Raw genomic sequence first — 72089 nt, forward strand, 5'->3', positions numbered from 1 at the left:
AGCAGAGCGATCCATCTAGACCCAACTCTGTATTCCTTCTAGGGGCTAAATACCCTGGCTTTTCCAGCAAACTTCATAATCTAGCCAATCAGCTGTTCTTGGCCACTAAGCTAGACATCGCAATGAGATGGAAAACAACTTCCCTTTCTCTTTCAATAGTAATTGACAAGATGAATACTATCATGCTGTACGAACGAATTCAAGCTACAAGAGATGACTCATGGGAAACCTATCAAGTCTGGAAACCATGGATCGAAAGGGTCTCCAATAGTAACCTCGGCCAAGTCTTAACACTATCACTTTGAGGATAATATGAAGCTTGGTAAACTTCCTCAGACTCGTCCTTTACCCCCATCCATTGATAGTGTTATCATGCAGTGTAAGATCTCTTAAGGTACCGTCACACTCAGCGACGCTGCAGCGATATAGACAACGAGCCGACCTAAACTAGATTTTCGCTGTTTAGGTCGCTGTAGAGATGTCAAACACAGCAGCTCCAGAACGATGCAGGAGCGATCCTGTGACGTAACGGCGACTCACTTATCGTTCTCGCTGGCTGTTAGCTCCATGTAAAACATTGCTGACATCGTTGCTTTTGATGTCAAACATGACGATGTACGCCGACCTGACGACCAAATAAAGTTCTGGACTTCTAGCTCCGACCAGCGATATCACAGCGGGATCCAGATCGCTGCTGCGTGTCAAACACAACGAGATCGCTATCCAGGATGCTGCAACATCACAGATCATTGTCGTTCTCGTTGTAAAGTTGCTGAGTGTGACGGTACCTTTATTCCCCCCCCCCCCCCCTCTCGTTTTCTTAACCTTTTGTCTTTGTCTCACTGTTTTAATGTATAAAACTGTTAAAGTTATTCTGGAATATGACTACATTTATCCATTTTCCCCTGCGTGGGAACCTGTTACGAGAATTTCTTGGTTTTTTTAAAATAAAAACTTATTGAAACTAAAAAAGTAGCAACCATATCAAATAACAATACCAGTGGCAGTACAGCAAAGACTTCCCTATGACGTACGTTTCGCCATAGCTTCTTCACGAGGTGCTTGATGTAATATAGGGGGGAATGGCATTAAATAGAGTCGTCAATCAAAGAAAATGATAATCATCACCTAGTACAACAGCTGGAATCAGCACTTCTGCAATGGCTCCAGTCCTGCCGCATTCCCACAGTCAGCGTCCTACATCTCATAGCTGCGCAACTCCCTGATGAATCAGATAAGGAGCGTTTGTCCGAATCTTAATGATGATGCATCACTGCAGCCCCGCACTCCTTCCCTGACTCCCCCCGTGTGTCACACACAAAGTGCTGTTTTTTGCTCCCACACAATAATAGTGCCCCCTATCTTTCTAGATGGTAAAAATGACCTGTGTCTCAATGAAAATGGATCCGGACCATGTCACAAGGTGGACCCTATAACACTTTTCTCTCCCATATGCCCTCTTACCAGTAATAATGTTCCCTGTGTGCCACACAGAAAGTTATAACACCCCCACTGTGCTTCCTATGAAAAAATTAGCACCCTCTTTAAGCTTAGACCGTGACAATGACCCCTTAAAGAAACCTCACATGTATCTTTTTATTCATTAGATGTCTGTGCATGTAATGCCATGTGAGTGTATTAATATAATCACCTACCGTCGCTCTAAAAAAAAATATATGGGGGCTTTTATGAAGGATATAAAGCCCCTTTAATAATAACACTTCTTGAGTGTCCCCCTTCATATAATAGTAAAGCCCCCCGAGTGCCATTTTCCAGTAATAATGCCCCTTGTGTGCCTCTTTTAAGGGATAATTCTCTCTTAGTGCTCCCTGTAAATAACAATTGTCACCACCTGGTGCACACTTCAGGTGATAATGCCCCCTTCTGACACTCGGGGCACAGGCATCTTTTTCATTAGTTATTCCTGTACACATTATGGTTCTTTTTCTGATGCTTCTTAGCAATCTTTAAAGATGTTGCTGGTTGATATAATAACATCTGCAGCTTATTCTCATGCCCCAGAAGAAGCTATGAGGCGAAACGCTGCATCAAGCTTGTGCAATGTGCATTGTTGTATTTAATGTTTTATGATAAGATTGGATTACAATGTTAAGATTTTATTGAATAAGTCTTACTGGAATCCGGATCTTGTAATTGTTTTGCACCTTGTAAAGTTTCACTTCTTAGAACTGTGGTTTACACTTTAATACCGCAACACTCCCGACAGGAAGGGCAGCACTGCAGAAGCTGATTCCATCGAGCAAGTGCACGCAACCCGAGGAAGACAATGACCAGAAATCTGAAAGATCAAAGAGTCTCAATATGTCCCTGAGACTTTATGCCTTTAGTTTCATGCACCAAGTCAGCATATAAATGGCGCTTATATACTTCGATGTCTGCCATGTACATGTCTCCCCATATGTCCCAACACTTAAAATAAAATTATATATACTTATCATATACAACTGTAAAATGACTAAATATCTTCTACATAATAAAACACTGTAACAAAACATATAAAGACTATTATCAATAACGCCAAAATAATACCGCCACACCGTGACCCCTACTTGACGATAAATAATACTTCAGCTTGGACAAAGACCAATATTAGCAATGTTACCACTGTATACTTCTATACAGGGATATATAACACCTATAGATATGAAACAACAACCAATGATTTAAGATTAAAATATACATTTTATTATAAACACAATAACAGTTTAAAATTCAGGAAAGGACCACCAGGTGGCAGTAGAATGCAGGTTATCATACAAGGGCATGTCAATAAATTTGGAATAATTAATTTCTTAAGGAAATCAGATAATGTAACGAGCATGGAAATCTCACCATAAATGATCAAAAATTGAGGTAATTTTGCTTATATTGCACTGTTCACATTTCATAGTATATTCCATATGGAAAAGTAATAGATAAAGTGAACATAGTGCATGTGGCAGAATTGATATTACAAATAAGTACTCAAAAACTAAATACAGTGACAAAAAAGTCAAATTTACCCAGAAAAGTCTAAATAAATAAATAATTAATAATAGACTACCTCTAAAGTGCACCAAATAAATCACATTGCACTGTGTGTTAATAATTCAATATAAAGTGCATATGTCAGGAAAGTATCCATTAAAGTGAACGCTGTGCATGAGTAAACTATATAGATAAATAAATAATATACCTCCAAAAATAGATACAATAAAGTGCAGGGATGGACATAGATAATGCAACCAGTGGCCCAAAAGGTACGGGGGCCACTACCACCTCCAAGTCTGAGGAATTGCACATGACAAAAGACATATTACCGCCATATGGTGACCATATAGCATTAGACACCAGTTCTGCAGATAGTATAAGTGATGACCGTACAGTTAAATATACTGACAATTGCTGTCAACCACTTTTCCTGAGTTTTCCATCTGGCCCAGACCACCACGAAAACTTCTTGACAACTTTTGTCTGCAGGGTTTGTAACACAGACACATTTCACTCTCATGGCTGAAGACTTCGTCAGCCAGAAAAGGATCACATGAACTAGGGCGAGGCCAGTCAGGTTTCCTTATAATGCTGCACAGCTAACACATCACATTGTACAGCACAAAAAATCAGGATGGACTATCGGAGCCACTATAAAAGCCGAGGGAGGAAATGCAGCAGCCACTTTGTGATGAATCTGGATAGTGATAGAGGTTACCCACTGCCAGATATGTGGATTTCATTAAGGCTCTGCTTGTGCTATAGAGCTTATATGGGATTGGATACAGCCCTAGGAGACCTCAGAGTGTTACACACGTCTTTTCAGGGCAATCGTACATGTGAACTACAGCAAATTAATGTTTGGGAAAAATTCACTGTTGGAGAATTCGAATTTCATAGGATCGCTCATCTACATCAGAGACCCCCCTGATAGAAAAAATGCCCCCTTGCGTTCCTTTGAAGATAAAAAAAAAACTCTGCCCACAAAGCGGACAGCGGAGGGGGCACAAACTTTAGATATAAGGTTATTCCGCTCAGTAATGGGCATAACACATTAGGGATTGGTCAGATATTGTATTTCTAATGCTTTCTTTCCATCTGAACCAACGTTTCACAGTAACAGTGAATTGCATAAGATTTCTAAAACATCGTTCACACTGTGCATTTTTAAAGAGTTTTGACCTTTGGTGCATTTTTGAAAAGACGCTGCCGCTCTTTAATAAGGAAGGTTGGTGAGAAGAAAAAGGAATGTGAAAGAAGGATGCGGAGCTCAGGGTGCAGACGTCACCTCGACGTACGTTTCATGGTGTCTCTGGTGTCATTACAGCAGCTCCTGCCCATCCTGACCACAGGGAAAAAGAGGACGCTCCAGTGATCTCCATGTGCCATGAGCTGTAGGCACGAGCCAGTTCTCTGCCAGCGACGCGGCTCCTAAATGTCCTCTTATTGTGGAAACCAAAAGGCAAGTGAGGGCCCAAAGGAGGGCAGAGACATGAAGGGACACCACTGAACAGCAGGGACAAGAAGTGACACCACTGAGCACCAAGGAAAAGAAGTGACACCACTGTACACCAGGGAAAAGAAGTGACATCACTGTACACCAGGGAAAAGAAGTGATACCACTGAGCACCAGAGACAAGAAGTGACACCACTGAACACCAGAGACAAGAAGTGACACCACTAAACAGCATGGATAAGAAGTGACACCACTGAACACCAGGGAAAAGAAGTGACACCACTGTACACCAAGGAAAAGAAGGGACACCACTGAGCACCAGAGACAAGAATTGACACCACTGGACACCTGGGACAAGAAGTGACACCTCTGAACAGCAGGGACAAGAAGTGACACCACTGAACACCAGGGAAAAGAAGTGACACCACTGTACACCAGGGAAAAAAGTGACACCACTGAGCACCAGAGACAAGAAGTGACACCACTAAACAGCAGGGACAAGAAGTGACACCGCTGAACACCAGGGACAAGAAGTGACACCACTGAACAGCAGGAACAAGAAGTGACACCACTGTACAGCAGGGACAAGAAGTGACACCACTAAACACCAGGGAAAAGAAGTGACACCACTGAGCAGCAGAGACAAAAAGTAACACCACAGAACACCAGAGACAAGAAGTGACACCACTGAACAACAGGGACAAGAATTGACCCCACTGAACACCTGGTACAAGAAGTGACACCACGGACAAGAAGTGACACCACTGAACACCAGGGACAATTAGTGACACCACTGAACACCAGGGACAAGAAGTGACACCACTGAACACCAGTGACAAGGAGTGACAGCACTGAACACCAGGGAAAAGAAGTGACACCACTGAGCACCAGGGAAAAGAAGTGACACCACTGAGCACCAGAGACAAGAATTGACACCACTGGACACCTGGGACAAGAAGTGACACCTCTGAACAGCAGGGACAAGAAGTGACACCACTGAACACCAGGGAAAAGAAGTGACACCACTGTACACCAGGGAAAAGAAGTGACACCACTGAGCACCAGAGACAAGAATTGACACCACTGGACACCTGGGACAAGAAGTGACACCTCTGAACAACAGGGACAAGAAGTGACACCACTGAACACCAGGGAAAAGAAGTGACACCACTGTACACCAGGGAAAAAAGTGACACCACTGAGCACCAGAGACAAGAAGTGACACCACTAAACAGCAGGGACAAGAAGTGACACCGCTGAACACCAGGGACAAGAAGTGACACCACTGAACAGCAGGAACAAGAAGTGGCACCACTGAACAGCAGGGACAAGAAGTGACACCACTGAACACCAGGGAAAAGAAGTGACACCACTGAGCAGCAGAGACAAAAAGTAACACCACTGAACACCAGAGACAAGAAGTGACACCACTGAGCAACAGGGACAAGAATTGACCCCACTGAACACCTGGTACAAGAAGTGACACCACGGACAAGAAGTGACACCACTTAACACCAGGGACAAGAAGTGACAACACTGAACACCAGGGACAAGAAGTGACACCACTGAACACCAGGGACAAGAAGTGACACCACTGAACACCAGGGACAAGGAGTGACACCACTGAACACCAGGGACTAGAAGTGACACCACTGAACGCCTGGGACAAGGAGTGACACCACTGAACATCTGGGACAAGAAGTGACACCACTGAACATCAGGGACAAGGAGTGACACCACTGAACACCTAGGACAAGGAGTGACGCCACCGAACACCTAGGACAAGAAGTGACACCACTGAACACCAGGAACAAGAAGTGACACCACTGAACACCAGGTACAAGAAGTGACACCACTGAACACCATGGACAAGAAGTGGCACCACTGAACACCAGGGACAAGAAGCAACACCACTGAACACCAGGGACAAGAAGTGACACCACTGAACACCAGGGACAAGGAGTGACACCACTGAACACCAGGGACAAGAAGTGACACCACTGAACAGCAGGGACAAGGAGTGACACCACTGAACACAGGGGACAAAAAGTGACACCACTGAACACCAGGGCCAAGAAGGGACACCACTGAACACCAGGGACAAGGAGTGACACCACTGAACACCAGGGACAAGGAGTGACACCACTGAACAACAGGGACTAGAAATGCAGATTCAGGAAACTGGAGAAATACATAATGAACATGGACACTTAACCAATGAAAATAAGCTGCCAGATAACAGGAACCAAACAATAAACCACTAGACACCAGAAACTGAAGAAAAAAAAATTGACATCAGGGACTGAACAAAAAAAAAACACTAGACACCCGGGACTGGATAATAAACCTCTAGACAGCTAAAACGGTTTTCCCAGAGATCACAGAGCTGCAGAGTATAGAATTGTGGACTGGCAAATGGGGCAATGTGTAACTGGTGAGATGAATCCATAATATATATTTAATATTCTGTGACATCATCAATATCAGAGATGGATCTATTGGGTTTTCTAGAATGGCCCTTTAAGAAGGAACAAGTACATGAAAGGTTACAAATGATCACAAATGTTACAATGTTTTTGTGATGTTTACAAATACTTTATCCAAGAAATCCAGAGACCAGAAGCTTCACCTTCTGTGACCCCAACAGTAGTCAGACAAGAGAACGCTGCCACCTACAGGACAACAGCTACTGGTCAGAGGTGCACAATTAGCTGGTTAGTGCCCCCTACTGGGACCCCAACAGTTGACTGATCTGTACTGACATCTGGGAGTAACTGAGCAAATATTCTACAGCATCTCCATTAGCAGGATGAAATATTACACAGTGATACTGACTGCTGAGCCATGTATCTAATCCTATCCTGTGTGATACAGTCTCCTGAGCCGTGTATCTAATCCTCTCCTGAGTGATACTGACTGCTGAGCAGTGTATCTAATCCGATCCTGTGTTCCTGTGTGATAGTCTGCTGAGCAGTGTATCTATTCCCATCCTGTGTGATACAGTCTCCTGAGCCGTGTATCTAATCCCATCCCGTGCGATACTGTCTGCTGAGCAGTGTATCTAATCCCATCCAGTGTGATAGTCTGCTGAGCAGTGTATCTAATCCCATCCTGTGTGATACAGTCTGCTGAGCAGTGTATCTAATCCCATCCTGTATGATACAGTCTGCAGAGCCATGCATCTAATCCCATCCTGTGTGATACAGTCTGCAGAGCAGTGTATCTAATCCTATCATGTGTGGCACTGCTGAGCCGTGTTTCTAATCCTCTCCTGTACGATATAGCCATGTGTCTAATCCTCTCCTGTGCGATACAGCCGTGTATCTAATTCTCTCCTATGCGATACAGCCGTGTATCTGATCCTCTCCTGTGCGATACAGCCGTATATCTGATCCTCTCCTGTGCGATACAGCCGTGTATCTGATCCTCTCCTGTGCGATACAGCAGTGTATCTAATCCTCTCCTGTGCGATACAGCCATGTATCTAATCCTCTCCTGTGCGATACAGCCGTGTATCTAATCCTCTCCTGTGCAATACAACCATGTAGCTGCGGATGGTGAAGGGCAGGAGAAGGTTCTGTAATCTCCACGTCCTTCTTTTATCACAGACCCGAGATTGGATCTCACCTGCAGACGTAAAACTGCGGCGGGGGGGCAGTGATCGGACTCTGGGAGGCTCCAGCTCCCGGGATTTATAAGGCGACATCACGTCCTCGCCAAGATTTGTTGGCGGCAACCACAAGTCCCAGCACCGTCCCCACAACCTCGAGCCAGCAAGATGGGGAAGAAGGTAAGCATGTAACATGGCATCACACAGTATGGGATTATTCATAAAAAAGGAACAGCACAACAATATTACTTATCTCCGGGTGCAAAGCCTCCAGGCAACCTGTCCACTGGAGGACAGTATGGGATTAGATACATCATTGCCTATTTTCTAATGAATTTCAACACAAAGCAGGAAATGAATCAGTGTCTGGATGTTGGACAATTAGATTTCCCGCTCCTGGCGCTCGCTCTGAGCTTTGACTCTCTTTTTCTTTAGAACTTTCTGATGTTTCTTCCATTGATATTTCTATATTGTCTTCACCAGTTCTCACAAATTAGATCTTTCCATGATAACCTGCATGGGAGGCGAGAGATCCTCAGAAGACAAGAGGGAGATCTCTGGAATATGTCACACAATGTAGCATTTAATTACAAGATAAACGTTTACTGTCTAATGTCTATTATCGACCTTATACCTGACTTCTACATAACACTGCCCCATTTGGACAACAATGTAACTACATGTATGAGGTGTATATAGGTTTATAGATTGTGTCCTGTAAAACTATGATTATGTTACTATGCAGCCTTCTATCACTGATCACACGTCAGCTAATAATTCACTGCATATTAGGCAGCTGCTGATATTATATCTCACACTTATCATATCCGGCTGGAATTCTTTGTACTCTTACAATAGTGGTTATATTTACTCAGTACATTGTATCCAGATATGTGTTTGTAAGAGGTTATTACTGCAAATGTCAAGATTACAGAGCAAAGAAACTGCAATGTTATCAGCAGAAAACACACTGTGACTAACTGCATGCTGCCCTCCATATACTATAATACTGCCCCTACGTACAACAATATAACTACTATAATACTGCTCTGTATGTACAAGAACATAACTACTATAATACTGATCCTACGCACAAGAATATAACTACTATAATACTGCCCCTATGTACAATATAACTACTATAATACTGCCCCTATGTACAAGAATACAACTACTATAATACTGCCCCTATGTACAAGAATATAACTACTATAATACTGCCCCTACGTACAACAATATAACTACTATAATACTGCCCCTATGTACAAGAATACAACTACTATAATACTGCCCCTATGTACAAGAATATAACTACTATAATACTGCCCCTATGTACAGGAATATAACTACTATAATACTTCTCCCTATGTACAAGAATATAACTACTATAATACTGCTCCCTATGTACAACAATATAACTACTATAATACTGCCCCTATGTACAAGAATATAACTGCTGTAATACTGCTCCTATGTATAAGAATATAACTACTATAATACCGCCCCTATGTACAAGAATATAACTACTATAATACTGCTCTTATGTACAAGAATATAACAACTATAATACTGCTCCCTATGTACAAGAATATAACTGCTGTAATACTGCTCCTATGTATAAGAATATAACTACTATAATACTGCCCCATGTACAAGAATATAACTACTATAATACTGCTCTTATGTACAAGAATATAACAACTATAATACTGCTCCCTATGTACAAGAATATAACTGCTATAATACTCCCCTTATGTACAAGAATATAACTAGTATAATACTGCCCCTATGTACAAGAATATAACTACTATAATACTGCCCCTATGTACAAGAATATAACTACTATAATACTGCTCCCTATATACAACAATATAACTACTATAATACTGCCCCTATGTACAAGAATATAACTGCTATAATACTGCTCCTATGTATAAGAATATAACTGCTCTAATACTGCCCCTATGTACAAGAATATAACTACTATAATACTGCTCCCTATGTACAAGAATATAACTGCTATAATACTGCCCCTATGTACAAGAATATAACTGCTATAATACTGCTTCTATGTATAAGAATATAACTACTATAATACTGCCACTATGTACAAGAATATAACTGCTATAATACTGCTTCTATGTATAAGAATATAACTACTATAATACTGCCCCTATGTACAAGAAAATAACTGCTATAATACTGCTCCTATGTACAAAAATATAACTACTATAATACTGTTCCTATGTACAAGAATATAACTACTATAATACTGCTCCCACTCCTATGTACAAGAATATAACTACTATAATACTGCCCCTATGTACAAGAATATAACTACTATAATACTGCCCCTATGTACAAGAATATAACTGCTATAATACTGCTCCTATGTACAAAAATATAACTACTATAATACTGTTCCTATGTACAAGAATATAACTACTATAATACTGCTCCCGCTCCTATGTACAAGAATATAACTACTATAATACTGCCCCTATGTACAAGAATATAACTACTATAATACTGCCCCTATGTACAAGAATATAACGACTATAATACTGCTCCCTATGTACAAGACTATAACTGCTATAATACTGCTCCTATGTACAATAATATAACTGCTATAATACTGCTCCTATGTACAAGAATATAACTAATATAATACTGCTACTATGTACAAGAATATAACTACAGTACTGCTCCTATGTACAAGAATATAACCACTATAAGGCCGGAGACACACTGGTGCGAGATATGGCCGAGTCTCGCTGGTTAAAAGCAAGCTGTGGCACCTGCACTCCGGAGCGGAGCGTGCAGCTGCATAGCAATACATGGAGCCGCACGGTCCGCTCCGGAGTCCCGGTGCCACAGCTTGCTTTTAACCAGCGAGACTCGGCCGTATCTCGCACCAGTGTGTCTACGGCCTAATACTGCCCTTCTATACAAGAATATAACTACTATAATACTGCCCCCTATGTACAAGAATATAACTACTATAATACTGCCCCTATATACAAGAATATAACTTCTATAATACTGCTCTTTTATACAAGAATATAACTACTATAATTCTGCTCCTATGTACAAGAATATAACTACTATAATACTGCCCCTATGTACAAGAATATAACTACTATAATACTGCCCCATGTACAAGAATGTAACTTCTATAATTCTGCTCCTATGTACAAGAATATAACTACTATTATCTACTTTTTATTTAAAAACTCGCAACCATATATTACAGAATATTTACATTAAAATCACAAAATAATAAATAAATAAAATACTGCTTTGTTACATCACATACACAATAACATTAGAAAACATTGCCAAATCCCAACAGTTCCCTCCGCTTTTTCATGGTCTGTGGAACATTAATGTTTATGTCTGTATACTGGATGGAGTCCAGTATAAAGTCCAGCATCAGACAGCGGCCGGACAGATCTCCTGGCCTCCGTCTGCTTGGACATCCATGGTGTTACACAGAATCCCCACACCGTCATTCATCTCCAGACCGAAGGACCAGAATGACGGACCCAGTCTCCAGTCTCTCTTGGCTGCAGTCACATGGGCATTGCTCTTCAGATACGTCTCACTGTTCCCATTAATGGAGATTATTCTCAGCCGCATCCTGATCACTTAGACTTTCTGGTCTTCTTCCTCCTTCCACTACTGTCACCTGGAGTGCCCTATCTCTTCGTAGACACGGGAGGGTCAGGATCCACCTCGTCAGAGACGATTTCTATGGTGTATGAAGGACCTTGCTCCATTTGTGCCTCTCCTTCTTTGTCTTCTCCCAGTACATTGTAACGTCCGGGACTTATCTCCAGCACTGGAGGATCAGAGGTTTTCTGCACTGTTATGATCTTCTGAAGGAATCCAGAAAGACTTTTTTTCTTCTTAAGGGTATGTGCACACGTCCGGATTTCTTGCAGAAATTTCCTGAAGAAAACCGGAAATTTTCTGCATGAAATCCGCATTTTTTTTTTTGCGTTTTTTTTGCGTTTTTTTCGCGTTTTTTTAGCATTCTGCAAGCGTAATTAGCTTGCAGAATGCTAACGTTTTCCAAGTGATCTGTAGCATCGCTTGGAAAACTGACTGACAGGTTGGTCACACTTGTCAAACATACTGTTTGACAAGTGTGACCATCTTTTTACTATAGATGCTGCCTATGCAGCATCTATAGTAAAAGATAGAATGTTTAAAAATAATTTAAAAAATTAAAAAAATGGTTATACTCACCTGCAGGCGTCCGTTCCTATAGATGCCGGTGTGGTTCAGGACCTTCCATGACGTTGCGGTCACATGACCGGTCTCGACCAATCACAAGACCGTGACGTCATCGCAGGTCCTTCACCGCACACCAGCTATAGAAACCGAAGTGGCAGCATGCAGCGGAGAGGCGGGAAGACATCGCAGGTGAGTATAGGACTATTTTTTATTTTAATTATTTTTTTTTTTACCAATTATATGGTGCCCAGTGCGTGGAGGAGAGTCTCCTCTCCTCCACCCTGGGTACCAACCGCACATAATCTGCTTACTTCCCGCATGGTGTGCACAGCCCCGTGCGGGAAGTAAGCAGATCAATGCACTCCTAGGTGTGCGGAATCCCCTGCAATTCCGCATTTTAATGAACATGTTGCTTTTTTTTCCGCGATGCGATTTTTTCGCGGAAAAAAGGCTACATTTGCACAAAAAATGCGGAATACACTGAAAATAATGGGAGGCATATGTTAGCGTTTTTTTCGCGTTTTTATCACGTTTTTATAGTGAAAAAAACCGCGAAAAATACTGAACGTGTGCACATGGCCTTATAGTCGCATACCCTTCCACGTCCACACTGGATACTGCGGACAGATTAACGGCTTCTACAGATGTACTGGGCTGATGCTTAGATGGTTTGGCGACAGGTTTCTGGACACCTTAGGTCTCTCTTTAGTTACTGGTATTTTAGGCCCTACTTTAGTGGCCGACCATTGTTTACATCTTACTTTAGTGGCCGACCATTGTTTAGATCATACTTTAGTGGCCGACCATTGTTTACATCTTACTTTAGTGGCCGACCATTGTTTAGATCATACTTTAGTGGCCGACCATTGTTTACATCTTACTTTAGTGGCCGACCATTGTTTAGATCTTACTTTAGTGGCCGACCATTGTTTACATCTTACTTTAGTGGCCGACCATTGTTTACATCTTACTTTTGTGGCCAATGATGATGGTTTACGTCTTTACTTAGCAGCTGATTATACTTTATATGGTTCTTCAGTGGCTGGTGGCACTTTAGATGTTTCCTCAGCGGCTGGGGGTACTTTAGGCATTTCTTCAATGGCTGGTGATCCTAGTGGTGCTGCATCCATTAAAGGGAACCTGTCACCCCCCAGGCGTTTGTAACTAAAAGAGCCACCTTGTGCAGCAGTAATGCTGCATTCTGACAAGGTGGCTCTTTTAGTTCTTGGTGATGTAACTGCAGAAATAATTGATTTTGAAATTTGTCCTTCGTACCTTGAAAGTCCTGGGGGCAGGTCTTTCCCCCTAATCCATACGCACCACCGCCGTCATTCATGGTTTCTTGGTGCAGTGCGCCGCCTCCTCAGCGTTTTTTTTCAATTGTCCTGGCGCTGCGCTGTTATCTTATGCCTTGGGCATGCGCAGTTAGCGATGCCCGTCCACTGACATTATTTGATGTCTTGTTGAGTGCGCCTGTGTGGTCGCGCAGCCAGAGATTCCCGCCCCGCAGTGTCTTCTGATTTATTCACACTGCGGGGCGGGATCTCTGGCCGCGTGGCCCCACAGGCGCACTCCGCAAGACATCAAATGTCAGTGGACGGGCAGCGCTAACTGAACATGCCTAAGGCATAAGATAACAGCGCAGGTGCCGGGACAATTGAAAAAACGGTGAGGCGGCGGTGCCCGGCGCCAAGAGGCCATGAATGACAGCGGTGGGGCGTCTGGATCGGGGGGGGGGGAAAGACCCCCAGGACACTTTCAAGGTATGAAGGACAAATTTCAAAATCGATTATTTCTGCAGTTACAGCACCAAGAACTAAAAGAGCCACCTTGTCAGAATGCAGCATTACTGCTGCACAAGGTGGCTCTTTTAGTTACAAACGCCTGGGGGGTGACAGGTTCCCTTTAATATTACATCAGACTCTGGAGCAGGTTCACTCTTACAATGACTTATAACCTAATCAGTGCCGGCTTCTTGGACAACATCTGCACCTCTGGTGACATCTGCTTTCATAACTTCCAAGGAGGTCTGGCGATTATATTATGTTCTGCATAGGGGCAATCACAGAACATATGCCCAGGTCCTGGCCGGGGTAGTGGCATATCCCCCTCTCTGAGCCCAGGTAGGAGTGGGGCAGATGTCTGGTTACACCATTCTCTTGTAGAAGCAGGATTTTCACAGAATATCCTCCATTCCATATTTGCTCCTCATCATAGATCTTCTCGGGATGACTTCTCGCCATGCACTGCCCGCTCAGCCAGTGCTGCAGATCTGCCAGCGCCACCACCTCAGACTGGAACAGAACAGTGGCCGTTATTGTCTGCGGCTTAGACAGCTGGATACACTGAAGATGATCCCAGATCTCATCTCCTCTAGTGTCATTATAGATATTCCAGAACAGATCCAGATCACACTGGAGCTTAAAGCTGATGTCATAGAACCTGCTTGATGGGACATGGATCAGAGCGTAAACCTCAGACGCCTTAAACTTCATAATCTCTTTCAGTAGAACCTTTCCAATATAGATTCTGAATGGGATCTTCTCCTCTGGTCCTGTGTACTTTATCCTGACTGCATTCCTCCTCTGAGGTGGAGGGTTCACTAGTCTTGTAACATTGGAGAACAGTCTTCTGAACTGCTGTTGGTCAGCAGATAGGTCAGTGCTAGAGCTTTCCCCAGCAGCAGGTGGATCAGTGCTAGAGCTCTCCCCAGCCACAGGTGGATCAGTGCTGGAGCTTTCCCCAGCCACATGTGGACCAGTGCTGGAGCTTTCCCCAGCCACAGGTGGATCAGTGCTGGAGCTTTCCCCAGCCGCAGATGGATCAGTGCTGGAGCTTTCCTCAGCTGCAGGTGGATCAGTGCTGGAGCTTTCCCCAGCCACAGGTGGATCAGTGCTGGAGTCTTCCCCAGACACAGGTGGATCAGTGCTAGAGCTTTCCCCAGCCACAGGTGGATCAGTGCTGGAGTCTTCCCCAGTTGCAGGTGGATCAGTGCTGGAGAATTCCCCAGCAGCAGGTGAATCAGTGCTGGAGCTTTCCCCAGCCACAGGTGGATCAGTGCTAGAGCTTTCCCCAGACACAGGTGGATCAGTGCTGGAGCTTTCCCCAGCCGCAGGTGGATCAGTAATGGAGCTTTCCCCTGCCACAGGTGGATCAGTGCTGGAGATTTCCCCAGCCACAGGTGGATCAGTGCTGGAGTCTTCCCCAGCCGCAGGTGGATAAGTGCTAGAGCCTTCCCCAGCCACAGGTGGATCAGTGCTGGAGTCTTCCCCAGCCGCAGGTGGATCAGTGCTAGAGCTTTCCACAGCCGCAGGTGGACCAGTGCTGGAGCTTTCCCCAGCCGCAGGTGGATCAGTGCTAGAGCTTTCCCCAGCCACAGGTGGATCAGTGCTGGAGTCTTCCCCAGCCGCAGGTGGATCAGTGCTAGAGCTTTCCAGAGCCGCAGGTGGATCAGTGCTGGAGCTTTCCCCAGCCGCAGGTGGATCAGTGCTGGAGCTTTCCCCAGCCGCAGGTGGATCAGTGCTGGAGCTTTCCCCAGCCGCAGGTGGATCAGTGCTGGAGCTTTCCCCAGCCGCAGGTGGATCAGTGCTAGAGCTTTCCACAGCCGCAGGTGGACCAGTGCTGGAGCTTTCCCCACCAGCAGGTGGATCAGTGCTGGAGCCTTCCCCAGCCGCAGGTGGATCAGTGCTAGAGCTTTCCACAGCCGCAGGTGGACCAGTGCTGGAGCTTTCCCCAGCCGCAGGTGGACCAGTGCTGGAGCTTTCCCCAGCCGCAGGTGGATCAGTGCTGGAGCTTTCCCCAGCCGCAGGTGGATCAGTGCTGGAGCTTTCCCCAGCCGCAGGTGGATCAGTGCTAAAGCTTTCCACAGCCGCAGGTGGATCAGTGCCAGAGCTCTCCCCAGCCGCAGGTGGATCAGTGCTAGAGCTTTCCCCAGCCACAGGTGGATCAGTGCTGGAGTCTTCCCCAGCCGCAGGTGGATCAGTGCTAGAGCTTTCCAGAGCCGCAGGTGGACCAGTTCTGGAGCTTTCCCCAGCCGCAGGTGGATCAGTGCTGGAGCTTTCCCCATCTGCCGGTGGATCAGTGCTAGAGCTTTCCCCAGCCGCAGGTGGATCAGTGCTGGAGCTTTCCTGTTATGATCTGGTGGCCTAAGAGCAGCATGAGACGTACTCTGGAGAAGGTGGTACCTGTACTGACCGCAGACCCTGAACTTAGCACCGCAACTAGAAGTAGCCGTGGAATGTACCTAGCGCTCCCTAGACATCTCGACACAGCCGGAGGACTAATTACCCCTAGAGATAGAAAAGGGAAAACTATCTTGGCTCAGAGAAAATTCCCAAAGGATAGACAGCCCCCCACAAATATTGACTGTGAGAGGAGAGGGAAATAACATACGCAGACTGAAATCAGATTTTAGCAAAGGAGGCCACTTCTAGCTAAATAGAAAGGATAGGACAGAGTACTATGCAGTCAGTATTAAAACACTAGAAAATATCCACCACAGAAAATACAAAATCTCCATAGCTAACTAAAGATATGGAGGGTATAACTGCATCTCCAGAGATACCAGCTTGGTTAAACAAATCCTTATACAGACCAAGCTGGACAAGACAAAAACATGGAAAAGACTGAACAATAAGGCCACAGCATGTGGACAGCAAAAATCAAGGCCAGAACTTATCTTTGTTGAAATGAACAGCAAGCAGGAGAGACCAGGCAGAGATGTGAATCCTCCAGGAACAATGGACAACTGGCACTGACTAAAGGGTGAAGCAAGACTAAATAGCCCAGTCAGAATTGCAAAAAGTGAACACACCTGATAACTGCTGTGATTCAGAGACAGCAGCGCTACCACTTACAACCACCGGAGGGAGCCCAAGAGCAGAATTCACAACAGTACTCCCCCCTTGAAGAGGGGTCACCGAACCCTCACCAGAGCCCCCAGGCCGATCCGGACGAGCCAAATGAAAGGCACGAACCAAATCCTCAGCATGAACATCGGAGGCAACAACCCAAGAATTATCCTCCTGGCCATAACCCTTCCATTTGACAAGATACTGAAGCTTCCGCCTCGAAAAACGAGAATCCAAAATCTTCTCAACCACATACTCCAACTCCCCATCAATCAACACCGGGGCAGGAGGATCAACAGAGGGAACAACGGGCACCACATATTTCCGCAACAAAGATCTATGAAAAACATTATGGATGGAAAAAGAGGCCGGAAGGGCCAAACGAAAAGACACTGGATTTATAATCTCAGAAATCCTATAAGGGCCAATAAACCGAGGCTTAAACTTAGGGGAAGAAACCTTCATAGGAACATGACGGGAAGACAACCAGACCAAATCCCCAACCCGAAGCCGGGAACCAACACACCGACGACGGTTAGCAAAACGCTGAGCCCCCTCCTGAGACAACACCAGATTGTCAACAACATGAGCCCAAATTTGCTGCAACCTATCAACCACAGAGTCCACCCCAGGACAATCAGAAGGCTCAACCTGCCCTGAAGAAAAACGAGGATGAAAACCAGAGTTACAAAAGAAGGGTGAAGCCAAGGTAGCAGAACTAGCCCGATTATTAAGGGCAAACTCGGCCAATGGCAAGAAAGCCACCCAATCATCCTGATCAGCAGACACAAAGCATCTCAAATAAGTTTCCAAAGTCTGATTAGTTTGCTCGGTTTGGCCATTTGTCTGAGGATGAAATGCGGAAGAAAAAGACAAATCAATGCCCAGCGTAGCACAAAAGGCCCGCCAAAACCTAGAAACAAACTGGGAACCTCTATCGGACACAATATTCTCCGGAATGCCATGCAAACGAACCACATGCTGAACAAACAACGGAACCAAATCGGAAGAGGAAGGCAACTTAGGCAAAGGTACCAAATGAACCATCTTAGAAAACCGGTCACAAACCACCCAGATAACTGACATCCTCTGGGAAACCGGAAGATCCAAAATAAAATCCATAGAAATATGCGTCCAAGGCCTCTCAGGGACCGGCAAAGGCAAAAGCAACCCACTAGCGCGGGAACAGCAAGGCTTGGCCCACGCACAAGTCCCACAGGACTGCACAAAAGAACGCACATCCCGTGACAAAGAAGGCCACCAAAAGGACCTACCAACCAAATCTCTGGTACCAAAAATCCCAGAATGACCAGCTAACACAGAACAATGAACCTCCGAAATCACTTTACTAGTCCATCTGTCAGGAACAAACAGTTTCCCCACTGGACAGCGGTCAGGTTTATCAGCCTGAAATTCCTGAAGAACCCGTCGTAAATCAGGGGAGATGGCAGAAAGAATCACCCCTTCCTTCAGAATGCCGACCGGCTCAAGGACCCCAAGAGAATCAGGCAAAAAGCTCCTAGAGAGGGCATCAGCCTTAACATTCTTAGAACCTGGAAGATACGAGACTAGGATTCAGCCGTTTGGCAGACTCGAGGTAAATCAGATTCTTATGATCGGTCAAGACCACAATACGGTGTTTGGCCCCCTCAAGCCAATGTCGCCACTCCTCAAATGCCCACTTCATAGCCAACTCACGATTGCCGACATCATAATTGCGTTCCGAGGGGAACACTTTCGAGAAAAGAAGGCACACGGTTTCATCAAGGAACCATCAGAATTCCTCTGAGACAAAACGGCCCCTGCCCCAATCTCAGAAGCGTCAACCTCAACCTGAAAAGGAAGAGAAACATCCGGCTGACGCAACACAGGGGCAGAAATAAATCGGCGTTTAAGCTCCTGAAAGGCAGAAACAGCCGCAGAGGACCAATTCGTCACATCAGCGCTTTTCTTCGTCAAATCGGTCAGGGGTTTAACCACACCGGAGAAGTTGGCAATGAAACGGCGATAAAAATTAGCAAAGCCCAAAAATTTCTGAAGGCTCTTCAGGGATGTGGTCTGGATCCAATCATGAATGGCCTGAACCTTAACCGGATCCATTTCTATAGATGAGGAAGAAAAAATGAAGCCCAAAAAGAAATCTTCTGTACTCCAAAGAGGCACTTAGATCCCTTCACAAACAAGGCATTGTCGGGGTCGTCACGACAATAACCCTCATTCACCAGTCATTCCAAATTAAAGTGTGTGCAGGGCATACCGAGTAAAAATGAGTCAGACACGCAGCTGATTCAATCTTAGCTGATGCCCGTGCGTCCACTTGTGTCAGCAGCGGTTACAGCAACTGCGTTTATTTCCAAATATACAGTACTATATTGTTCTAGGAAAAGGAATGCAATAGGCGGGGTTTAAGCAGTATATGTCTAATATTCAGTCCTTTCTGATTTGTCTTGATGTGTCCTGGCGAATCCTCCTTTCCTCGCATTCCAGAAGTTCCAATTTCAGAAGAAACTATACTTCTTCCCTCAGAAATGAAAACTAGGGTAAAGGTGAATACTGGTAGCCATCTTAAATACAGTTATATCTGCAAGCATAGGAAAAACTTATTGTTTCACAGTATAAAAGTATAGCAGTACAAAAAGAGTATAAAGATATATATTTTCACCTTGACAATCCCCCCTAAACACTAAGTTTTTCCCTTAAAGAAAGATCCTTCGAGACTGTCCATGTGATGGGGAAAGGGGAGGTGGATTTCTTCATACAGACACCTCAGAAGCTCTCCCCTTGCGAGAGGCCTCCAGGCAGCTGAACCCTTCACTAACCTCACATGGAGTTCTCCCACTGTCCCTAAACTAAATCTCTTAGTATCATGAGAATAGGGGGTTTTGTCTACTCTCTTGAGGGGGACGTACTTAGGGATCTCCCCTGGATCAGTACCGTCGCACTCTGGTGGATCTACTTGATTGAGGAAGGTGCCAGTCGGAATTGCTTTGGCAATAACCTTTTTATACAAGGGAATAACACAACAGAGGATTATGGATCCAATTATAAGGAGGGCAATCAGTACCAGACAGGCCTGTTGAAGGAATCCCTTGAGCCCACCCAACCAACCGGAAAAGAAAGATGTGTCTACTCCTGCATTAGTTTTCAATTCTGCTGCTAACCCAGTTATATTTTTAAGGGCTATCATGGTTTTTCCATTTACTCCAGAGTTCTGAGGGATATAGGTACAACACTCCTCTCCCACCATCCCACAGACTCCTCCTTTCTCAGCTAAGATCATATCAAGGGCTAGTCGGTTTTGGAGGGTCATTCTAGTGTTAGGGCCCAGTTCCTCAACTATACCCTGAAAGGCATCTTGGCTAAAATTGACAAACCTTTGTTCACTGTAATATATGTAATTGATCCAATCAACATTTTTATTAATCTGCACCTGTGGGATTATAGAAGCAAAGCCGGCATAAATCTGGTTCTGGGCTTTAAACTGGTCAGGCACCCCCCTTGGCACTCCAATGGCATCAATATATACTAGTGGATCTTCTTCATAACTCATGTGGAGCTGATCAAGGCTTCTCTTCTTTCTGGTAGGTTCATCAGGTATCTCTGGATCCCAAGGTAAAATCTTGAACTGCATGGCTAGTTTAACAAGGGTGCATTGACCTGTCCAGGCATTAGGCAACCTAGGACGGAGCTTACCATCTCCACATAACCAATAAATGTCATACATATATTGTGTATGTTTAATTAGCAAGTCAGTATCTAGAGAACTGTTCTCTTTGCAGAAACCTATCTTGAAGATCCCTACTGGTGTACCTGTGGTGTCGTGGGAATTATAGCAGGTGTAATTGTCAGCTAATACGGTTACTTCTCCTGGAACCTTTAGTTTAGGTTCCTTATGAATTAGTGGGACATAATCTGGGCAATCAGTGGGCTTCAGACCTTTCAACAGATTCATGACACAGGCAGTGGTGTTGTCATCAGGAAAAAGCAATGCATGTGTGTATAGGTGTGTATTCGCAGCAGCACAAGCAATACATCCTACAGAGATATTTTGGACTCTTACATTGTATCTCACCCATTCTAACCATAGGTTTTTCCTTGGGGCTGTTTGTGTTTCTATGGAGAAAACTTCTTGCCAACTGAGACCTGGAATGGGGATCACTTAATTAACTACATTTTGCAAACGCTCACCTGGGCCTGTTTTAGCTGTACTGATAACGGGGGCCTTGGTTGGTCTGAAGCTAATATCCTGGAGCTGTATATGGCCTAAATTCCCATGGTATCCACCATTAAATACATAATGAAAATGTCTTCCCAGTACAAATGTCTGCAGGTCAGCAGATTGGGGGTTTTCAAGATTTAGGAGGAGGGGGTGACAGTTTCTACCCCATTTACAGCCCCTAAGTGGTTGCAGAAGGGCTGTTAGATGCATTCTCTCACGAAGACTCCTACCCGTCCCATCCTTAGGGAACATGGCTTCGCTAGGTTTATATCCCCAATCATCCCCTGTATTCCAGGCAGCATCTGTCCAATAATAACAATTATTGTTGTCATTTCTGGTAACACACATATAAAACTGGATGATCCCCTCTACCACCCGTCCAGTCTCGAAGCACTTGACTACATCACAGAAATCAAATCGCCAGATATTTACCGGGGCTGTCAGGTTTACCCAGAGAATAGTGGGACCAGGATTCTTATTTACAATAGGGGCCGAAGAGGTAGGGGCAAGGATGGCTCCCAGCCCCAGGACCAAAAACAACAGCAACATTTCCCTTCAGTCACTACTGTGACTAAACACTGGTTCGATCTCCTTTACAGTGTGAGGCGTGGATCCAGGTGCTCTTTCCTTCAAGTTTTACTGCAGTGGGGGTAACCAGGATCACCGTGTGGGGTCCTTCAAATCTTGGCTGGAGACAATCTCTGCGCACAAAGTTTTTCACATACACCAGGTCTCCTGGCACAAAGGGATGGTGTCCAGGAACCTTGTATGGGTCTGGAAGAGAACTGAAGACAGTTAAATGCACTTTAGCAAGGTGTCCATGTAAGGCCTGCACATAGCTAGTCAAGTCCTGGTACTTGAGCTGCAACTGTTGTGGAAAGAAACATTCAAAATTGGGGCTCCTGCCAAACAGAATCTCATACGGCGACAGTCCTGTCTTCCTGTTTGGGGTATATCTTACTGAAAACAAAGCTAGAGGAAGGCATTCTGTCCATGGTTTACCAGTCTCTGCCATTGCCTTCTGGATTTTAAGCTTAAGAGTTCCATTTAGTCTCTCTACTCTTCCACTGCTCTGCGGATAATATGGAGTATGCAATGCTTGACTTACCCCCAGTGCTGCCATTACCTCTGACATGATCTCTCCAGTAAAATGGGAACCCTGATCGCTTTCAATGACTTCAGGAACTCCATACCTGCATATGATCTCAGCCATCAGTTTCTTCGCTGTTGTCTTAGCCGTAGCTTTGGCAACTGGGTAGGCTTCTGGCCAACCTGAAAATAAATCAATGCAGACCAACACATACTCATACGTCCCTACCCTGGGTAACTAAACATAATCAATCTGCAGTCTCTGGAATGGGTAAAGTGGCCGGGGAGTGTGTTTGGATGGAGTTTTCACTGTCCTACTCTGATTATGTGTGGCACATATCATGCAGCTCTGTACCTGCCTTTCTGCGCAGGTGGAAAACCCCGGGGGCAATCCATTGTTTCTGTAGGGTGTCACACATAGCCGTCTTTGAGTGGTGCACATTCCCGTGCGGAACCTGTGCCATCATTGGGTACAGTACCTGTGGTAGGCAGACCTTTTCACCCCTCCCCCATAGTCCAGTGACGGTATCAGAGCAAGCCCCTATCTTTTGCCACCTATTTTTCTCCTCCTTACTTGCCTGTTCTTGTAACCGGGCTAAGATGTCTTTCAACACAAGTGGAGATGGTGGGGTGTCTAGGTGATGTACTTCAGAGGCTACAGGAGTGCTTGCTGCTTTCTTGGCAGCCTGGTCTGCCAGTGCGTTACCCTTTGCCTGTCCATCAGTGCCTTTGGTATGTGCCTTTACTTTTATGATGCCTGCTTGTGTGGGAAACTGTAGTGCATTCATAAGTTGCTGGACTGCCTCAGCATGTTTAGTGGGGTGGCCATTTGCTGTCAGGAAAGCCCTGGCTCTCCAGATAGGCCCATAATCGTGTGCAATGCCAAAAGCATACCTGGAATCAGTGTAGATATTTACAGTCTTACCTTCTGCTAGTTTGCACGCTTCTATGAGCGCCTTGAGCTCTGCTTCTTGTGCAGACATATGAGCTGGCATTGACTCTGCCTTGATTACCTCATGTTCTGAGACCACAGCATATCTGGTACAGAAGCGTCCTTGGCCATCTTGGTGACAGGATCCATCTACAAAAAGCTCAAAATCAGCATTAGGAATGGCACACTAGATACAATAGGGAAACCAGCCGTTTCCTGAGACATCAATTCTAGACAATCATGTGGTTTGGAAATCTGATCTTATTCCTCTGGATCCATTCTAGAAAGAAAAAGAGTGTCCTTTTTATGTCACCTACTCCTCCCCCCTTTGGATCCATAGGAACTAGGAGAAGAGTAGCGGGGTTTAGGACAGTGCACCTTTTCAAAGTCACATTAGTAGGCATGAGAATGGCACACTGAAGTCGCAGCTGTCCAGCCATGGACATGTGGCTAGGTTGTACTTGGTTAAGGATACTATGGACATTATGTGGGGTATGGACCGTCAGTGGGTGATCCAAAACAATCTCTGAAAACTTGTGTAGCAACAGCTGGACAGACAACACAGGCCGAACACAGGAGGAACTTCCTCTTGCCACGTATCCAGGCGGCCGCTGTAATAAGCAACAGGTCTCTGTATTTGCATCTCGTAAGTCTTTGGTCATACTGTCAATGAATGTATTTACCAATACTTTAACATCAAGTGGGTTTACTGAACTGTACCCCATGTCTTCCCATTTCAGCTGTAACTGTCCAAAATACATCTTCACACTCTCTCCTTTTGTCACATCTGTAAAAAGTCTTAATTATGTGTCCTAGCAAGTCACCTGCTTTTGTGCTCACTAACTCCCTAGGCCTGCCCAGGTGCACTTATACGTCCATCATATTGTCTTTATCTGAAAAATGGGAAAGGTTGGTTCTCAGGGTCAGCCAATTAATTTAGCGTAGCTAGCTAGTCAGAGGGCCTCCAGGGATAATACTCCTGTATCTGTTTTACCCTACCTGATGTGGTTGGTTCTCTGGTGGTGGGGGTGACATGACATGCTGGTCTACAGCTCCTTCCCAAAAGGATTACTGTCAGCCTACTCCCAAAAGTTAATGTCCCCACTATCCACCAACCACAATCCTGTGTCAGCTTCTTATATCACTACATGTGATCTTGTCTGGACAGGATTCAGTGCAATTCTCTTAGGTCGGGTTGCAGCACAGATCATACAAGTATTTCTCCAGTCTGGGTTTGTCTGATCACAGTCCATCTGTCTTATCTGGGTCTCTGGTTATACAAAGATATGACCGTAGCAGTAATGTGTCAGTCATAGTCGGACTTTTAAGCATCAAAACATTCATAATACACCTTACTTTCGTCCTGCTGCACTCTCAGACACCATTTATTCACTTGCTATTTTCCTCCTTTGTTGATCCTCAATTTACTATATATCAACAACTCAACTTGAAGCAGGTAAATCTTTTACCAATCTTTCAATCACACTGATAACCAATCACTTACAAGTTTCCTTCTAGAACTAGGCACTAGATTTCACTTTCAAATTTCCAGATGATAATATTTCTTTGTACTTCAAAACAATATTGTCGCCTTAAACAAAACACAGATCTACCAGCGCGTACTACACCAAGAAAATACAGTGAAACTCAAGAGCGCAGCCACGTGCGTGCCCCCTCCTTTTCAGAAACACAGAGATAAGAAAAATCACAGCATTCCTCAGCGAGTCAGCACAGAAGGGAGAAAATAGCCCAGCTCTATGCCCCCCTTTCTCTGGCATGCAGCACAGATAAGGAGAAAAGAGGAGAAATCTCAAACAAGTCGCGCAGCGGTCCGCTCCCTCCTCCCATCGGGTATTTTAGAAATAAACTTTAACACAGAAACGAAATACAGCAGTTGTCAGACTTAATTTCTTCAAAACCTTCCTCTGATCCCCCCGCTCCATCAACCTCTTTCTATCCTTCTTTCTTTAAGCCTCGCGCAACTCGCAGATGAGCTTGCGCTTGTTCTAACAATCCTTTATCTTTCAACATGCCCCTTTTATTTTCTATGAGATTGCGCCATATAGACGGCTGCAATCTCCCTGACGGGGGCAATCCTACATGCTTATACAACCTGCCAACATTCTTGACTGCCTTCTTGCCCTCCCGTGACGCTACTATTGTCTTGTGTTCCACAGCATCCTCATTTAACCTGTGGGGCACAGACTTCTGCTTTAAGAGACGCAACATGACTCACAGAACACTATGGCCTTCTGCAGTAGGCCACTGGCAGCGATATCAACACTGTGTTCTATAGTACGGAGCCTCACGTTCGACGTACTAGGAAAAGAGCCTCGCGCTCAATGTTTCCTGTCCCTAACCTGAACAACAGTGATTACAGACTATCCTGCCACGATATTCTAAACCGTTGGGAGGCAGCCTCCTAATGAGAACCCCTCCACTGAAATATAGGTGGTCCCCTCTCGGAACGTCTTAGTTACCTATCAGTACAGGTGGTCCCCTCTCGGAACATCTTAGTTACCTGTCTGTACAGGTGGTCCCATCTCGGAACGTCTTAGTTACCTGTCTTTACAGTATCACAGAGGCTGCGTCTCCTATCCCTTTCTCTAAACCGCTCCACAATCTACAACTTGCTCAATTTTTCACTCCACTTCACTACTAGACAATATTCACGGGTAGGGTGGTTGAATGGAGTACAATGACCGGTGGAGGAGGTGTGGTGTACACGAGGACGCGCAGGATGCGACGTCTCTCAGTTGCTGGTTCAGAGCGTGGCACAGGATCGCGCTCGGTCTCACCACTCGACCGGTCACCTCTCGGACCCAAGGAGACCACAGACAAACCAATAACGGCTGAGACACTAGCAAGTGTGACACATACAGAGTATATGATCGCCACTTACCGTGTTTGGAGGGTGATCAGTCCTCGAGGTCAGCCACTACGGGTGTCATCCACGGACATCCAGGCATGGGTACAGGGGGTCTCGGATCGCTGGCCACGCCCCACGTTGGTCGCGCCAAATTGTCGGGGTCGTCACGACAATAACCCTCATTCACCAGTCATTCCAAATTAAAGTGTGTGCAGGGCATCTGGTACCGAGTAAAAATGAGTCAGACACGCAGCTGATTCAATCTTAGCTGATGCCCGTGCATCCACTTGTGTCAGCAGCGGTTACAGCAACTGCGTTTATTTCCAAATATACAGTACTATATTGTTCTAGGAAAAGGAATGCAATAGGCGGGGTTTAAGCAGTATATGTCTAATATTCAGTCCTTTCTGATTTGTCTTGATGTGTCCTGGCGAATCCTCCTTTCCTCGCATTCCAGAAGTTTCAATTTCAGAAGAAACGATACTTCTTCCCTCAGAAACGAAAACTAGGGTAAAGGTGAATACTGGTAGCCATCTTAAATACAGTTATATCTGCAAGCATAGGAAAAACTTATTGTTTCACAGTATAAAAGTATAGCAGTACAAAAAGAGTATAAAGATATATATTTTCACCTTGACAGCATTATCACGAAGGATCTGAAATACCATCCTGACTTGTTTCACATGAGACTCCCAATCATCTGAAAAAATCAAAATATCATCCAAATACACAATCATGAATTTATCAAGATAATTCCGAAATATATCATGCATGAAGGACTGAAACACAGATGGAGCATTAGAGAGTCCGAATGGCATCACAAGGTGTTCAAAATGGCCTTCGGGCGTATTAAACGCAGTTTTCCATTCGTCACCCTGCTTAATACGAACAAGATTATATGCCCCTCGAAGGTCAATCTTAGTAAACCAACTAGCCCCCTTAATCCTAGCAAACAGATCAGAAAGCAAAGGCAAAGGGTACTGGAATTTGACCGTGATCTTATTCAAAAGGCGATAATCAATACAGGGTCTCAAGGAGCCATCTTTTTTGGCAACAAAAAAAAAACCTGCTCCCAATGGTGAAGAAGATGGCCGAATATGCCCCTTCTCCAAGGAATCCTTAACATAGCTCCGCATGGCGGTATGTTCTGGCACAGACAGGTTGAAAAGTCGGCCTTTAGGGAACTTACAGCCTGGAATCAAGTCAATAGCACAATCACAGTCCCTATGCGGTGGAAGGGAACTGGACTTGGGTTCATTGAATACATCCTGAAAATCTGACAAAAACTCAGGAATTTCAGAAGAGGGGGAGGAGGCAATTGACATCAAAGGAACGTCACCATGAACCCCCTGACAACCCCAACTAGTCACAGACATAGATTTCCAATCTAATACCGGATTATGCACCTGTAACCATGGGAAACCCAGCACAATAGCATCATGCAAATTATGCAACACCAGAAAACGACAATCTTCCTGATGGGCTGGCGCCACGCACATGGTCAGCTGTGTCCAAAACTGAGGTTTATTTTTAGCCAACGGTGTAGCATCAATGCCCCTCAAAGGAATAGGACTCTGCAAAGGCTGCAAGGGGAAACCACAACGTCTGGCAAATTCTAAGTCCATTAAGTTTAGAGCGGCGCCTGAATCCACAAATGCCATGACAGAAAATGACAATAATGAGCAGATCAGGGTCACAGACAACAGAAATTTAGGTTGTACAGTACTGATAGTAACAGAACTAGCGATTCTCTTGGTACGCTTAGGGCAATCAGAAATAACATGAGCAGAATTGCCGCAGTAAAAACACAACCTATTCTGACGTCTGAATCCTTGTCGTTCAGCTCTAGACACAATCCTATCACACTGCATAGGCTCAGGACTCCGCTCGGAAGTCAATGCCATAGTGTGCACAACTCTGCGCTCGTGCAGATCAATCTGAATGGCCAGAGACATAGAATCACTCAGACCAGCAGGCGTGGGGAACCCCACCATAACATCTTTAACGGATTCAGAAAGACCGTTTCTGAAAATTGCCGCCAAGGCATCCTCATTCCATTTAGTCAGTACAGACCATTTTCTAAATTTCTGGCAATATGATTCTGCCGCTTCTTGACCCTGATACAGGGCCAACAAGGTCTTCTCAGCATGATCCACTGAATTAGGTTCGTCATACAATAACCCAAGCGCCTGAAAAAAGGTGTCAACATTAAGCAACGCCGGATTCCCAGCTTCCAGGGCAAATGCCCAATCCTGGGGGTCACCACGCAGCAGAGATATGACAATTTTAACCTGCTGGATGGGATCACCAGAGGAACGGGGTTTCAGAGCAAAAACAGTTTACAGTTATTTTTAAAGCTCAAAAATTTGGACCTATCCCCAAAAAACAAATCAGGAGTTGGAATTCTAGGCTCTAAAACCAGAGTCTGAACGATATAATCGGAAATACCCTGTACTCTAGCAGCAAGTTGATCCACACGAGAAGCCAATCCCTGAACATCCATACCAGCGCCGAACTCCTGAGCCACCCAGAGGTAAAGAGGGAAGAAAAAAAAAAAAAAACACAACAGACTACAGAAAAAAAAAGTGGCTCAGCACTTTCCTTGCCTTCTTCTGAGATGCGGTTAACTGAATGTTGGCCAGTTGTACTGTTATGATCTGGTGGCCTAAGAGCAGCATGAGACGTACTCTGGAGGTGGTACCTGTACTGACCGCAGACCCTGAACTTAACACCGCAACTAGAAGTAGCCGTGGAATGTACCTAGCGCTCCCTAGACATCTCGACACAGCCGGAGGACTAATTACCCCTAGAGATAGAAAAGGGAAAATTATATTGCCTCAGAGAAAATCCCCAAAGGATAGACAGCCCCCCACAAATATTGACTGTGAGAGGAGAGGGAAATAACATACGCAGACTGAAATCAGATTTTAGCAAAGGACGCCACTTCTAGCTAAATAGAAAGGACAGGACAGAAAACTATGCGGTCAGTATTAAAGCACTAGAAAATATCCACCACAGAAAATACAAAATCTCCACAGCTAACTATATCTGCATCTCCAGAGATACCAGCTTGGCTAAACAAATCCTTATACAGACCAAGCTGGACAAGACAAAAACATGGAAAAGACTGAACAATAAGGCCACAGCATGTGGACAGCAAAAATCAAGGCCAGAACTTATCTTTGTTGAAATGAACAGCAAGCAGGAGAGACCAGGCAGAGATGTGAATCCTCCAGGAACAATGGACAACTGGCACTGACTAAAGGGTGAAGCAAGACTAAATAGCCCAGTCAGAATTGCAAAAAGTGAACACACCTGATAACTGCTGTGATTCAGAGACAGCAGCGCTACCACTTACAACCACCGGAGGGAGCCCAAGAGCTTTCCACAGCAGCAGGTGGACCAGTGCTGGAGCTTTCCCCAGCCGCAGGTGGACCAGTGCTGGAGCTTTCCCCAGCCGCAGGTGGATCAGTGCTGGAGCTTTCCCCAGCCGCAGGTGGATCAGTGCTGGATCTTTCCACAGCCGCAGGTGGATCAGTGCTGGAGCTCTCCCCAGCCGCAGGTGGATCAGTGCTAGAGCTTTCCCCAGCCACAGGTGGATCAGTGCTGGAGCTTTCCCCAGACACAGGTAGATCAGTGCTAGAGCTTTCTGCAGCCACAGGTGGATCAGTGCTGGAGCTTTCCCCAGCCACAGGTGGATCAGTGCTGGAGCTTTCCCCCAGCCACAGGTGGATCAGTGCTGGAGCTTTCCCCAGTCACAGGTAGATCAGTGCTAGAGCTTTCCGCAGCCACAGGTGGATCAGTGCTGGAGCTTTCCCCAGCCACAGGTGGATCAGTGCTGGAGCTTTCCCCAGACACAGGTAGATCAGTGCTAGAGCTTTCCACAGCCACAGGTGGATCAGTGCTGGAGCTTTCCCCTGCCACAGGTGGATCAGTGCTGGAGCTTTCCCCAGACACAGGTAGATCAGTGCTAGAGCTTTCCGCAGCCACAGGTGGATCAGTGCTGGAGCTTTCCCCAGCCACAGGTGGATCAGTGCTGGAGCTTTCCCCAGCCACAGGTGGATCAGTGCTGGAGCTTTCCCCAGACACACGTAGATCAGTGCTAGAGCTTTCCGCAGCCACAGGTGGATCAGTGCTGGAGCTTTCCCCAGCCACAGGTGGATCAGTGCTGGAGCTTTCCCCAGCCACAGGTGGATCAGTTCTGGAGCTTTCCCCAGCCACAGGTGGATCAGTGCTAGAGCTTTCCCCAGCCGCAGGTGGATCAGTGCTAGAGCTTTCCCCAGCCACAGGTGGATCAGTGCTGGAGCTTTCCCCAGCAACAGGTGGATCAGTGCTGGAGCTTTTCCCAGCCGCAGGTGGATCAGTGCTGGAGCTTTCCCCAGCTGCAGGTGGATCAGTGCTGGAGCTCTCGCCAGCTGCAGGTGGATCAGTGCTGGAGCTTTCCCCAGCCGCAGGTGGATCAGTGCTGGAGCTTTCCCCAGCCTCATGATAAATGACACCTGTTTATGCTGCAAAAACGCCCAGATCCACTAATGATTGAACAATGTGGTCTCCATTCACTGACATGGAGGGTTCAGAGTCAATTATAACTGCAGTGTGGTCTCCATTCACTGACATGCATGACATAGAGTCCATTACCACTGACTGATGTACATTGTCTCCATTCACTGACATGGAGGGTTCATTATGTTTGTATCTGTTGCATACAGGCAATTGCTAGCATAAGTAAGCGGGGTCTCACACACACACACCGAGCGGGGTCTCGCACACACAGCACTGAGCGGGGTCTCGCACACAGTGTCAGTACAGGGGGCACTTTCCTTATCACACACAGGAGCTGTGCTCACTGCATACAGAGGGCACTGCAGTTAACCCCTCATTTGCCGACATTTTCCTCTGGAGCATTGTCTGTGGCCTCAGACCCCTCACACTGTGCGGCTGATATAAGTTCTGCATTTCTTACCGGACTTCCTTGCTCCACACCGTACACAATTTCATATTTAATGTCCTTATTACTAATAATGTGCTTTCTACTCGCCTTCTGGGCTGTGGATCCTCTCTTTTTCTCCATAGCCCAAGTTACCTTTCTGGGCACAGAGTTTACATCTTTGACCAGGCTTTCTTTCCGAATGACCATTTCTCGTCTGTAATCATCCAGGCTCTCACATTTCCACAGTTTTATCTTTGGATCAGTCCCTTTCTTAATTTCATCATTTAATTTGCTGATTTGCAATTTAAGCTTAAAAATACTTTGCCTTGTAACTTTGGCACTCAGTCCAGCAACATAACAAAAAGGTTTAGAAGACTCAAAAGCCACCATTTCCAGCTTTCTATTACCATCAGGTCCATGCTGCAGGCCACACTCCAGGCTGGGAGCTTCCCCTGGATCATCAGCCCAGCTTTCCTCCCCTCTACCTGGGTCAGAAGCCGAGACCTCCGCCCTGCTGAGAGCTCACAAACACACGTCTATCCTCCCCTATGGACAAGAATACAACTACTATAATACTGCTCCTATGTACAAGAATAGAACTACTATAATACTGCTCCTATGGACAAGAATAGAACTACTATAATACTGCCCTAATGTACAAGAATAGAACTACTATAATACTGCCCCAATGTACAAGAATATAATTACTATAATACTGCCCCAATGTACAAGAATAGAACTACTATAATACTGCCCCAATGTACAAGAATAGAACTACTATAATACTGCCCCAATGTACAAGAATAGAACTACTATAATACTGCTCCTATGGACAAGAATAGAACTACTATAATACAGCCCCAATGTACAAGAATACAACTACTATAATACTGCCCCAATGTACAAGAATAGAACTACTATAATACTGCCCCAATGTACAAGAATATAACTACTATAATACTGCCCCTATGTACAATAATATAACTAATATAATACTGCTCCTCTGTACAAGAGTATAACTACTATAATACTACTCCTATGTACAAGAGTATAACTACTATAATACTGCTCCTATGTACAAGAGTATAACTACTATAATACTGCCCCTATGTACAAGAATATAACTACTATAATACTGCCCTCTATGTACAAGAATATAATTACTATAATACTGCTCCTATGTACAAGAATATAACTACTATAATACTGCCCCTATGTACAAGAATATAACTACTATAATACTGCCCCTATGTACAAGAATATAACTACTATAATACTGCCCTCTATGAACAAGAATATAACTACTATAATACTGCCCTCTATGTACAAGAATGTAACTACTATAATACTGCCCCCTATGTACAAGAATATATGTACTATAATACTGCTCTTATGTACAAGAATATAACTACTATAATACTGCCCTCTATGTACAACAATATAACTACTATAATACTGCCCCTATGTACAAGAATATAATTACTATAATACTGCTCCTATGTACAAGAATATAACTACTATAATACTGCTCCTATGTACAAGAATATAACTACTATAATACTGCCCCATGTACAAGAATATAACTACTATAATATTGCCTCCTATGTACAAGAATATAACTACTATAATACAGCTCCTATGTACAATATAACTACTATAACACTGCCCCCTATGTACAAGAATATAGCTACTATAATACAGCTCCTATGTACAAGAATATAACTACTATAATATTGCTCCTATGTACAAGAATATAACTACTATAATACTGCCCCTATGTACAAGAATATAACTACTATAATACTGCTCCTATGTATAAGAATATAACTACTATAATACTGCCCCCTATGTACAAGAATATAACTACTATAATACTGCCCCTATGTACAATAATATAACTACTATAATACTACTCCTATGTACAAGAGTATAACTACTATAATACTACTCCTATGTACAAGAGTATAACTACTATAATACTGCTCCTATGTACAAGAGTATAACTACTATAATACTGCCCCTATGTACAAGAATATAACTACTATAATACTGCCCTCTATGTACAAGAATATAATTACTATAATACTGCTCCTATGTACAAGAATATAACTACTATAATACTGCCCCTATGTACAAGAATATAACTACTATAATACTGCCCTCTATGAACAAGAATATAACTACAATACTGCCCTCTATGTACAAGAATGTAACTACTATAATACTGCCCCCTATGTACAAGAATATGTACTATAATACTGCTCCTATGTACAAGAATATAACTACTATAATACTGCCCCTATGTACAAGAATATAACTACTATAATACTGCCCCTATGTACAAGAATATAACTACTATAATACTGCCCTCTATGAACAAGAATATAACTACTATAATACTGCCCTCTATGTACAAGAATGTAACTACTATAATACTGCCCCCTATGTACAAGAATATATGTACTATAATACTGCTCTTATGTACAAGAATATAACTACTATAATACTGCCCCTATGTACAAGAATATAACTACTATAATACTGCCCCATGTACAAGAATATACTACTATAATATTGCCTCCTATGTACAAGAATATAACTACTATAATACAGCTCCTATGTACAATATAACTACTATAACACTGCCCCCTATGTACAAGAATATAGCTACTATAATACAGCTCCTATGTACAAGAATATAACTACTATAATATTGCTCCTATGTACAAGAATATAACTACTATAATACTGCCCCTATGTACAAGAATATAACTACTATAATACTGCTCCTATGTATAAGAATATAACTACTATAATACTGCCCCCTATGTACAAGAATATAACTACTATAATACTGCCCCTATGTACAATAATATAACTACTATAATACTACTCCTATGTACAAGAGTATAACTACTATAATACTGCTCCTATGTACAAGAGTATAACTACTATAATACTGCCCCTATGTACAAGAATATAACTACTATAATACTGCCCTCTATGTACAAGAATATAATTACTATAATACTGCTACTATGTACAAGAATATAACTACTATAATACTGCCCCTATGTACAAGAATATAACTACTATAATACTGCCCTCTATGAACAAGAATATAACTACAATACTGCCCTCTATGTACAAGAATGTAACTACTATAATACTGCCCCCTATGTACAAGAATATGTACTATAATACTGCTCTTATGTACAAGAATATAACTACTATAATACTGCCCTCTATGTACAACAATATAACTACTATAATACTGCCCCTATGTACAATATAATTACTATAATACTGCTCCTATGTACAAGAATATAACTACTATAATACTGCTCCTATGTACAAGAATATAACTACTATAATACTGCCCCATGTACAAGAATATAACTACTATAATACTGCCTCCTATGTACAAGAATATAACTACTATAATACAGCTCCTATGTACAATATAACTACTATAACACTGCCCCCTATGTACAAGAATATAGCTACTATAATATTGCTCCTATGTACAAGAATATAACTACTATAATACTGCCCCCTATGTACAAGAATATAACTACTATAATACTGCCCCTATGTACAAGAATATAACTACTATAATACTGCTCCTATGTATAAGAATATAACTACTATAATACTGCCCCCTATGTACAAGAATATAACTACTATAATACTGCCCCTATGTACAATAATATAACTACTATAATACTGCTCCTATGTACAAGAATATAACTACTATAATACTGCCCCCTATGTACAAGAATTTAACTACTATAATACTGCTCCTATGTACAAGAATATAACTACTATAATACTGCCCCTATGTACAAGAATATACAGTTAGATCCATATATATTTGGACAGAGACAACCTTTTTCTAATTTTGGTTATAGACATTACCACAATGAATTTTAAACAAAACAATTCAGATGCAGTTGAAGTTCAGACTTTCAGCTTTCATTTGAGGGTATCCACATTAAAATTGGATGAAGGGTTTAGGAGCTTCCGCTCCTTAACATGTGCCACCCTGTTTTTAAAGGGACCAAAAGTAATTGGACAATTGACTCCAAGGCTATTTCATGGACAGGTGTGGGTAATCCCTTCATTATGTCATTCTGAATTAAGCAGATAAAAGGCCTGGAGTTGATTTGAGGTGTGGTGCTTGCATTTGGAAGGTTTTGCTGTGAAGTAAACATGCGGTCAAAGGAGCTCTCCATGCAGGTGAAACAAGCCATCCTTAAGCTGCGAAAACAGAAAAAAACCCATCTGAAAAATTGCTACAATATTAGGAGTGGCAAAATCTACAGTTTGGTACATCCTGAGAAAGAAAGAAAGCACTGGTGAACTCATCAATGCAAAAAGACTTGGGTGCCCACGGAAGACAACAGCGGTGGATGATCGCAGAATAATCTCCATGGTGAAGAGAAACCTCTTCACAACAGCCAACCAAGTGAACAGCACTCTCCAAGAGGTCGGCGTATCAATATCCAAATCTACCATAAAGAGAAGACTGCATGAAAGTAAATACAGAGGGTTCACTGCACGGTGCAAGCCACTCATAAGCATCAAGAATAAAAAGGCTATACTGGACTTTGCTAAAAAAACATCTAAAAAAGCCATCACAGTTCTGGAAGAACATTCTTTGGACAGATGAAACCAAGATCAACCTCTACCAGAATGATGGAAAGAGAAAAGTATGGCGAAGGCGTGGTACAACTCATGATCCAAAGCATACCACCTCATCTGTAAAACACTGCAGAGGCAGTGTGATGGCTTGGGCATGCATGGCTGCCAGTGGCACTGGGTCACTAGTGTTTATTGATGATGTGACACAGGACAGAAGCAGCCGAATGAATTCTGAGGTATTCAGAGCCACACTGTGTGCTCAGATCCAGCCAAATGCAGCCAAACTGATTGGTCGTCGTTTCATACTACAGATGGACAATGACCCAAAACATGAAGCCAAAGCAACCCAGGAGTTTATTAAAGCAACGAAGTGGAATATTCTTGAATGGCCAAGTCAGTCACCTGATCTCAACCCAATTGAGCATGCATTTCACTTGTTAAAGACTAAACTTCAGACAGAAAGGCCCACAAACAAACAGCAACTGAAAACCACCGCAGTGAAGGCCTGGCAGAGCATCAAAAAGGAGGAAACACAGCGTCTGGTGATGTCCATGAGTTCAAGACTTCAGGCAGTCATTGCCAACAAAGGATTTTCAACCAAGTACTAGAAATGAACATTTTATTTACAATTATTTAATCTGTCCAATTACTTTTGGTCCCTTTAAAAACAGGGTGGCACATATTAAGGAGCTGAAACTCCTAAACCCTTCATCCAATTTTAATGTGGATACCCTCAAATGAAAGCTGAAAGTCTGAACTTCAACTGCATCTGAATTGTTTTGTTTAAAATTTATTGTGGTAATGTCTAGAACCAAAATTAGAATAATGTTGTCTCTGTCCAAATATATATGGACCTAACTGTAACTACTATAATACTGCCCTTATGTTCAAGAATTTAACTGCTATAATACTGCCCCCTATGTACAAGAATTTAACTACTATAATACTGCTCCTACGTACAAGAATATAACTACTATAATACTGCTCCTACGTACAAGAATATAACTACTATAATACTGCTCTTATGTTCAAGAATTTAACTGCTATGATTGCGGGTTGTGTCCTTTCTGCTCCTTTTGTTCTGCACTTTATGTAAATAGTTACTTTATAAATAGAAGTATCTCGATATCAGTTGGTGATAAGAACCTCCAGGTCAGATCAGCGCCTTCTCTGCTGATGACATTGTAGCAATGTTGGAGGTCAGAATCTGCAACATTGGAGGTCAGAATTCGCACTACATGATATAGTACAAAAAGAAAAAAAAACAACTGCATAAATCCTCCAGAACAGGTAGGGCAGACTTTATTGCAGCACAGATATACATTTCATTGATCAATCCGTTCTGTTGGATGACAGTGTTGCACATGGAGGATTTGTCAGATGTGAGGATGCTCAGGGATGATGGGCATGATTGTCCAGAGTGTAGTAGGATCACACAGCACCGACGCACACGGGTAGATAATAAAGTGAACGGCACTGCGGTCAGCTGCTATACTTTGCAGGATGATGACGCTTTCTTCATTTTTCCCCACACAGGAGAACTATGACATGTACTCGGTGGAGGCCGGGAAGGACCGGTTGGGGGAGATGGACGTGAGAATTAAGAAGAAAGAAGGAAAAGGAATGAAGAAAAAAGAAAAACTGGAAAATATGAAGAAAGAAATGGACATTGTAAGGAGTCACTGAGGTGTTGGGGAAAGGAGTATTGTAAGAATTCAGGAGCTCCATTCCATGCTCCATTCACATCCAAAGCTGCATTCAAAATTCTGCTGAATTCCTGTTAGCTCTCAGGTTGCAGGACATCTTTGTACTAAGCCTCCCGCCTGTATTGTATTGTGTTGTGCGCAGCATAACATCTCAGGTGTATACGGTATATATCAGTTTAATGCTGGGTGCTTCCAAAGCAGCTAACAGAATTAGGAGTTCAGCTCTGGATGTGACCGATGTACAGGACATGAGTCACCAGATATGTAACGTATGTGACTTCACTTTTGCCACACCCCACCCTACGCTGCTCCTTTAATGGGGATGACAATGATGTAATGAGATTTCAGCATTCCTTAGAACTTTCTAGAAGGTGTCAAGATACCGAAACCACAAATTTGTGGCGGTCATTGCTCCATCCTGCGGTCGACAGTGAGGAAACGTCTGCTACGTATCGCAACGGTCAAAAAATACAAATCTGCAGCCAGTTTTTGTTTTCACTTGTTGTGCTATTTATTGTTCTCTGTTATCAGCCATTAGGAAAGTAGCTAGATTGTTCCACAGGGGAGTGCACTCTGTTGCTCCCTGCTATCAGCCACATCAGGAGGGGGAGCGGATAAAGCCCCTGTGCTGCTGCTTGCCGCCATATTGGCCTCTATTACATAGGTTGTCTCATTGTGACTCTTCTAGGACGACCATGAGCTGAGCATCGAGGAGCTGGAGCTGAAGTACCAGACCAGCATCTCCAGGGTACGTAACATCGGGACCCCGTGATACACCGTAACATACAGCCCAGGATACAGCCCAGGATATATATATATATATATATATATATACCGTATACCCCCAGGGTACGTAAGATCGGGACCCCGTGATACACCGTAACGTACAGCCAAGAATACATTGTATATATACAGTGGGGCAAAAAAGTATTTAGTCATTCAGCAATAGTGCAAGTTCCACCACTTAAAAAGATGAGAGGCGTCTGTAATTTACATCATAGGTAGACCTCAACTATGGGAGACAAACTGAGAAAAAAAAATCCAGAAAATCACATTGTCTGTTTTTTTATCATTTTATTTGCATATTATGGTGGAAAATAAGTATTTGGTCAGAAACAAAATTTCATCTCAATACTTTGTAATATATCCTTTGTTGGCAATGACAGAGGTCAAACGTTTTCTGTAAGTCTTCACAAGGTTGCCACACACTGTTGTTGGAATGTTGGCCCATTCCTCCATGCAGATCTCCTCTAGAGCAGTGATGTTTTTGGCTTTTCGCTTGGCAACACGGACTTTCAACTCCCTCCAAAGGTTTTCTATAGGGTTGAGATCTGGAGACTGGCTAGGCCACTCCAGGACCTTGAAATGCTTCTTACGAAGCCACTCCTTCGTTGCCCTGGCGGTGTGCTTTGGATCATTGTCATGTTGAAAGACCCAGCCACGTTTCATCTTCAATGCCCTTGCTGATGGAAGGAGGTTTGCACTCAAAATCTCACGATACATGGCCCCATTCATTCTTTCATGTACCTGGATCAGTCGTCCTGGCCCCTTTGCAGAGAAACAGCCCCAAAGCATGATGTTTCCACCACCATGCTTTACAGTAGGTATGGTGTTTGATGGATGCAACTCAGTATTCTTTTTCCTCCAAACACGACAAGTTGTGTTTCTACCAAACAGTTCCAGTTTGGTTTCATCAGACCATAGGACATTCTCCCAAAACTCCTCTGGATCATCCAAATGCTCTCTAGCAAACTTCAGACGGGCCCGGACACGTACTGGCTTAAGCAGTGGGACACGTCTGGCACTGCAGGATCTGAGTCCATGGTGGCGTAGTGTGTTACTTATGGTAGGCCTTGTTACATTGGTCCCAGCTCTCTGCAGTTCATTCACTAGGTCCCCCCGCATGGTTCTGGGATTTTTGCTCACCGTTCTTGTTATCATTCTGACCCCACGGGGTGGGATTTTGCGTGGAGCCCCAGATCGAGGGAAATTATCAGTGGTCTTGAATGTCTTCCATTTTCTAATTATTGCTCCCACTGTTGATTTCTTCACTCCAAGCTGGTTGGCTATTGCAGATTCAGTCTTCCCAGCCTGGTGCAGGGCTACAATTTTGTTTCTGGTGTCCTTTGACAGCTTTTTGGTCTTCACCATAGTGGAGTTTGGAGTCAGACTGTTTGAGGGTGTGCACAGGTGTCTTTTTATACTGATAACAAGTTTAAACAGGTGCCATTACTACAGGTAATGAGTGGAGGAAAGAGGAGACTCTTAAAGAAGAAGTTACAGGTCTGTGAGAGCCAGAAATCTTGATTGTTTGTTTCTGACCAAATACTTATTTTCCACCATAATATGCAAATAAAATGATAAAAAAAACAGACAATGTGATTTTCTGGATTTTTTTTTCTCAGTTTGTCTCCCATAGCTGAGGTCTACCTATGATGTAAATTACAGACGCCTCTCATCTTTTTAAGTGGTGGAACTTGCACTATTGCTGAATGACTAAATACTTTTTTGCCCCACTGTATATATATACCCCCAGGGTACGTAAGATCGGGACCCCGTGATACACCGTAACGTACAGCCCAGGATACATTGTATGTGTATATATATATATATATATATACACACACCCCCAGGATACGTAAGATCGGGATCCCGTGATACCCTGTAATGTACGGCACAGGACACATTATATATATACCCCCAGGGTACATAAGATCGGGACCCCGTGATACCCCTGTAATGTACAGCACACGATACATTGTGTGTGTGTGTGTATATATATATATATATATATATATATATATATATATATATATATATATATATATATATATATATATATGTATGTATGTATGTATATATATATATATATATATATATATATATATATATATATATATATATATATACGCCCCCAGGGTACGTAAGATCGGGACCCCATGATACCCTGTAATGTACGGCACAGGACACATTATATATATACCCCCAGGGTACGTAAGATCGGGACCCCGTGATTAACCGTAACGTACAGCCCAGGATACACTGTATATATATATATATATATATATATATATATATATATATATATATATATATATATATATATATATACCCCCAGGGTATGTAAGATCGGGACCCCGTGATACTCCTGTAATGTACGGCACAGGATATATATATACATATATATATATATCTATATATATACGCACACACATACCCCCAGGGTACGCAAGACGGGACCCCGTGATTCCTCTGTAATGTACAGCCCAGGATACATTCTATATATACAGTATATATATATACCCTCAGGGTACGTAAGATCGGGACCGCGTGACACCCTGTAATGTATGGCACGGGATACATTATACAAACATATACCCCCAGGGTACGTAAGATTGGGACCCTGTGATACTCCTGTAATGTAGAGCACACGATATATTATATATATATACCCCCAGGGTACGAAAGATCGTGACCCCGTGCTCCCCTGTAATGTACGGCACAGGATACATTGTACATATATATACACCCGCAGGGTATGACGAGCAGCTATGCCGGCGAGATCCTGATCAGAGATGGCCCTAATGAGCTGAAGCCCCCGAAAGGGACCCCGGAGTACGTGAAGTTTGCCCGGCAGCTGGCAGGAGGACTGCAGTGCCTGATGTGGGTGGCTGCTGTCATCTGCCTGATCGCTTTTGGAATCCAGTGTTCGCAGGGGGATATGACCAGCGCTGACAATGTGAGTCACAAAAAACAATGTAATATATGGAGATAAAAAGGCTTTGTGGTTAGTGCCACCATATGGTAAAATGTGACATAAACACCAGGGTGCACACCAACAACAGAGAGCTCTATTTTGTACCCATTGTTTTCCAAATGCATACCATCATGTAGTGCTCAAATAATACTGCCATAGTCACCACGTAATACCATACAGTGCACAGACAATACTGTCATCACATAATATCACCATACCATGCACAGACAATACTGTCCCATCGTCACCACATATCACCATACAGTGCTCAAATAATACCACCAGTCACCACGTCATACCACCAGACAATACTGTCACACAATCACCACATATCACCATACAGTGCTCAAATAATACCACCATACAGTGCAGAGAATACCGCCATACAATCACCACATACCACCATACAGTGCACAGACAATACTACTATATATTTACCACATTATACCACCATACAGTGCAAAGAGAATACTGCCAGTCACCACATACCAGCAGTCACCACATACCACCACACAGTGCAGAGAATACCGCCATACAGTCACCACATACCACCATACAGTGCAGACAATACTACTATATATTTACCACATTATACCACCATACAGTGCAAAGAGAATACTGCCAGTCACCACATACCACCATACAGTGCAGAGAATACCACTATACAGTCACCACATAATACCACAAAGTGCACAGACAATACTACTATACAGTCACCGCATAATACCACCATACAGTGCACAGAGACTACCGCCATACAATAACCACATACTATCACTATGCTGCATGCTAATAATACTGGCATACAGCAACCACATTATGCAATCATGCAGTGTTACAATAATATCACTATACACTGATCAAATAAAAGCAACATACAAAGCTCAAATAATACTGTCATACAGTGATCTGACCATAGCACCATGTAGTGCTAACAAATACCACTGCACAGTGATGAAATAATATCACTATGCAAATACTTCTCTAGTGACCACATAATGCCTCCATGCAGTCCTGAAATAACATCACCATCCAATGAAGACATAATGCCGCCATGTAGTGTTCAAACAACACTACCAATACAGTGACTATACAATAACATGTCCCCTGATGTACTGTCTCCTCCAATGCCCTGTAGACTGAAAGCCGGCGAGGTCAGGCTCCACCCCCCTCCGTACCAGTCTGTCCATGTCCAGAACCGGCGATCAATGCTGCTCTAACAATAAATAGTAATAGCATGCAATGCTCAGATAACACCGCACTGTGGTGATGACATAACATCTCTATAAAGTAATGTAATAACAGGAAGAACCAAGGTGCCAGGACTTCTGCAGCAGTCCCATCCTCACTGCACCCCTGGCCTCTCGCTGGACAGAAATGAGCCGCGGAGTCTGCTATGATGATATCTTCTTCCCTCCTGGTACTAGAGAGGTTCTGTAGATGGTTGGCTTTATGGGTCCGGTGGGATATAAGGTTCTATCTTCTTCCTGCAGTTGTATTTGGCCATCACCCTCATAGCCGTCGTGGTCGTCACTGGTTGCTTTGGTTATTACCAGGAATTCAAGAGCACCAACATCATCGCCAGCTTCAAAAACCTCGTGCCTCAGGTATGACGCATGATGTTCACCAGATGATATCCGGTCTACATGATTCCTATTAGTTCCATAGAATAATATAAAAATCTTCAGGCCGCTGCTCCGTGTTGATGCACATAATTTTGGTTACAGCAAGCCACAGTAGTACGAGACGGGGAAAAGTTTCAGATCAATGCCAACCAACTGGTGGTGGGAGATCTGGTGGAGATTAAGGGTGGAGATCGTGTACCGGCGGATATCAGAATTATCACATCACAAGGCTGTAAGGTAAAGTTCCTTCCAATCACCTCTCTAGATATAGAAGGTTGTATATGTTCTAAAGAAAATCTTTACAGTCTGGTCATCTGGTCAACCTTCTAATGGCCAACCTGAAGGTTTGGAAACTTGTAGACAAGTTGTCATGCTAAGTCTTACTCATGTTCCAGGTGGATAACTCCTCCCTAACTGGTGAATCTGAACCTCAGACTCGATCCCCGGAATATACCCATGAAAGTCCTCTGGAAACAAGGAACATTGCCTTCTTCTCCACCATGTGTCTGGAAGGTAAAGTTTGATACAGAATATCTGGTTGTCAACCATGTCTTAGCGTGGAGGCTATTGTTACAGAGGTCCGATCCCAACGAGGAGCCATTGTGGTGGTAAACTCTATGGTGGGTCATCACATGTGGACTTGTGGAGAAGAACCAGCAGAAGACCTCACCATGAGACGTCATGGATCTCTTCTTCCAAAAGTTTTTATTATTTTAACAAACACAAATACACAAACCAAAAGAAAGAAGGGAGAGAAGGAAATCGGATGGGGAAGGGGGGGGGGGGGGGAGACAAATTTTTATTGGGGGGGGGAGGAAGAAATAGGATTATCCTTATAAAAATAGGAAAGACAAGCGTACAGGTCTGATGTCTTCATATATTTAACGTTATAGCTTAGTCCTTATTGTACGTTGTGCATTCTAGAAGTGAAACAAAATACTAGAATTGTAATACTGTAGCGTAATAATAGATGACAAGCTGGACGGAAGGAAAGCAACAAGTTACTAAAACACGATAGACCTTATTTTACCTAGTCTCTACCTCACATGCAGCTTCTACATAGAGATGTTGGCTGCGAAGAGAAACCATTCTTGTATCACCTAAATAAAAAGAGTTCACGAAAAGTTTTTTGACAAGCTGTTAATAAAAACAAAGTTCCTGTTACGTTCCAAGAGTTGTGGCTAAGGTTTGTAATCCAAGGTAAGGTACTTCAATCAAGGAGAAAGATCTCGCATGTTCGTAAGTTGATGAATTTTTAGATGTTGGAGAAGTTCTGAGCTTTCATCTAAGGAGGACATACATTGTCCTGATGCCTTGATGTATTTGGAGGATGGTCGAGATGGTTCATTGATTAATTCTTGCATGAATGAGCTCTTTTGTGATGTTTTTGAAGGATTTTCAGGCTTGAATAGTTGATTTTGATAAGTCTAAGGATAGAGCTAAATGGGTCAGGAAGCTTTCGTGGGTCTCTCGTTAAAGCTAGTAATTATTTCTGATAGGTGAGGTTTGAAATGTGACAATTACGTCTCTAGCACTTTCTCTAGGAATGTGGCGAGGTTTCGGGATTCTGTGTGCTTCGATAACAAATTTTTTGGAGACATCAGGGATAGTCTCAGTTGTCATTTTTGTAATGTAATGGTCCCATTTGGAGGGTAGCACTGCTTCAGGAATTCTTCTGATTTTTAGCTTGTTTTCTCTAGACATGTCTTGTGAGTTGGCAATTTGAATTTAAGTAAAGAAACCTCCTTGCGTAGCACTTCGACTGCCGAATTTACTGTATCATGTTGACCTGAAGCAAGGACAGTGCAAGGAGTACGTCCTTCATTATCCTCTGTTTTATTCACACATTCAATAAAAGAGGAATTACGGTATGTAATTGGTGTAATGGGTGTTCTTACCACAATCCACAGGGAAAGATGTGAACCAGATTGTGGCCCTGTGATGGAGCCTCGGTGTATATCCCTAAAGTATCGTCTGGAATCGGTTCTTCACATTCAATATCTTTTTTTACTTTAAATGTTTTTATTGAGTTTTAAGAACATTGGTAGGAAAACTGAATATTCCAATTATATTCTATAATAACAGTAAAAAAAGTTTATGATTATTAGGTTATTGTTAAACATTAGAATGTGAGAATGATCAGTTGGATGAAGTATGAATATTCAACGTCTTCTTCAGGAGTAGGGTCCTGAAAGTGGTCTTCTTACTGATGGGAGGATGAATACTGGGAGGAGTTGGAGGATGTCTTCTTAATGTTGAGAAGATGAATCCAGGGAGGAGTTGGAGGATGTATTCTAAATGTTGAGAAGATGAATCCAGGGAGGAGTTGTAGGATGTCTTCTTAATGTTCAGAAGATGAATCCAGGGAGGGGGTGGAGGATGTCTTCTTTCTCTCTTGAATATCCCAGTCAGTCATTAGAGTTGTAATCCTCATGTAGATCAGTGGTCTCCAAACTTTCTGACCTCGAGAGCAACATTCAGCTCTGAGAAGGTCGCGAGCCACAATTCATGGGACAGCGAGCCACACGTGGCTCTTGAGCTACAGGTTGGGAACCCCCGATATAGATGGACGGAGATGATTATAAACGCGGTCTGAAGGCTCCTTTATGTTCCCTTCTCTAAACAGAATCTTAGAAGTAGCAATTCCTCTGTCTCAAGCCTTAGGAGATCTCTGTGATGGATCTTACTGCTTTGATGTTTCCCCATGCCTGGAGTATCGACCTTGCAGTCCTCAATAGTGCTAGTTAAGCTCATCATAAGAAATCCAAAGTATTTTTTTTTAAGGTTGTGGAGGATCTCAGACAAATATGTCTGCTCCGGACCTTCAGCAAACCATGACACTCGTCATGGATTTCTTAGTAGAGTATTTAGTTGGCATCTGTAGCTGTAAACCCACATTTTGGGTCATAAATAATTGTCCACAGCACACTGCATACATTAGAAGATAAAAATCTCAAAACCATGATGTGCCATTTTCAGTTTACAATCAACACCAATAGCTATTCTTGTCCTCTTCACAGGAACCGCCACTGGAATAATTATCAACACCGGCGATCGCACCATCATTGGTCGTATTGCCAGCTTGGCATCAGGCGTGGGGAATGAGAAGACACCAATCGCCATTGAGATTGAGCACTTTGTAGACATCATAGCCGGTTTGGCCATCTTCTTTGGAGCTACCTTCTTTGTGGTGGCCATGGTTATCGGCTACCCCTTCCTACGTGCCATGGTGTTCTTCATGGCTATTGTAGTAGCCTATGTCCCTGAGGGTCTTCTGGCCACTGTTACGGTGAGAAACGTACAGACCAAGGCGCAATGATCAAAATGAGCAGATACACCAGAGGCAACTAACGCTATGACAGATCCACTTATGGTGGTCTATCTCATGGGCTTCTCACCTTCTGAATCTCTGCCCTCAGGTTTGTCTGTCTCTTACGGCCAAGCGTCTTGCCCGAAAAAACTGTGTAGTGAAGAACCTCGAGGCTGTGGAAACCTTGGGCTCTACATCAGTCATCTGCTCAGACAAGACGGGAACTTTAACTCAGAACCGGATGACGGTGTCCCACTTGTGGTTTGACAACCAGATCCATTCGGCTGACACCACTGAGGACCAGTCAGGTGACCTCTAATCCCCTCAGTAATAGAGAATCCCCAATAATATAGAACATTTGTTTCATAGCAACTCATCGTTCTCTTTTCAGGGCAAAGCTTTGACCAGACATCAGACACTTGGAGAGCTCTGAGCAAGGTGGTCAGTCTCTGTAATAGAGCCTTCTTCAAGGGAGGGCAAGAAGGAGTCCCGGTACCCAAGGTGAGGACCAACAAAACCACTTAATGGTATAAAATCTAAACTAGACACCAACTAAAAGAGTGTGTGACCAAAAATATCATCTCACCCTATAGCGCATCGTTATCGGAGATGCCTCCGAGACAGCTCTCCTGAAGTTCTCAGAGCTGACAGTCGGTAATGTCATGGAGTACCGAGAACGCTTCAAGAAAGTGACAGAAGTTCCATTCAACTCCACCAACAAATTTCAGGTAAGAAAGAAGGACACAGATAAATCAACTATAAAGAAATATCTAGTATTAGGAGGAACTTTAGTAATAATAGTACTAGTAAGGTAGTCTTAGGAGAGGTTGTAGAAGTCGTTCTTATAGTAGTAGAAGTGGTAAGAGAAGTTGTAGTCAGGCTCGGACTGTCCCACTGGTGATGAGAATCCTCTGGTGGGCTCCTGTGAAGGAGCGCTGATGAGCATTGATCGTACTCCTGATACATTTTTCTGCAATTTGATAATCATCTAATCATTCATTAAAGACACTCGCCAAATTAATATTACATAGTAGCGTAAATTACTGTTTAAGGTTCAACTGAACACTGGGCCCCAAGAATCAATGTTAATACTGGTGGGTCTTTGCAAACCAAATCCGCTACTGGTTGTAGAGATATTATCATAGTAGTCATCTTATTAGAAGTAATAATTGTGGTAGTAAGAACACGTGGGCATTACAAGGAAGCAGACGTCTGACTTTGGTGAGTGGTTCCCATTTGTATTCATGGTCTTCTATAAAGTTCTCATGAACATCAAGCATTACTTCTCCAGTCCTGCGCCATCGTCATCATTATATGCGATATTCTTTCCTCCAGCTGTCCGTCCATGAGCTTCAAGACCCCCTGGACCTGCGCTACCTGCTGGTGATGAAGGGCGCCCCAGAACGCATCCTGGAGAGATGTTCCACCATCATGATTAAAGGGCAGGAGATTCCTTTGGACACTCAGTGGCAGGAAGCCTTCCAGACGGCATACATGGACCTGGGCGGCCTTGGGGAGAGAGTCTTGGGTAAGTAGAAGATGGAGTCAGTGTTCTACACCACATAGATGGATGTCCTTGGATTTAGGGATCCCATATTAGGATTTTTAGCTTTTACAGCATTCTATTTGTATCATGATCATTTCTAACACCTCTCAGGTTTCTGTCATCTCTACCTCAACGAGAAGGAGTTTCCCCGCGGATTTCACTTTGACACAGAAGACATGAACTTCCCCACCAGTGGCCTGTGCTTTGCTGGATTAATCTCTATGATAGACCCCCCTAGAGCCACTGTCCCCGACGCCGTCATGAAATGTAGGACTGCCGGAATTCGAGTAAGTGTGCAGGACTCTACAGCTCCACCTTGTGGAAAAGGTTAGACTAGACCAAGAAAAAAATGGGTCCAGCAACAATTGATATGAGGACCCTGCGTTAGCAACTGGCATAGTCCTATGGATAAATTCCCATCAACCAGCCAAAGATTTACAGGCTATACGTATCTTTATGGAATTAATCAGAACTTTGATAAATAGAACAATGCATAGGTTTTGCTTGCAAATACCTGGAGTGACCACATGGAGTACTGATAAATAAAATCTCAAAAACCCCAGTCCAATACAATAGCCTAAAGCGCCACCTAGTGTTAAAGGTGTTTGCAGTCATTTTAAAATGGTTTTCCTTCTTGGATTTCATAACTATTGTCATAAAGCAAAAAAGAAATGTTCAATGTCAGAAGATAATTTGATTTTTCTTTTTTCCCTACCGAGGTCATAATGGTCACAGGAGACCATCCAATCACAGCCAAGGCTATTGCAGCCAGCGTGGGGATCATCTCCGAAGGCAGCGAGACAGTGGAAGACATCGCAGCTCGTCTACGCATTCCTGTAGAGCAAGTCAACAAACGGTAATAATAAACGAATGACCAGAGGACAGACTAGGGAATGCAGCTCTGGGGTATAATACAGATGTAACTCAGGATCAGTAATGTAATGCATGTACACAGAGACTGCACCCGCAGAATAGTGAGTGCAGCTCTGGAGTATAATACAGGATGTAACTCAGGATCAGTAATGTATGTATGTACACAGTGACTGCACCAGCAGAATAGTGAGTGCAGCTCTGGAGTATAATACAAGATGTAACTCAGGATCAGTAATGTATGTACACAGTGACTGCACCAGCAGAATAGTGAGTGCAGCTCTGGAGTATAATACAGGATGTAACTCAGGATCAGTAATGTAATGTATGTACACAGTGATTGCACCAGCAGAATAGTGAGTGCAGCTCTGGAGTATAATACAAGATGTAACTCAGGATCAGTAATGTATGTACACAGTGACTGCACCAGCAGAATAGTGAGTGCAGTTCTGGAGTATAATACAGGATATAACTCAGGATCAGTAATATAATGTATGTACACAGTGACTGCACCAGCAGAATAGTGAGTGCAGCTCTGGAGTATAATACAGGATGTAACTCAGGATCAGTAATGTAATGTATGAACACAGTGACCGCACCAGCAGAATAGTGAGTGCAGCTCTGGGGTAAAATACAGGATGTAACTCAGGATCAGTAATGTATGTACACAGTGACTGCACAAGCAGAATAGTGAGTGCAGCTCTGGAGTATAATACAGGATATAACTCAGGATCAGTAATGTAATGTATGTACGCAGTGACTGCACCAGCAGAATAGTGAGTGCAGCTCTGGGGTATAATACAGGAGGTAACTCAGGATCAGTAATGTAATGTATGTACACAGTGACTGCACAAGCAGAATAGTGAGTGCAGCTCTGGAGTATAATACAGGATATAACTCAGGATCAGTAATGTATGTACACAGTGACTGCACCAGCAGAATAGTGAGTGCAGCTCTGGGGTATAATACAGGAGGTAATTCAGAATCAGTAATGTAATGTATGTACGCAGTGACTGCACCAGCAGAATAGTGAGTGCAGCTCTGGGGTATAATACAGGAGGTAACTCAGGATCAGTAATGTAATGTATGTACGCAGTGACTGCACCAGCAGAATAGTGAGTGCAGCTCTGGGGTATAATACAGGAGGTAACTCAGGATCAGTAATGTAATGTATGTACGCAGTGACTGCACCAGCATAATAGTGAGTACAGCTCTGGAGTATAATACAGGAGGTAACTCAGGATCAGTAATGTAATGTATGTACACAGTGACTGCACCAGCAGAATAGTGAGTACAGTTCTGGGGTATAATACAGGATGTAACTCAGGATCAGTAATGTATGTACACAGTGACTGCACCAGCAGAATAGTGAGTGCAGCTCTGGGGTATAATACAGGATGTCACTCAGGATCAGTAATGTAATGTATGTACACAGTGACTGCACCAGCAGAATAGTGAGTGCAGCTCTGGGGTATAATACAGGATGTAACTCAGGATCAGTAATGTAATGTATGTACACAGTGACTGCACCAGCAGAATAGTGAGTGCAGCTCTGGAGTATAATACAGGATGTAACTCAGGATCAGTAATGTATGTACACAGTGACTGCACCAGCAGAATAGTGAGTGCAGCTCTGGAGTATAATACAGGATGTAACTCAGGATCAGTAATGTATGTACACAGTGACTGCACCAGCAGAATAGTGAGTGCAGTTCTGGAGTATAATACAGGATGTAACTCAGGATCAGTAATGTAATGTATGTACACAGTGACTGCACCAGCAGAATAGTGAGTGCAGCTCTGGAGTATAATACAGGATGTAACTAAGGATCAGTAATGTAATTTATGTACACAATGACTGTACCAGCAGAATAGTGAGTGCAGCTCTGGAATATAATACAGGATGTAGCTCAGGATCAGTAATGTATGTAACACAGTGACTGCAGCAGCAGAATAGTGAGTGCAGCTATGGAGTATAATACAGTGTGTAACTCAGGATCAGTACAGGATGAGAAATAATTGTATGTGTCCCACAGCGATGCTCGGGCGTGTGTCATTAATGGTGGGCAGCTGAAAGACATGAGCAGCGAGGAGCTGGTGGAAGTACTGAAGATGCACCCCGAGATGGTGTTCGCTCGTACGTCCCCCCAGCAGAAGTTGATCATTGTGGAAAGTTGTCAGAAACTGGTAAATGCCCCCCAGTCTTGCAATGCCATCTACCTCTCTCCAGCAGTCCACAATCGTTGGGGTGCATTGGTCTCAAGAGCTCACAATCTATCAGCTCTGACTGTTGTTCTTACAGGGAGCCATTGTGGCAGTGACAGGCGATGGTGTCAATGACTCTCCCGCCCTGAAGAAAGCCGATATCGGAATCGCTATGGGAATCGCTGGGTCTGATGCGGCTAAAAACGCAGCCGATATGATCCTGCTGGACGATAACTTTGCATCCATTGTCACCGGCGTGGAACAAGGTGAGGACAACGCGGAAATCTGCCGCCACCTAGTGGCAATGCTGATGATGCGCAGGATTGTCTTTTCTGTGTAGCATATATGTCTTCCCTCCGTCAGGGCGTCTGATTTTTGACAATCTGAAGAAATCCATTGCTTACACCCTGACCAAGAACATCCCGGAGCTGGCGCCGTATCTCATCTACATCACAGCCAGTGTCCCCCTGCCCCTGGGCTGCATCACCATCCTCTTCATCGAGCTGTGCACGGATATTGTGAGTAATGCGTACAATACTGACAGCCTGCATTATACTCCAGAGCTGCATTCATAATCCACAGGCTGCAGAGCTGAAATCTCTGCTTACATTCACTAGGTGTTTAGTATCTGCTACAAGGAACTTGTGAACAAACGAATAAAATATATATATATATATATATATATATATATATATATATATAATATAGACAGTATGAGGACAAGAGGGGTGATCATTACCCCTTAGGGAAGACGTACACTGGATCGAGAACATTAGACTCCGCTTTCCTTTGTGTTTCCTCTTTGCTCAGTTCCCGTCAGTGTCTCTGGCTTATGAGAAAGCCGAGAGCGACATCATGCATCTGAAGCCAAGGAACCCGCGCCGTGACCGTCTGGTGAACGAGGCTCTGGCTGTGTATTCCTACTTCCAGATTGGTGGGTCTCGGGTGGGAGACGCGGAGGATATTCCCCTCCAGAGACGGGGGGGGGGGGGTCGACGACCTTGGTACATTAGTCCTGATCTCCCCCTTTTGCTTCCAGGTGTCATTCAGTCGTTTGCCGGCTTCGTGGACTACTTCACGACGATGGCCCAGGAGGGCTGGTACCCGGCCTACTGCATCGGCCTCCGCGCCCACTGGGAGAACCAGCACTTGCAGGACTTGGAGGACAGCTACGGCCAGGAATGGGTAACACACGATGCATGACAACCTGAATGTGCTTCTCCCTCCGGCGGGGGGCAGCCTCGCACACGTGGGCCTTACCTAAGTTGTACAGACCAGCTGCACCCTACATTAACCCCTGCTTTCTCCTGTAGACGTTCAGCCAGCGCCTCTACCAGCAGTACAACTGCTACACCGTCTTCTTCCTCAGCATCGAGGTGTGCCAGATAGCCGATGTCCTCATCAGAAAGACCCGGCGTCTGTCCGTCTTCCAGCAGGGATTTTTCAGGTGGGTAAACTCCAGCGCCTCTCCGGCCCGAGTAAGGTCCACATGTGTAACGCTGCCGTCACCCCCCAGGAACAAAGTCCTGCTGATCGCCATCATCTTCCAGCTGTGTCTGGGTAACTTCCTGTGTTACTGCCCGGGGATGCCCAACGTCTTCAACTTCATGCCCATCCGGTAAGAGGGTCCGCCAGATCCCGTCACCGCCCCCGGGGTCCCACCCGGCCTTTGACCCTCGTCTTCTGTCATCCTCTCAGGTTCCAGTGGTGGCTCGTTCCAGTGCCGTTCGGGATTTTAATTTTCGTTTACGATGAGATCCGTAAGCTCGGCGTCCGAAGGCACCCAGGAAGTGAGTACACCCCGAAGCCTGCACCCTGGGAGGCAACCTCCATAAGGGGCTGAGATACAGATCCAGTAGTTCTACATGTTCTCATATTCCTTTTCCTTACTGGAGGCCTCATTACTTGAACACGTCGGGACGCCCTGTTCATAGAAGCGAAGCTGAGGAAGCAGATCTGGAGCGTAAAGTATGGGGGGGGGGGGATCATTTAATAAGACAGTAATTACTTAATTAGACTGAGTTGAACTTGATGATGTCAGATGTGTTCATATGCAGAGGTGCAGTGTAAAGCAAGGGGGCCAGAAAAGATGAACCAGTAATGGGACAGGAGGCAGATTCCAGACCACCAGAGACCCCAATAACCAGTGCAGGAGTCATCGATGAAAAGGGGAGGCAGGAAAGTCGTCCCACCCTTAGGATTATTCAGTGTCGGCCATTTTTCCAATGATCATGGGGGGCAATGAATACTAGTAGTGGGGGACAAAGGAGGCACAACTACTTAGGACAAATGCTTCATGTATGCGGCCCTTTAAATCATCCTCCGCCTCGTGTTCTCCGCAGGCTGGTGGGACAAGGAGCTTTACTATTAGACGCCCTGGACCCCGTCACACGCCCGCCTTCTCCTCCTCCGCAGCTGAAGACACAGGAGCCTGGACCCCTCACTGACCAGGAGCTCGTTCTGGATTTTCTCCGCTCACGAATCAAGAGAATCTGCTGTATATAAGAAATTTGGATCCTGGGCTACAGCTGCAGTGTCGCTCCCTTGTGTCAGGGAAGGAGGGGATGAGTCCTGTACCCGGAGGGGCAGGTGCTTTCTTACCTCTATGTGCTGTGACTCTGCCCATTGCGCCCTCTGTGTTGCGCCGACGTGGCAGTAAGATTTCGTGTGATGTCACAGCTCCGTACGATGGAGATTAATAAATTATTACACAACTGACTGCTCAGGGTTTGTTACAATTGCGTCTGGTTGAGAACGGAATCTGGCCTGGAGTGAAGCAATGGCCGCCTGCACTCTGACAAATGTGCTGCATTTTTTTCCTATTGACCCTGTGAATGCAGCAGCAGTGACTAGCACTAGAGCAGAAGAGCGAGCGCAGCTCTGCAGTAAGTCGTCCGTCGTCCTCCGCCCCGGGAGTGAAGGGTCCGAGTCTGATTTATTATAAAGCTTTATGTAATAATACGTATAAAGTTCTCCCCATTACTAAACACCTTCCTGGACACGGCGTCCGCAGGATCAGTTACCGTGGACCAGACTGACGAAGAGCGTGAGGCAGCTCAGGGACAGGACGCCGGTGGTCACCGCCTTCAGGAGCAGCGCCGTCCAGCTCCCCAGAAAGAAGACGTGCACGAAGCAGCTGGAAAGAGAGGAGACGCGTCACTACCTCTGCTTGCTGGGAGAACCCGGAAGCAGCACAACTCTCCGCCACTAAGCTGCTGCAGAACATCGCCCCATACTCACTCCAGCAGGAAGGCCTTGTACATGCTGAGCCCGAGCAGGACTGTGACCGGAAGACGGAAGTGAGCGGGGAGATCGTAGCGCGTCCACATCCAGACCAGGGCCGCCACCGCCATGTAGTGCACCTGACAACACCGAAGGGTACAGAGGTCAGGAAACAGAGCGGGCGTGGGGCCGGTAACGCAGGACTCGGGGTCTTACCAGGCTGATGTTGGAATCGATGCTCATCTGGATGTATTTCCAGTCGAATTCAATACCTCGGGCGCCGACCCAGAGCGGGAGACACCTGCGACCAAACGAGACGGCATCGAAGAGGGAGAAGTCATTGCCTCTCATCAGCGCCAACCAGGTTACATCTGACAAATGTGTGCCGACGGCAGAAGTTCAGGTGCATGACCCCTTTAAATACTGGTTTTCACGCACTCTTACCTCGACATGACGAGCTCCGCGGTTGCCCAGCCCATCGCAGCCACCATTATCTTGTACTCGCCTTTCCCTGCGTTACGAGACATCACCAAGTGCAAACCCAACAGGTCCGCCAGGTCCACCGTGGCCTTCATGAACTCCTGAGAAGCAGCAATGTCCCGTCACTTACTGGGCACATCAAGCTGAAGCCTGTTATGTTATTCTCCAATCACCCCCAGAGCGGCATTCACAATTCTGTTATGTCACGTTTAACTCTCCAATCACTTCCAGAGCTGCATTCCCAATTCTGTTGTCATGTTTTATTCTCCAATCACTTCCAGAGCTGCATTCACAATTCTATTATGTCACATGTTATTCTCCAATCACCTCCAGAGCTGCATTCACAATTCTGTTATGTCATGTTTTATTCTCCAGTCACCTCCAAAGCTGTATTCACAAATCTATTGTCACGTTTTATTCTACAATCAATTCCAGAGCTGCATTCACAATTCTGTTATGTCAGGTATTACTCTCCAGTCACCTCCAGAGCTGTATTCACAATTCTGGTGTCATGTTTTAGTCTCCAATCACTTATAGAGCTGCAATCAAATTCTGTTATTTCACGCTTTATTCTCCAATCACCTCCAGAGCTGCATTCACAATTCTGTTCTGTCAGGTTTTATTCTCTAATCACTTCCAAAGCTGCATTCACAATTCTGTCAGGTCACGATTTACTCACCAATCACCTTCAAAGCTGCATTCACAATTCTGTCAGGTCAAGTTTTAGTCTCCAGTCACCTCCAAAGCTGCATTCACAATTCTGTTATGTCATAGTTTATTCTCCAATCACCTCCAGAGCTGGATTCACAATTCTGTTATGTCATATTTTATTCTCCAGTCACCTCCAGAGCTGAATTCACAATTATTCAGGTAATGCAATTTACTCCAGTAAAATACCACATGGCATTCACACATGGCTGCTTTCTTAATCCTTTTATGTCATGGCCTATACTCCATTCTCAGCCAAAGCTGCAATCACAATTCCGTGCTTGTGTCATTTGTATCCTCCAGTCACACATAAAGCTGCATCACAAGGATTCATGAGACGTCTACTGCTTGCAGTCATATCCCACAGCTGAGAACCATGGGCAGAAACTTGAAAGCATATAACCCCGAGCGCAGCTCTGGATGTGACTGGAGGAAGGATTTGCTACACACGATCTGATGCTATAATGTGCTGATTGCCAGAACAGGCGGAGTGACCCTATGATGGGATGAAGAGCCTGAAGGGTCTCACCCCAATGAAGTCGTAGGCGCCGGCCGCTCCCTCCCAGGTCGGGAAAAACGTCGCCAGGAAAAGCATCTGGAAATGGAGAGAAATGTCAGCAGTGACCGGAATCTGTGGCCCCCGCTGCACTGACCGCAATCTGTGGCCCCCGCTGCACTGACCGCAATCTGTGGCCCCCGCTGCACTGACCGCAATCTGTGGCCCCCGCTGCACTGACCGCAATCTGTGGCCCCCGCTGCACTGACCGCAATCTGTGGCCCCCGCTGCACTGACCGCAATCTGTGGCCCCCGCTGCACTGACCGCAATCTGTGGCCCCCGCTGCACTGACCGCAATCTGTGGCCCCCGCTGCACTGACCGCAATCTGTGGCCCCCGCTGCACTGACCGCAATCTGTGGCCCCCGCTGCACTGACCGCAATCTGTGGCCCCCGCTGCACTGACCGCAATCTGTGGCCCCCGCTGCACTGACCGCAATCTGTGGCCCCCGCTGCACTGACCGCAATCTGTGGCCCCCGCTGCACTGACCGCAATCTGTGGCCCCCGCTGCACTGACCGCAATCTGTGGCCCCCGCTGCACTGACCGCAATCTGTGGCCCCAGCTGCACTGACCGCAATCTGTGGCCCCAGCTGCACTGACCGCAATCTGTGGCCCCAGCTGCACTGACCGCAATCTGTGGCCCCAGCTGCACTGACCGCAATCTGTGGCCCCAGCTGCACTGACCGCAATCTGTGGCCCCAGCTGCACTGACCGCAATCTGTGGCCCCCGCTGCACTGACCGCAATCTGTGGCCCCCGCTGCACTGACCGCAATCTGTGGCCCCCGCTGCACTGACCGCAATCTGTGGCCCCCGCTGCACTGACCGCAATCTGTGGCCCCCGCTGCACTGACCGCAATCTGTGGCCCCCGCTGCACTGACCGCAATCTGTGGCCCCCGCTGCACTGACCGCAATCTGTGGCCCCCGCTGCACTGACCGCAATCTGTGGCCCCCGCTGCACTGACCGCAATCTGTGGCCCCCGCTGCAATGACCGGAATCTGTGCCCCCAGCTGCAATGACCGGAATCTGTGCCCCCAGCTGCAATGACCGGATTCTGTGCCCCCAGCTGCAATGACCGGAATCTGTGCCCCCCGCTGCACCCCAGCATCACAGACAAGACCGGCCGCACACATCCCTGTGTCCATGAACTATGCTGTCCATGGAATGATGACTGGGAAGCCCCGTCTACTCCGCCATCAATGTGCCATGTACAGCCCGACAATGCCAGTGGTTTATTACTGGGGACAGTGGGGGTGCGGCTACAGTGACCCCATCACCCCAACATCATACCCGCACTGTCACTGCCAGGCTATGTTATCCACCCGCTGTGACACACACCCACAGATTTATCCTGCTGGCGATGCAATTCCTGCACTGCTCTGCACCCTCTTCCAGCAGTCATGCTGCCCGCTTTACCCACCACACATTACCTCTGCTGCTAGGACCACCTATACTCAATAAATTATCCCCAATCAATGGAGCCTGCCTGCCTCCTGTGCAACAGATTACTACCAATCGGCTTGGCTCCCTGCAGCCGGCTGTACCACCTGTCACTGCAGACACTGGCACTATGCAGCCTGTGCCAGCCATATATCTAGCCCTGGGACCACCCAGCTACTTGTGCCCTGTAGTCCCTCCTCCGTGTCCAGCTTCCTCTATTACTTCTACCCCTTGTACACTTACTACGTTACACCAAGTAATGGTGACATTGTGCCTCCCTGCCCACCATCCACCTCCTGTGCCCCTACTACCCCCTGGCATACTGCAGCCCACTTTGCCAGCCCCCTCCACCATTCCTTCTACCATTGGGGTCAGGTCCTATTACTGCAGACACTGGAGCTATGTAACCTATAGTGCCAAATGTAGGATTTCTACCCCTGGCATCAGCCTCACTGCCCCCGACCACGCCAATGTTATCCTCTTCCTGTGCCGCCACCAAGTAACCACTGTGCCAGACTCCACGTCACCACTAATACTACGCTGCCACAATCAATGGGGCCAATCTTCCTCCTATACAACCCGGGCCCCAAATCACCTCCCCCCCGGGATCCTGCTGCACCAACCAGGGCTGTGGAGTGGGTAAGCCAAAACTACTTCTACCCCCCACCATGATGCCCACCCCCTAGCAGTGCCGCCCCTGACACCAGCACCCTCCTCCCCACTCTCTCACCTTGCACAGCTGCACACACAGGTAGGTGGCTCCGGCCTGGACACATCTCCAGAAGGCGCTGTACTCCGACCTGCAGCACAGACACACAGTGAGCCACGGCCCGGGCCCCGCACCCTCCTCACAGCTTTTCCCCAGGGGCCCCGCTCCCTCCTCACAGCTTTTCCCCAGGGGCCCCGCTCCCTCCTCACAGCTTTTCCCCAGGGGCCCCGCTCCCTCCTCACAGCTTTTCCCCAGGGGCCCCGCTCCCTCCTCACAGCTTTTCCCCAGGGGCCCCGCTCCCTCCTCACAGCTTTTCCCCAGGGGCCCCGCTCCCTCCTCACAGCTTTTCCCCAGGGGCCCCGCTCCCTCCTCACAGCTTTTCCCCAGGGGCCCCGCTCCCTCCTCACAGCTTTTCCCCAGGGGCCCCGCTCCCTCCTCACAGCTTTTCCCCAGGGGCCCCGCTCCCTCCTCACAGCTTTTCCCCAGGGGCCCCGCTCCCTCCTCACAGCTTTTCCCCAGGGGCCCCGCTCCCTCCTCACAGCTTTTCCCCAGGGGCCCCGCTCCCTCCTCACAGCTTTTCCCCAGGGGCCCCGCTCCCTCCTCACAGCTTTTCCCCAGGGGCCCCGCTCCCTCCTCACAGCTTTTCCCCAGGGGCCCCGCTCCCTCCTCACAGCTTTTCCCCAGGGGCCCCGCTCCCTCCTCACAGCTTTTCCCCAGGGGCCCCGCTCCCTCCTCACAGCTTTTCCCCAGGGGCCCCGCTCCCTCCTCACAGCTTTTCCCCAGGGGCCCCGCTCCCTCCTCACAGCTTTTCCCCAGGGGCCCCGCTCCCTCCTCACAGCTTTTCCCCGGGGCCCCGCTCCCTCCTCACAGCTTTTCCCCGGGGCCCCGCTCCCTCCTCACAGCTTTTCCCCAGGGGCCCCGCTCCCTCCTCACAGCTTTTCCCCAGGGGCCCCGCTCCCTCCTCACAGCTTTTCCCCGGGGCCCCGCTCCCTCCTCACAGCTTTTCCCCAGGGGCCCCGCTCCCTCCTCACAGCTTTTCCCCCGGTGCTCGGTACTCACAGGCCGCTGCATTTGTAAGTGATGAAATACGGGAAATAAGCCAAAGCGAAGCAGTTACCGAAATGAAAGAGCGTCATGGCGACCAGTGACCACGGCCCGGTCACCACTCAGAGGCCAATCAGAACCAGGGCCCCGCGCCTGCGCAGTGCAGATCACCTATCTGAGCATGCGTAGGATGTGACAGAAGTTGGAGATGGGCTGTCTTTTCTATGAGCATGCGCAGTGACTATGTGCGCTGTCAGTGACCGTTCAGCGTGCTTCTCGTTCTATTATGATCCAGACATAACACAGTAAGGAAATGGTTAATTCGGTTTAGGACAGAAACGCTGAACTGCGCCTGCGCTATAGGTAATGGGGCTGTAATGTCCTGGCGCATGTGCAGTGGAGTGTATGTGGCTGTCAGTCTCCACTCAGCTGCTACGTGGTCGTGTTAGGGGAAGTGAAGGGTTAACAGAGGAGTTTCAGCTGCTGAACGTCCGTGTATGGGGTCGGGGTTCAGAATATGGCAGTGGGTCTCCATTTTGCCAGGATGCCAATCACATTCTTAAAGTCCCCTCCCCTTTATCCTGCAAATATCACTCCCTTTAACTGCCCATCCTGTTGTTTTACTCTTTGGCTGGGCCCCTTGTATTTATACCGGATCAGAGCATCGTTTCCATCATTTATTTATCTACACATACACGCCCCTTTAAATTCTTAAATGTTCTCTTGTATTGCATTGTGTTACTTGTAACGATTTAAGGCACAGCTAGAGCTGCATTCATAATTCTGCTGGATTTTTTTCAGCACTCAAGATGCTGGAGCTGCCCCATGGTCTGGGCAGAACATTCTCTAGCTTCAGTATGTTGTGGGGGCGTCAAGTTACTACAGGTGTATCGTTAATCTTCATTAGTATAACTCGTCCTGCAGAATATTGAATGCCGCTCTGGATGCGTCATTAATAATATTCCAGCAGTATGGGTAGTCTTAGTAATGAAATATAAAAAAGTAAATTGTGTTGCAGCTCGAAATGATGCCATCTCCACCAGCGCAAATCATGTTAGTCTTAACGGATCTACCCCATCAGTCTGACTGACAGCTGGTTGCGTAGTCCACAACCAGCAGAACACCTTGTTGCAAAACGTCAGGAGAAGGACCGCTAGCTGCAAAAAATATGAATAATAAAAGTGAAGATGATTCAATGTGACAACTAAACACAAAACTATCTCTTCTTGTGGAACCGCCATGGGGTCAGACACGATGCCTCTCAGGGGGCTATCTATGAAGAATAGACAGAGAACAGTAGTGTCCTGAACCTGTAGCCCCAAGGTGTTTTTTATATATAAGACAACACTAGTATTTTGAATAACACATGGTAGGTAGTCATGTTACATATTTTGTATTAGGGCCTAGAGCCTTCACATTACACCTCTATATCCTCTCATCAAGCAAATTCCTAAATTCTTTGGGACACTAAACAATAAAAAAACTCTCAAAAAAAGTCTCATTATAAAACTATATAATTTGGGGGTTCCATAAACGTTTTTATACATTAAATATTTTATACATTAAAACAATTTAAAAATACACATGTCACTTACTTTGGAGATTACCCCATCCAGTGACATAGTAACTGAAATTGTGATCAAGGATATAACCAGCAGGGGGCAGGCATGCAGGCTGGATTGTATCACTGAACTCTACTGGTTGTCCCAGCTTCAAAAGAGAAATGTCATAATTTTGGGAAAATAATACAAATACCATGAGTCTTCCTTGTAGGACAGAAGAGTCATGCCAAACTCTCAATCTGGTTTCCTTTTCCCTTGGTTAATTGTGAACTTGACCTTAGGGCAATGAGAAGCCAAATAAAAAGTTCACACCTTTTAGGAGGGCGAGTTTAAGGCCAGTGCTCTATGTAAATAATATACTTTAAGAAAGAGAAGCCATGGGGGCAAGTATGAGGCCAGTGCTCTATCAAATAATATACTTGAACCCCTTTTTTACATCGGACGTAATATTCCGTCTCTGAGCCCTAGGCCTACTTAACCAGGGACAGAATGTTAGGTCTGAGCTTTTGCCCATGCACACAGGGGGTGTGTGGGCAATCGCCACCAGGTGTCAGCTGATTCTGACAGCTGACACTGAGCACTAGGTGCCAGGAGCCGTCTCGGCACTTTAACGCCCAAAATCCTGCAAACATGATCGCACATTCCGAAAGCTGGTAGAGGGCTGACAGCCCCTCTGCCTTTGGATCAGAGACCCTGTGGCGTGATGCGGGGTCCCGATCGTTGACATGGTGCCCCGATGACAGCTAGGAAAACTTGCTGATCATGTGCAGTGCATGATGAGCAAGTTTGTCTGAGTTTCTATAGCATGGAAAGGCTGCTATATCTCCATGCTATACAAGTGATCAGCCTGCAAAAAAAAATTGTCCAATAGTGGGACTACATAAAAAGTTAGAAAAGAGTTAAAAAAAATATATATATCTAATTGTAAAAAATATTTTTTTTTAAATCTATCTCTAAATAAATATTTGAAAACAATAATAAAAATACACGTTTGGTATCACTGTGTCCGCAACGATCCGACCTATAAAACTGCCCCACTAGTTAACTGTTGTGAATTCCATTCTCGGGCTCCCTCCTGTGGTCGTGAATGGTACTTTGGTGAGTTCTGTCCTTGGACACCCTCTGGTGGCTTTGAGTGGAACTGCTGATCTTTGAGGTTGGCTTTCTCAGCTGCCCTCGTTTATTGCTTCTGCTCGCTTCCCTATTTAACTCTGCCCAGGTCGTTAGTCCATGCCAGCTGTCAATGTCTCAGTACTGGTTCAGATCTCTCTTGGAATTCTCAGATGACCTGACTACTCCAGCAGAAGCTAAGTCCTTGCTAATCATTTGCTGTTCATTGGTTTTTTTAATATATTTTTCAGTACATGTTATGTTTCAGTCCAGCCTGCTATTATGATATTTCCTTGCTAGCTGGAAGCTCTGGGGGTGCAGAGCTGCACCTCCACACCGTGAGTCGGTGTGGAGGTCTTTTTGCACACTCTGCGTGGTTTTTGTAGTTTTTTATACTGACCGCATAGTTCCCCTTCCTATCCTCTGTCTTTCTAGAGAAGATTCGGCCTCCTTTGCTAAAATCTGTTTCATTCCGGTGTTTGTCAATTCCCTCTTAACTCACAGTTAATATTTGTGGGGGGCTACCTTTACTTTGGGGAATTTCTCTGAGGCAAGGTAGGCTATTATTTCTATCTTTAGGGGTAGTTAGCTCTTAGGCTGTGAAGAGGCGTCTAGGGAGAGTTAGGTACGCTCCACGGCTATTTCTAGTGTGTGTGATAGGATTAGGGATTGCGGTCAGTAGAGTTACCACTCCCTCAGAGCTTGTCCCAGGTTTTCTGTTTTAACCATCAGGTCACTTCGGGTGCTCCTAACCACCAAGTCATAACAGTTAACCCCTTTAGTGAGCACCATAAAAAACAAGGCAACAAACAATGCTGGAGCGCCCCCACTGCCGCAGGGCCGAGGGGTACCCGGTACCGGGCCTCTCTGTCGCGGTCCTGGGGTTGTCACGGTGGCTAGACCCGGCCCGTGACCCTGCTGAGGGGCGTCCAATGAAGGTGGAGACGATGTTGTGGTGTGGTGCAGGTCGCGGTGAATAACGAGGACACCAAGTTGCAGTCTCTTTACCTCTTTATGCAGCGCCCCAGAGTCCTGGTCGTTGCAGTACTGTGGCTCCGCCGCTAAGGGGGGCTATAGTACGTCTGATGGCACAGAAGGAGTTCATCTGACCAGGTATCACATACACCAATACATTTCACAGTCGGGCCTCCAGGGGGAGCTAAGGGTGCTATTTATTAGGCCACTCCTCACCACTGTGGGTAAAACTGGGGGTCAGGCAGGAAGTTAGTGAAGAAAGCTGACTGGGTTGGACCAGACAACACCTGGTGGCAGAGGGTGTTGTGGGGGAAGATTCGGTAGGGTCCCTGTCAGGTTTGGGACCCTGACAGAGGCCTGGCTACAGGAAGGAACGTCACGGGACCGTGCCTGCTCAGCATAGCGGCGGTGCCCTAAGAAAGGATCAGAAGCGAGATATATTGTGCTGAGTGAGAAACGAGATCAAAGCAAGAAGGAGAATACCAGTAGGAGTCGTGCTGTAAGACCGAGGCAACATCCTACTGAGGCGCACAACCGGCGGCCGGAACGCCGAGGAAGTATTACTATATTCAGCTTCCGGCAATACTTCAAACCAACGGCAGGACAGTCAGTCACAGGCGGGCTGTCTCACTTAAATCACCTATGTAGTCTTGGGGGGCAACTTGTGGAGAGGGGCGACTCTAGGGTCCCGGAAGAGCTCCGAGCCTACCCGTCATACGGGTGCCGTCCTAACCGTAACATCAGGGAGGGACGGAGGATTAGCAGAACATCATCTAATCGAGTTGTGAGGGAACTTAAGAAACAGACACAACAGTTGTGGGGACTATCCCGTAAGCACAGCAGGGGAGGACCACAACACATAGCGCAAGCAGGAAGGCACAGATTTCCACCTGCAAAGGGAACTCTGGAGGTGCCATTGGACCGGCCGGACTTGCGCAGCCTGGTGAACCGTATTCCGGACTGAGGACCCAGAGACCTTCAGTAAAGAGGTAAAGAGACTGCACCCTGGTGTCCTCGTTATTTACTGCACCGCACCACCATCACCATCCATATCTATTATTCACTGTACGCCCCTCAGCAGGGTCACGGACCGGGCCTAGCCACCGTGACAACCCCAGAGCAGAGACTCAGAGGTCCGGTACCGGGTACCCCTCGGCCCTGCGGCAGTGGGGGCGCTACAACTTGGCGTCACGAACAGGATCTACTTAAGCCTGAAGAATCAGGTCATGTGTGCCTTGGGACTGTGATTTACTGTGCTTGGACTGTACTTTATTGCAAGGACTGTGCTGTGCCATTTGCCGCCAAAATCCGCCGCCATTACAGCGCTGAGGAGAGCGCAGGAGGAGAAGAGGGGCGTGGAGTGGGCGTAGACAAGCTGAAGAGCGCGAAGGACAATGGCCGCCCAGTCTAAATATTTCTGCACAGTGAGGACGTGTCCGTCAGCAGCGGAGATCCGCCTCCTGATCCTTAACGGAGGGCGGAGACCGAGGAGACGACACCGCCCACGAAGGAGAGAGCGGGAAAAGGACCAGGAAGTGACCCACGTGGAGGACGCCATGGCCAGCAGCTCCGAACCCGAAAGTGGGGTTGAAGCGGAAGTCTCCCCCAACTACCCGGATGAGCACAGCAGCCAGTTCTCCGCGGACAGCACCGAATTCCTGCAGGTCGAGATGGAGAGCTTGCTCGACCAGCTCCTTCAGCTGAACGTAAAGGCCCAGGCTCCGCACCAGGCGGCGCCGGATAGCAGTTTTCCAGCATCGGATCTTATACTGTTGCCGAGGACCTCGCCGACGCCGCCAGAGGGACCTGCCGCGGAGGGAGAGCCTGCATCGGCTGGTGAGTCCGTCGACCCTGTCCCGCCAGCAGAGGACTTGTTAATAGGCCCTGTCGCGGCAGCCCCTCTCCCTGGGACCCATAGACCCCAACGCCTGTTACCATGGGAGGAGGCAACGGGCATGGAACACCGCCTGAAGGCCCCGATCGCGCCAACCACCCTGTTGTGTGAGACCCGTGCGGAGCGCACGGTATGCCGCTGGGTGAACCCAGGATCTGATCTCATGGGGTTCCCCGGGGTGAAGACACGGGAAGGGGAGATGGTGCAGGCCCTGAGCTGGGAGGAATACCAGGCCCAGCTGGAACAGCAGTGGAAGGAGAAGGAAAAGGAGTATCAGGCCGGGCTGGAGGCCTACCATCAGAAAGACCTGGCGGTCAAGGACCGGGCCCGCAAGGACCCCACCGCTCACCAGGCCCCGCGCAGGCAGGGTATCATCACCACCTTCAAGCTCCGCGGAGGCTGGGGCTTCATTAAAGAGCCGGGTCTGTATGCGGAGGTGTTTGTAAACCGGAGGGATGTTGAGTCGCATCTCAGAGAGGGCCACCCGGACCGGGATCTCTACCCGGGGGATGAAGTCTCGTACACCAGGCACTTTGGGGAAAAGGGGTGGTTTGCCCTGAATGTCCGCAAGAGGCAGACCCCAACCCCCGATTAAGGCGCCAGTGAAGCTAACCCCTGTAGCAAAGGTGCCCCCTTGTGGTCAGCCCATGGTCATTGCCAGGACCACCGAGATCACTCCAATGTGCACTATGGTCAAGACCACAACGTGCAGCATCGTCACTTCAACCACCATCGTGGCCAAGGAGGCGCCTCCTCAGGCGGGTGATGCTTCTGCTGCTCCAGCATCGAAGACAGTGGGTACACAAACCCCCAGATGGGACAGTACTCCACCTTACGCAGTGCCAGGCGGCGGGCAATATCCTAAGGGGTTGCCTCCGCCGGTGCTGCCCCCTGATTGGTTTAAGTAAGATCTTAGAACTCTGAATATGTACATAGTTCTTCTAACTGTTTGTTTCCCGTTATGTTGCTGCTAAACCCGTCCAGGGTTAACTCTTAAAGGGATCCCTTTGTTGACCCGGGATCCCTATTGTTTCCGCTGTTTGGTTTGTTTTTCCTACCTTTTGTTCCGTTACCAAGAACTGCCGCAATCATGAACAGGAGAGAAAATTAGTCTGCACTCTGCTATGTAGAAGGGGGTGCTGGTGTAACGGACAAAAAGTCCTCAATAATATCAATGGAAAAATACACCGCACTCACGGATGGAATATATTGCAAATCACATAACAATTTATTTATGCACATCCATATCAACGGTAATAATGCAATCACATGAAAGAAGCGTATTCAAATGACGTTTCGAACCCAACCGGGTTCTTACTCATATACCGCTGTGGAAAAAACAGGAAAAACACAGACAAGTAATACATAACTATACAATAATAACAATATGCACACAAAAAAAGGCACCAAGCCTATAAAAATAACCCCAAGTAAAGAAAGGAATGGAGTGTACCTATACCACCAAAGGGGGAGGGGAAAGGGGAGGTGAGAGAAACCACCAAACCTAAATTTAAATAGATAGATCACCAGATAATACCAAAATATACCAAAGGACACACTGGAGTGAGGCAGGAATTAAGTCATTACCTTGTAATGATATGTAGCTGCTTAATTGGAACTGTCTCAGCCGAGACAGAATATTGCATTCAGCAGTTGTGCTGTGGGGGATAGTGTGACAATCAGGAGGATGTTAATAGTAGGAAAAAAGGTGAGCTCAAACCATTATATAGACACTACCTATATATGCTGTAAGATGCGGGCTAGCTACTGCTAGGTAGGTGAACCTGTGGGCATGAACAAACGGTGAGCACCTAGGAGTCCCTGTCTACTCACTCTAAACTGAACGATGCGCGCTATAATGTATTACCTGTAGGTAGGATTGGAGAAGCGGCGCTCCCGCGCCCTGCTGTGCTGCGTGTAAGTAACAATGATAGCTGCTAAATAAAGGGAGCCGGGACGTAACATAGACCGGAAGTGTCCAGTCTGAGGGCGGATGTGACGTCGCGCGAGACCGCCGATGCACAGGGCATGCGCAAAGGTTGCTATGGACGCTAGGTAGCGTTCAGCTACCATGGAACACTAGGCGCCTGCGCAGTGGTGAGAGAGCCATAAAGGCCGTTTAATATATGTCCCTGCCGTCTGACAGGATATAATAGTCTGGCCCACAAGTAAATCGGTATTCCAAGGATCTAGTAAGTGTGATCTTGGTAGCCGTCCAATGGCCCTTCTTAGCTGATGTTAGAGTATAGGTAATGCTAGGAATATCTACAAAAGAGTGGACTAAGCTTTATATGGTACTAATATTAAAGACAAAACTAGATAACTGGTTGAGGATAACAAGATGAATAACTGAGAGGAATGCACTGGATTGAACCAAAATTAGAGAAAGTGTGATGATAAAATGGAATAAGAAAAATAAAAAATGAAATACCATGGAAAACAAAAGAATAAAAAAATAGAAATATAAAAAATACAAAATACAAAATAAGAATAAAAAATTATATGAAAAAATAAAGAAAATAATTATAAATAAAGAAATATATATTTTTTAGATATAAAGCATGGAAAATCTAGACCTGGACCCAATGGGAAGTAAGACATGAGGGTATATAAAATGAAAAAAAAGTTAAAATGAAAAAAAGAAAAAAAAAAAGAAAAAAAGAAATGATGAATAAATAAATAAATAAATAAGTTGACCGAGAGCCCTGGAAGATGAAACCTGAGAAAAGGGGAGAAAAAATGAAATTAAATCAAACTAAAAATAAATATGAAAAAAATGAATAATAAAAATAATGATAAAAATGGATATGAATAAAAATAAACAAACAATAAAAAATAAAAAATAAAAATAAATATGAAAAAAAGAGAAACAGCCGTAGCTAGAGCAAAATAGAACTCACCAACAGGGCTTCCAGGTCAACGTGTCTGGAAAAAATGGAGGGAAAAGTAAATAATTAGAAAATATGAAAATTCATGGATACCAATCTATCTCTCTGTTTAACCTAGGTTCCAAGGTGTCCAGTGTATAGATCCAGTAGGCCTCTCTCTGTTTTAAGAGCTTAATACGATCCCCACCTCTTCTGGGATGAGCCACCTGTTCCATGATTTGGAAACGCAGTTGTGCAACTGTGTGCCTGAATTTGCCTAAAATACATAAGTCGCTTGTGAACCCACCGGGTAGACCGATCGTGGCCTCCACTGATTCGATCCTGTCCCCTCTGTCTATATTTCTCGATAAAATACTTACACCTCTCATTAAAACAACAAAATCATTCATACTGGACACAGGTCATTTTATACGGATTATTAAAGGCATTAGGAGTATACCCCCCACCTGTTGGCTAGTCACATTTGACGTCAACAGCCTTTACACTTCAATTTCACATACTAGGGGCCTGGAAGCTGCCAAGTCCCTTCTGAACACGTCGGACCTTCCTGAGGGTTCTATACAACTTTGCATGGACCTACTAAAACTCGTTTTATATGAGAATTTTTTTCTCTATGAAGACAACTTTTATATTCAGAAACAAGGTACCGCGATGGGGTCACATGTGGCGCCCGCGTATGCAAATGCATATATGAATGAACTCGAGATCAAACATATCTTCCTAAACAATTTATTTATACAATATGCCAAATGCTATCACCGATACATTGACGACATATTTTGTATCTGGTCGGGATCCCTTGATTCCCTAAAAACATTTCACGAGTACCTCAATTCCATTATACCAGAGCTGACCTTCACCATGCAATTCAACATGAAGGAGATACCTTTTCTAGATACACTGGTGATGAAGGACGATACAGGGTTACTCTCCCTTGATCTATACGGTAAACCCACCGATCGCAATAACCTACTTCATTACTCTAGTTGTCACCCTAGAGCCACAAGAAACAGCCTTCCACGGTCACAGTTTACCAGGGTGTCGCGAATAGTCACGGACCCCACAAAGCGAGACGTTAGACTCAACGCTATGAGTGATAAATTTAAAGAGAGACAGTATCCTACCAGACTGCTGGAGAGATAAATAATACGGGCCACCACCCCACTTTCACCACCCCCAGCATCCCGTAAAATTGACAGGATACCGTTCGTCCATACATACCATCCGTGTATGCCCAAAGTCTATTCAATCATCAAGAAACACTGGTCACTCCTCTCTAAAGCTTATCCTAAGATAGAGTCATTTTCCACACCAGCATTAATTTGCACCCGGAGACCAACCAATATTAAAGATACAGTCGTTAGAGCTGACGTAGGCAGTTCATATCCAGGCACTTCCCAGAGATTCCTCAGCACACAACGTCGAGGCACATTTCCGTGCCTTTGCTGTGCAGCCTGCTCTAATGTTATCAAAGCTGAAAATATCACTCACCCTAGAACTGGCAAGAGCTATCCCATCTGTGGTTATTACACATGTAGTTCAAACTTTGTGGTCTATATAGTAAAGTGTCCATGTGGCCTCCTCTATGTGGGAGAGACCACACAGTGCATTCGTGATCGCATATCAAGCCACAAATCTACAATTAGATGCAATAGAAATTGGCTCCCATTACCAGATCACTTCACCAAATTCAGGCACACAGTTGCACAACTGCGTTTCCAAATCATGGAACAGGTGGCTCGTCCCAGAAGAGGTGGGGATCGTATTAAGCTCTTAAAACAGAGAGAGGCCTACTGGATCTATACACTGGACACCTTGGAACCTAGGGGTTTAAACAGAGAGATAGATTGGTATCCATGAATTTTCATATTTTCTAATTATTTACTTTTCCCTCCATTTTTTCCAGACACGTTGACCTGGAAGCCCTGTTGGTGAGTTCTATTTTGCTCTAGCTACGGCTGTTTCTCTTTTTTTCATATTTATTTTTATTTTTTATTGTTTGTTTATTTTTATTCATATCCATTTTTATCATTATTTTTATTATTCATTTTTTTCATATTTATTTTTAGTTTGATTTAATTTCATTTTTTCTCCCCTTATTGTCTTTCAATAACTATTTCCTAAGTAATTTTTCCCTCGTTGGGTCTCAGGTTTCATCTTCCAGGGCTCTCGGTCAACTTATTTATTTATTTATTTATTTATTCATCATTTATTTTTTTATTTTTTTATTTTTTTCTTCTTTTTTTCTTTTTTTCATTTTAACTTTTTTTCATTTTATATACCCTCATGTCTTACTTCCCATTGGGTCCAGGTCTAGATTTTCCATGCTTTATATCTAAAAAATATATATTTCTTTATTTATAATTATTTTCTTTATTTTTTCATATAATTTTTTATTCTTATTTTGTATTTTGTATTTTTTATATTTCTATTTTTTTATTCTTTTGTTTTCCATGGTATTTCATTTTTTATTTTTCTTATTCCATTTTATCATCACACTTTCTCTAATTTTGGTTAAATCCAGTGCATTCCTCTCAGTTATTCATCTTGTTATCCTCAACCAGTTATCTAGTTTTGTCTTTAATATTAGTACCATATAAAGCTTAGTCCACTCTTTTGTAGATATTCCTAGCATTACCTATACTCTAACATCAGCTAAGAAGGGCCATTGGACGGCTACCAGGATCACACTTACTAGATCCTTGGAATACCGATTTACTTGTGGGCCAGACTATTATATCCTGTCAGACGGCAGGGACATATATTAAACGGCCTTTATGGCTCTCTCACCACTGCGCAGGCGCCTAGTGTTCCATGGTAGCTGAACGCTACCTAGCGTCCATAGCAACCTTTGCGCATGCCCTGTGCATCGGCGGTCTCGCGCGACGTCACATCCGCCCTCAGACTGGACCCTTCCGGTCTATGTTACGTCCCGGCTCCCTTTATTTAGCAGCTATCATTGTTACTTACACGCAGCACAGCAGGGCGCGGGAGCGCCGCTTCTCCAATCCTACCTACAGGTAATACATTATAGCGCGCATCGTTCAGTTTAGAGTGAGTAGACAGGGACTCCTAGGTGCTCACCGTTTGTTCATGCCCACAGGTTCACCTACCTAGCAGTAGCTAGCCCGCATCTGGATTCTTCTTACAGCATATATAGGTAGTGTCTATATAATGGTTTGAGCTCACCTTTTTTCCTACTATTAACATCCTCCTGATTGTCACACTATCCCCCACAGCACAACTGCTGAATGCAATATTCTGTCTCGGCTGAGACAGTTCCAATTAAGCAGCTACATATCATTACAAGGTAATGACTTAATTCCTGCCTCACTCCAGTGTGTCCTTTGGTATATTTTGGTATTATCTGGTGATCTATCTATTTAAATTTAGGTTTGGTGGTTTCTCTCACCTCCCCTTTCCCCTCCCCCTTTGGTGGTATAGGTACACTCCATTCCTTTCTTTACTTGGGGTTATTTTTATAGGCTTGGTGCCTTTTTTTGTGTGCATATTGTTATTATTGTATAGTTATGTATTACTTGTCTGTGTTTTTCCTGTTTTTTCCACAGCGGTATATGAGTAAGAACCCGGTTGGGTTCGAAACGTCATTTGAATACGCTTCTTTCATGTGATTGCATTATTACCGTTGATATGGATGTACATAAATAAATTGTTATGTGATTTGCAATATATTCCATCCGTGAGTGCGGTGTATTTTTCCATTGATGCAATCATGAACAGTGCATGATACAAACTGCTTGTAAATAGTTTGCACCTTCTTAACCCCTTCCCGACCTTTGACGCATACGCTGCGTCATGAAAGTCTGTGCCTTCCCGACCTATGACGCAGCGTATGCGTCATGGAATGATCGCGTCCCTGCAGATCGGGTGAAGGGGTTAACTCCGATTTTACCCGATCTGCAGAGACAGGGGGAGTGGTGCTTCAGCCCAGGGGGGGTGGCTTCACCCCCCCCGTGGCTACGATCGCTCTGATTGGCTGTTGAAAGTGAAACTGCCAATCAGAGCGATTTGTAATATTTCACCTAAAAAACTGGTGAAATATTACAATCCAGCCATGGCCGATGCTGCAATATCATCGGCCATGGCTGGAAATACTTAAGTGGACCCCCCCACCCCACCGATCGCCCCCCCAGTCCTCCGTTAGTCCTCCGGTCTCCTCCGTCCGCCTGCCGGCTCCCCCGTCCTCCTGTCCGCTCCCTCCTTGTGTGAATAAAGCCCCCCTGTGGTCCGATCACCCCCCCTGTGCTCCGACACCACCCCCCCACCACCCCTTCATACTTACCGATCCTCCCGGTGTCCGGCCGTCTCCTCGCTGGGCGCCGCCATCTTGGAAAATGGCCGGCGCATGCTCAGTGCGCCCGCCGAATCTGCCAGTCGGCAGATTCCTTACAGGTACATTTTGATCGCTGTGGTAGGTTCTATCACAGCGATCAAAATAAAAAAAATAATAAATAACCCCCCCCTTTATCACCCCCATAGGGACAATAATAAAATAAATAATTTTTTTTTTTTCTTTTTCCACTAGGGTTAGGGTTAGAACTAGGGTTAGAACTAGGGGTAGGGTTAGGGGTAGGGTTAGGGTTACGGGTAGGGTTAGGGGTAGGGTTATGGCATGTGCACACAGAGCGGATC

General features: G+C 45.3%; 2 protein-coding genes across 4 annotated transcripts; one reads left to right on the plus strand and one right to left on the minus strand.

The window, feature by feature from the left end:
- The first annotated feature begins 8162 nt into the window (after nt 1–8162).
- Nucleotides 8163–53566, plus strand: ATP4A (ATPase H+/K+ transporting subunit alpha). Of its 3 annotated transcripts, XR_013214661.1 has the most exons (24): nt 37056–37282; nt 37365–37499; nt 38223–38282; nt 41070–41273; nt 42785–42898; nt 43019–43153; nt 43312–43429; nt 45937–46205; nt 46336–46534; nt 46618–46727; nt 46820–46954; nt 47562–47754; nt 47884–48059; nt 48492–48628; nt 50679–50829; nt 50945–51113; nt 51211–51365; nt 51658–51781; nt 51887–52032; nt 52161–52294; nt 52364–52465; nt 52546–52637; nt 52743–52815; nt 53190–53560. XR_013214661.1 is itself a non-coding variant. In XM_077260249.1 (23 exons), exons 1-23 carry the CDS (start codon nt 8226–8228, stop codon nt 53216–53218), a joined length of 3099 nt encoding a protein of 1032 aa, XP_077116364.1. In that variant the 5' UTR covers nt 8163–8225; the 3' UTR covers nt 53219–53566. The 3 variants fall into 3 exon arrangements, 2 of the variants coding, with proteins under 2 accessions (XP_077116364.1, XP_077116363.1); XM_077260249.1 differs by lacking the exons at nt 37056–37282; nt 52743–52815 and adding an exon at nt 8163–8237 and having other exon boundaries at nt 53190–53566; XM_077260248.1 differs by lacking the exon at nt 52743–52815 and having other exon boundaries at nt 37057–37282; nt 53190–53566.
- A 212-nt stretch (nt 53567–53778) lies between these two features.
- On the minus strand, nt 53779–59178 carry TMEM147 (transmembrane protein 147). The gene is made up of 7 exons (XM_077260255.1): nt 59023–59178; nt 57985–58054; nt 55787–55852; nt 54514–54650; nt 54286–54370; nt 54088–54209; nt 53779–53983 (listed from the first exon to the last, which is right to left on the minus strand). Exons 1-7 carry the CDS (start codon nt 59097–59099, stop codon nt 53863–53865), a joined length of 678 nt encoding a protein of 225 aa, XP_077116370.1. The 5' UTR covers nt 59100–59178; the 3' UTR covers nt 53779–53862.
- Nucleotides 59179–72089: the final 12911 nt, after the last annotated feature.

This window comes from Ranitomeya variabilis, chromosome 4 (genome assembly GCF_051348905.1).
Source record: "Ranitomeya variabilis isolate aRanVar5 chromosome 4, aRanVar5.hap1, whole genome shotgun sequence".
NCBI classification, from domain to species: Eukaryota; Metazoa; Chordata; class Amphibia; order Anura; family Dendrobatidae; genus Ranitomeya; species Ranitomeya variabilis.

What these genes read in the sequence shown, in the direction of transcription:
- ATP4A (XM_077260248.1), top strand. Translation starts at nt 37,178, where the DNA reads ATGACAGTGTTGCACATGGAGGATTTGTCAGATGTGAGGATGCTCAGG. An exon ending in ACCAGACCAGCATCTCCAGG is followed by an intron (nt 38,283 to 41,069) that starts GTACGTAACATC and finishes ATACACCCGCAG; the next exon opens with GGTATGACGAGCAGCTATGC. An exon ending in GTAGAGCAAGTCAACAAACG is followed by an intron (nt 48,629 to 50,678) that starts GTAATAATAAAC and finishes TGTGTCCCACAG; the next exon opens with CGATGCTCGGGCGTGTGTCA.
- TMEM147 (XM_077260255.1), bottom strand. Translation starts at nt 59,099, where the DNA reads ATGACGCTCTTTCATTTCGGTAACTGCTTCGCTTTGGCTTATTTCCCG. An exon ending in TCGATTCCAACATCAGCCTG is followed by an intron (nt 54,210 to 54,285) that starts GTAAGACCCCGA and finishes CGGTGTTGTCAG; the next exon opens with GTGCACTACATGGCGGTGGC. An exon ending in TACAAGGCCTTCCTGCTGGA is followed by an intron (nt 53,984 to 54,087) that starts GTGAGTATGGGG and finishes CTCTCTTTCCAG; the next exon opens with CTGCTTCGTGCACGTCTTCT.